Source organism: Anastrepha obliqua, chromosome 4, assembly GCF_027943255.1.
Source record: "Anastrepha obliqua isolate idAnaObli1 chromosome 4, idAnaObli1_1.0, whole genome shotgun sequence".
Lineage (NCBI taxonomy): Eukaryota > Metazoa > Arthropoda > Insecta > Diptera > Tephritidae > Anastrepha > Anastrepha obliqua.
In genome coordinates, this window is record NC_072895.1 from 15,785,903 (window position 1) to 15,855,239 (window position 69,337).

A 69,337-nucleotide genomic window follows, 5' to 3' on the forward strand; every position below is an offset into this window, starting at 1 on the left:
GTCCACAACCAGCACTCAGCCATTTATTTTACCAGCAAATGAAAAAGTTCAGTAAAACAATTTATCAGGAATAACAGAAAAAAAACAAGCAATAATTTTGTAAAATCGCAAATATTATTACAAAAAAAAATCAGAAACAAAAAATACCAGTACATTGTATGCATACCTACATAGGTAAGTAATATGCACTACATCGGTATTTTCCACCATATCAAAGGCATCATTCCAACGGGCGCAAGGCGCTATACAAATCATCATCGCCCAGATCCTACTCTAACAATTATGTGCAGAAATAAGATAATAGAAGCACTTCCTCACGAACTATGCGCTGTTTACAAGTATTTATGCGCGTGCACGCATACATACACACATAAATATGTATAAATAAATGCAAAGTAGCTCAAAGAAGGAGCGAGTGAAAAAAAATTTAATTAATGGATAAAGTTGTTTTGTGTAAATTCAATTTTGAATGTTGAATGCAGAACAGACGGACCAACCATTGGCACTAGCCACTAGAGCAAACGTGGGAATTTAAAAATTCCTGGCGAGAGAAGAGAACTCCGTAGAAGATGCTTTTTAGGTACTTACAGACATACATACCTACATACCTGTGCTTATGCAAACTGTTTTTAAGTACAACACCAGAACAACAATCCAAATAAATAAATAAAACTAAGAGGAGAAATCCTCAGCACATTCTTGCATGCAATGGTATGCGTGAAATTGCCAATTGTGGTGGTGGGAGTGTTGGCTTGGCATTGGCTCTCTGGCATCCTTTGGTGTTTGCTGTTATCTTGCTTTTGCACATAAATGAGAAATATTTTTATGCACATTCATACATACATATGTATGTGCATCCTTCATTTGCTTTGTTTTTCGCATGCTATGCATTGCTCTGCTTTGTATTTTTTATATTTGTTGGTATATTATTTTTTTCTCCATTGCGTGGGCGTGTTTTCGCAAATGGTACTTTTACTAGCACATACAGTTATAAGCTTGTATGTGTGTGGAGTCTTTTGTTTCCTATATGATTGTGCTTATGTAAGAAAGCTTAGCTAACACTGGATCCTACTTTCGCGTCCATGCCACTTGAGGGGTATATGAGTATGTATGTATGTATAGCCTTGCGCAAAAGCTTAAGACAAATAACTAGAATTGAAGACAAAACTAACTAAAAATTGAAGTCAAAACTATTACTCGTAAACTAAGTATTAAAAAATATTAAATTTTCAACAGAGTTGTAATTTTTCTGATTTTTTTTTATTTGTGTGCTGGAATATAATTAGAAGTCAACTGAAAATTTTTTTAACCAAAATGTATAATTTTTATAGTTATTCAAAGTTCAAAATTTTGGTTTAGAGCTCTTTGAAGTGAAATTCACGTGATTTTTTTGAGATATTAATTTTTTTTTTGCCCTTTGATAAAAATTATATTTTTTTTGATTTTTTTTTTATTTTTTTGCTTTTTTTAATTCTTTAGGATGGTATACTCGTAAAACATAATTTGAAAAACAAAATTAAGAAATTATGTATATGTTATAAATATTTTATATAATATAAAAAAAATCTCTTTATGAAAAAATAATTTAAAAATATATAAAAAATATTTATAATTTTTGTATAAAAAAACTAATTAAAGCCAATATATCCTTTTGTATTAAAAATAATAACTTAAAACACCCATTTTTTATACAAACAAAATATTTTTCTTGTTCCAATATTTGTGGAAAAATTTTATTTTCTTTAGGGTAATATATAATTTGAAAAAAAAATTTAATTTTTATAAAAAAAAATAATTTAAGAAGTATATATAATTTTTTTATAAAAAAATAATTAAAAACAAGATATCCTTTTTTATAAAAAAGTAATAATTTCAAAAAAACATACTTTTTTTATATCAACAAAAAACTTTTCTTGTTCCAATATTTTTGGAAAAATTTTATTTTCTTGCCTTTTTCATATATAATTTGAAAATAAAAAATTTAAAAGAAATATATGAATCTTTAAAAAAAAAAATGTAAAAAAATACTGGGTGAATGATATTAAGTTTTACCTATTCAAAACACCATAACTTTTTTGTGTGAAATTAGTTTTTATTGATTATTCAAAAATGATTGCTCGATATGACCACCTTTTGCTTTGACTATAGCCTTCAAACGGTCAAAAAATGAGTTGCATGCTGCACGAATGTGATCTTGAGGTATTTTGGCCCGTTCTCGTATAATCGCTTTTTGCAGCGCATCCATCCTGGCATATTTTTTAGTCCTCACCTTGCTCTCCAAAATGGACAAGATGGAATAGTCCATCGCATTTGCGTTTGGCGAATGCGAAAGCCATTGTGAGGACGAAATGAAGTGTGGAACATGATTTTTTAACCATTCTTGGTTCACCCAAGCTTTATGAGATGGTGCCGAGTCCTGTTGGAACGTCCATGGTCTACGACCGAATGTTTGCGTGTCCACGGCTCTAAAGCAGCTTCTAAAACATTTTCCCGATAATAAGTCGCATTCACTTTGACACCAGGCTCGATAAAAACGATTGGAGAGCGTCCATCAGCGGTCACTGCGGCCCAAACCATTACTTGCTATGGGAAATTGCTTCGAGTGGCCATACGTAGACTCAAATTCTCGTATGAGCGTTCGGTCATGTAAACACGATCGTTTAGAGTGTTTATGAACTGCTCGATTGGGACATTTTTTTCATCAGAAAACACAATGTAAGGAAATTCGCCACGTTCGTGCAAGCTCAACAACTCCTTCGCTCTTTCGCACCGAACTTTTTTTTGCTGGGGTGAAAGATCGTGTGCTTTTTGGAACTTTTAAGCCTTGATCTTGAGCTCATTTTTCAATATGCGTCGAATGCTGTCTTGCGATATTTTCAGTTGTTTGGCCATTTGTCTTCCACTTCGACGTGGATTTCGTTCAAGTGTTTTGCAATTCTACCAGTATCATTGTAACGTTTTATAGTGCGATACACAAACATTTTATTCACTTTGAGGTGACTGAGCTCAGGAACAATGGCTGGTTGTGATTTTCCAGCCAAATATAATGCAATCACACTACTACGTTTGAATTCCATCATAGAAAAAAAAATTCAACAAAACTGAGACGCAAATGCTTTTGTGCAAAAGTCCAAAAATCTTCCGTAGAATCTTTATCTCAAACACTTCAAGGGACGCTTCATCGAAGGATGATTCCGTGTGTAGAAGTACGCGCAAGTGGGGACAGTCTTTGAACGCCATTTGCTAGGATATGCTTCAAGCAGCTCACAGCCTCCGGACTTCACCCAAGTATCTTCTGGGTAGTTCCCAAACACCCGTCTGCGAGCGAGCTAGTGGGAGAAAGCGAAGCAACCTAGGGATCTGGTTGGGGGTCCGCCACGTATAAATCATTCCCCAAAAGAAACCCAAGCAAAGGTTCGGATGAGAACTCTCTACTCTGATGACAACCATGGCAAATAAACTAAATGCAATGATTTAAAGGTATGCACCTGGAATGTCTGGCCCATTAATAAGGAAAGTACCTCTGCACGGCTGATTGATGTCCTCGTCAGAGTAAAGGTGGATATCAACCTCCTTAAAAAGATGCAATGGACGGAGCAATGCATGAAGACAATTGGACCTCGGAAGAAGACAACTGGACCTCCGATCGAGAAAGAAGATAAGAAATGAAACCGAATTCTCTAGACCACTTTTGGCATGGCAAAACAATCAAGGACGGGAATCGGAATCTGGAGTTCTGCAGCGTTCTAAAAATAAATTCCACCAACAATAGATGAAATAGTTTTAGCGATTAAAGGGCACAAAAGGCCATGAGATCGAAGTACAAACCTCGTAGAGAATCTTTAGCAATTAAGGCTATAACATCCGGAAAATTAGTTGATATTGAGAATATTTTTGCAAAGATACTTAAGGCTGATCCTGAGGTATCAGCCCATTTCCTGCTTCCATGCGTCAACTCCGCATGGGAAATGGAGAAAGTGCCTTTTCTTTTTTAGCAGGACATTTTAGGTACTTCTCAAATAAAGAGTTAAAAAAACTCCACAGTGAGAGACAAGAATGGGTTGAAATGCTTTACGAAAAAATTTCTTCTAAAATTTTATTTCATATGACTGAAAATTATAGGTATTTCCGTCTGATTGATGCCTTAAACGTTTTTCGAAATGACCTTAGCCACAAATATGAAAACTCAATTTCATCAGCAAAAAAAAAAAATGTGTTGACCTCTATTGGTCGAACCCTTTGGGGGTTTTGATATACCCAGTTGACACTACAAATTTCCACCCGCCACACCTACACCTCGAATTTGTCTCACAGTGCACTCAACTCGAAATGGCCTAGGTTAGGCTAGGTTAAATGGCTGCCCTAGCTTGGGGCCCACTTGGACGAATTTCGATCAAAATTCGTCCGTTGTGATGCCATACCGGGGAAAGGAGAAGGGAGGGAAGAAGGAGCCTTGGGATTAGAAGACGATGACCACGCACTTACGCACTTACGCCGACGCCGACTTTGGGTGATTTGCGTTCGTAATTAGCCGCAACAAGCTACTGATGAGCTTCACCAGGTGTGTGATATTTAAACCCGCTATATCGGGTATATATCTAATAGCGGTCGCCCCTCGGCAGGCAATGGCAAACCTCCGAGTGCATTTCTGCCATGAAAAAGCTCCACATAAAAAATATCTGCCCTACGGAGGTGGCTTGAAACTGTAGGTCCCTCCATTTGTGGAACAACATCAAGACGCACACCACAAAAAGGAGGAGGAACTCGGCCAAACACCCAGAAAGGGTGTACTCTCCAATTATATATAATATATGTATATCCGCAGGCGTAGCGACAAAATGCGAGCCCAGATAACGAAATCTTTGCCAGACGAGAGCAGGGCAGCTGAGAAGAAGGTGTTGAGATGATTCCACCACGTCCTCAAGATAGCAGAACGGACTTGAGGCAATCCCAAGTCTCACGGCATGGACACCTAAATGTCCGGTAAGGATACCCACCACATTCGTGAGCTGAGGCTTTGTTAGCCTTAGGAGTTTCCTCGAGCGTCCCCTATCTACCCGTGGTCAGAAGGATCTCGCGACTTTGCTCCTTTGCGCACTGGCCCAGCGCTCGCTGAGTTGACTCGAGGCCCATCTTTCTAGGAGTAGACCACAGGTTCTTAAGGGATCCTCTCATTTCGCGACGAAACATCTCCAAAGTTCCCAGTCTAACCAGCTCATCAGCACAGCAGCAATGTAGAGGAAAACGTAACTACTCTCTTGAAACCTTCACTAGCTTGGGTACGGATGATACGAATTCGAGCCTCGTTTAACTCTAGAAAGCGTCAGTCGTCAAACCCGTGAGATGGGTGAACTCCGCAAAACCAACTTCATCCTCCATCACTTTGAATATTGTTGTTTTCCGATTTTCAAATAATCTCGCAATTAAACTTAGCTACATTAAATTAATATTATATATTACAAAAATAACAACCAAAGCTTAGGTGGCAGCGCAAAACTAGTGGGCGAATGGTTACTGTGCAACATTCCATCAAAAGCGCATAGGTCGAAGTTATAATGAAAGGAAAGTGCGTGCCTTTGAGCTGAACACTCCTCCGCATGTACTCGTATATAGGTTCATACTTCAAAAGAACACAACGAATTGAGCAGCGAATGAAGTGAAAACGCTATCAAAAGAACAATCGCTAAGGAATGGTGGAAGGAGGACCAAAGGTGCTGCTAGTTTGAGTATTAAAAGGATAAGAGCCAATTTGTTAAAAGGGATAGCACCAACAAACCCGTACATATTTATGTATTATATAATGGAAATAAAAACGAAAGTGCATGCGAGACATAAACGAAGTCTATACACACAAAGCAGAAAACAGCCAAACAAGCACACAGTAAGCTTTTGAATGGCTGTCAAGACGCCAACAAGCAAATATACGTTCATAAGCGCCAAGGCTTGACAACACCACACCCCACACTCGGCATTCACGTATTCAAGCTTGCATCAAAAGATGAAGAAATATTCGGGCAATTAATACTGCAAATAAAAAGCAAAACTACTCACTAGCAGCCTCACCTTGTGCCGCCCCGCCAAAACTAACGCAAATGCCCGCACATACGGACACACGGACAGCGTGGCATTAGTGACTTTTGCAATTGTCGAGGGGCAGTGGTTGTGCAGTCGATAGTGGCCGTGGCAGTCATACACATAAATAGTTTTGTGGCTTTGACTGATATGCTTTGGCAATAAAACTAATGAGCCTGCTTTTGGGCGCTATGGCCAATGCGAGTCAATGAGGCGATGCTGATGACGACGGCGACGACCACGACGACAAACACTGGCGACAACGAGGACGTGATTGCGGCGTTGCTTATTGTGGTGGGCGGCGATTGTGTGTGTAAGGACATGTCGCATACTTTGGTTGGATGCAATTGCTGTGGCTGTTATTAGTTATTTGTGTTTGTAATAAAATACGAACAGCGTTGGATGTGAGTGCATTTGGGTGTTTGTGTTTTTGTGTGTTTTGCGGTGTTGTTAGCTCACCGTAATTTGCCAAATTGAGAGCAAATACAAGTCTATCGAAATATAAATGAATAAAAGTCCAATTAAATGGTCATAAGTAATAATAATACCACTGTGATTTGTGATTTGTGCTGCTGGTAGATTTTCGCGCACTGCCAAGCGAGTGTAATAAGATGATGCCTTTGAGGTGGTCGACGGCAGGGTGGCAGTTACAAAGAAAGTCACTGTTTGTGCCTTGATATGCTTTGTGGTTGCGTTATGTTGCACATGGTAGTGGTAGATAAATTAGTTAATGACTTTATTTCGATTAATTAGTAATTATTGAACCAGAAAAATAACTTACTAAATAATTATTTAAAGATTTATTAAAATAAAATAAAGATACATTTGAAATTAAATATCCTAATAGCCCCCCACCAATACAAACAAATAAAGTTAATAATTTCAAATAAATTGGTAAACAAATTATATAAGGAGTAGGAAAAATTAATCATCTAAGTATACTTCCACCAATAATACTTATAATTAATAATCCTCTCATACCACGCAATATAATTCATCCTTCATCTCTTAGTATATTCAAAGAACCACAATTTAATTCACCAGTCATAGAATAATAAACCAACCGAAAAGAATAGCATACAGTTAGTCCAGTAGAAAAAAAATAAAGAAAAAAAGAAAATATATTAATATAACTCAAAGACACAATTTCTAAAATCAAATCCTTAGAATAAAATCCAGCTAAAAAAGGTATTCCACATAAAGCTAAATTAGCAACATTAAAACAACCAGAAGTTAAAGGCATATAAATTCCTAAACCACCTATCAAACGAATATCTTGTGAATTATTTATATTATGAATAATAGCCCCAGCACATATAAATAGTAATGCTTTAAATAAAGCATGACTCAATAAATGAAAAAAAGCCAATTTATAAAACCCTATTGATAAAATTCTTATTATTAAACCCAACTGACTCAAAGTAGATAGAGCAATAATTTTTTTTAAATCAAATTCAAAATTAGCTCCTAGTCCAGCTATAAATATAGTCAAACCAGATAATAAAAGTAAAACTTGACCTATTCAAGAATTACATAATAAAATATTAAACCGAATTAATAAATAAATCCCAGCAGTAACAAGAGTAGAAGAATGAACTAATGCAGAAACAGGAGTAGGAGCTGCTATTGCAGCAGGTAATCAAGATGAAAAAGGAATTTGTGCTCTTTTAGTTATAGCAGCTAATATAATTAAGCTCCCAATAATTTCTATTTCAATTCTATTTTTTATTGTTTCCAAATAAAAAATATAATTTCAACTTCCATAATTTAATATTCAAGCAATAGCTAATAAAAAAGCAACATCACCAATTCGATTAGACAAAGCAGTTAATATACCAGCATTATAAGATTTTACATTTTGAAAATAAATTACTAAACAATAAGAAACTAACCCCAATCCATCTCATCCTAATAAAATTCTAATTAAATTAGGGCTAATAATTAATAACATTATAGACAAAACAAACATAAGAACTAATATAATAAAACGATTAATATTTACATCTCCTCCTATATATTCCTTTCTATAATAAATAACTAAAGAAGAAATTAATAAAACAAAAGATATAAATAATAAACTCATTCAATCAAATAAAAAAGTTATAACAATTCTACAAGAATTAAATCTAACTACTTCTCATTCAATAAATATACAAAAATCCTTAATTAACATTAATAATCTAAATAAAAAAAAATTAATTCTAAATAAAATTAAAACCAAAAATCTAATTCTACAAATAGATAAATACTTTCTCACGATTTAAAATGATTAAAAATCATATCATTGACACCACAAATCAATATTTTAAATAAACTATTTAAATAAAATTAAAGTCAAATTATACAAATATCACTCTTCAAAATCAATAAATTTAAAGGAAATCAATGCAAAAATAATAAATAATATTCCCGAATTTTACCACCTCTAAACGAATAAACTCCAGAAAATAATTTACCATGTTGACTATAAGCATATAAATATAAAGTATAAGCAGCTCTAAAAAAAGATAATAAGGATAAAGAAATTATTGTTAATCAAGATCAACTAACAATTCTATTTAATAAACAAATTTCACCTAGTAAATTTAAAGAAGGAGGTGCAGCTATATTACAAGCTCTTAACAAAAATCATCATAATGTTATAGAAGGTATAAAATTTAATAAACCCTTATTAATTAATAAACTTCGACTACCTAACCGTTCATATGTAATATTAACTAAACAAAAAAGTCCTGAAGAACAAAGTCCATGAGCAATTATTAATGTATAAGAACCACAAAATCCTAAATATCTTAAAGTTATAAGGCCTCCTAAAACAATTCCTATATGAGCAACAGAAGAATAAGCAATTAAAGCCTTTAAATCAGTTTGACGTAAACAAACTAAACTAATTAAAACACCTCCAATTAATCTAATTCTAATTCAAATGTAATTATATTTAATACCACTTACTTGTAAAAAAGAAAAAACTCGTAATAACCCATACCCACCTAACTTTAATATAACTCCAGCTAAAATTATTGAACCAGAAACAGGTGCTTCTACATGAGCTTTTGGTAATCATAAATGAACCAAAAATATAGGTATTTTAACTAAAAAAGCTAAAATTAAAGATAAATATAATAAATCATAACAATTTATATAATTTATCAAAAGATAATAGTTCAATGTTATTAAAGTATTATATAAATAAAAAATTCCTACTAATATAGGTAAAGAAACTAATAAAGTATAAAATAAAAGATAAATACCAGCTTGTAAACGTTCAGGTTGATACCCTCAACCCAAAATTAAAAATAAAGTAGGAATTAATCTTCTTTCAAAAAATAAATAAAACATAAATAAATTTATTCTACCAAAAGTTAAAACTAAACATAATAATAAAATTAATACATTAATTAAAAAAAAGTTTTCATAATTACTATATTTATTAATAGATTCACTAGAAGTAATTATAAGTGTACAAATTCAAAAACTTAATAAAATCAATCCATATGAAATAATATCAAATCCCAAAAAATAAGAAATATTTACAAAATAATTTATACAATAATTCATTAAAATAAAAACAAAACTTACCAAAAATAGTAAATTTTGAACCGTTCAAAATGAATTTATAATAAAACAAAAAGGTATAATAAAAATTATTATAAAAATTAACTTTAACATTGTAATACATTAAATGACTGAAAATAATCATTTCCATGAGTTCGAATTATAGATACTAAAATTGAAAGACCCAAAGCCCCTTCACAAACACTAAAAGTTAAAAATATTATACTAAAATATCTTCTAAAATCTATTAAATTTAAATAAATAAATAATAAAAAAAATAAACTTAAAACAATATACTCTAATCTTAAAAGCATAGATAATAAATGTTTACGATTAAAAACAAAAACAAATACTCCTATTAAAATTAAAAAACAAGGTAATCCCCAATATAATAATATTAACATTAGTTTTAATAGTTTAACAAAAACATTGGTCTTGTAAATCAAAAATAAGAATTAATCTTTTAAAACTTCAAGAGAAAAGAAATAACTTTATCATTAATCCCCAAAATTAATATTTTAAATAAACTACCTCCTGATATTATACAATTAACTTTATACTCAACAACATTGATTTCTAGTTTTATTTTTATTCAAATAAATCATCCATTAGCAATAGGATTAATATTATTAATTCAAACACTACAAATTTGTCTCCTAACTGGATTAATAGCTAAAAGATTCTGATTCTCATATGTATTATTTTTAATTTTCCTAGGAGGAGTATTAGTATTATTCATTTACGTTACATCCCTAGCATCAAATGAAATATTTACATTTTCAATGAAAACAGCTTATTCATTTATATTAATTTTCATTTTGTTAATAAGTATCAGATGATTTATAGATAAATTATATATTTCATCCTTCATTCAAAATAACGAAATACAAACTTTAATTAATTTAAATATATTTACAGAAGAAAATTCTCTAAATCTTCATAAATTATACAATTACCCAACAAATTTAATTACTATTTTATTAATAAATTACTTATTAATTACATTAATTGCAGTAGTAAAAATTACTAAATTATTCTACGGACCCCTTCGATTAATAAATTAAACTAATGAACAAACCTTTACGAACCCAACACCCATTATTCAAAATTGCAAATAATGCTCTAGTAGATCTTCCAGCTCCAATTAATATTTCAGCCTGATGAAACTTCGGATCACTATTAGGATTATGTTTAATTATCCAAATTCTAACAGGACTTTTCTTAGCTATACATTACACAGCAGATATTAATTTAGCTTTCAATAGTGTTAATCATATTTGTCGAGATGTAAATTATGGCTGATTATTACGAACTTTACATGCTAATGGTGCATCATTTTTCTTCATTTGTATTTATCTACATATTGGCCGAGGAATCTATTACGGTTCATACTTATTTACACCTACATGACTAGTAGGAGTTCTAATTTTATTTTTAGTTATAGCAACAGCATTCATAGGTTACGTTTTACCCTGAGGACAAATATCATTTTGAGGAGCTACAGTTATTACAAACTTATTATCTGCAATTCCTTACTTAGGAATTGACTTAGTTCAATGAGTTTGAGGAGGATTCGCAGTAGATAATGCTACTCTTACACGATTCTTTACATTTCATTTTATTTTACCATTTATTGTATTAGCAATAACATTAATTCATCTATTATTTTTACATCAAACAGGATCTAATAATCCAATTGGATTAAATTCTAATATTGACAAAATCCCATTTCATCCATATTTTACATACAAAGATATTGTAGGATTTATTATTATAATTATAGCACTTCTATTATTAACTTTAATTAACCCTTATCTATTAGGAGATCCTGATAATTTCATCCCTGCTAATCCTCTAGTAACACCAGTACACATTCAACCCGAATGATACTTTCTATTTGCATATGCAATTTTACGTTCTATTCCTAATAAATTAGGAGGAGTTATTGCATTAGTTTTATCAATTGCAATCCTAGCAATTTTACCATTCTATCATTTAAGAAACTTCCGAGGAATCCAATTTTATCCTGTAAATAAAATTCTATTTTGAATTATAGTAGTTACTGTAATTCTATTAACATGAATCGGAGCACGACCTGTAGAAGACCCTTATGTACTAGTTGGACAAATTTTAACGGTAGTTTACTTCTTATATTACATTATTAATCCACTAATTAATAAATGATGAGATAATTTAATTAACTAGTTAATGAGCTTGAACAAGCATATGTTTTGAAAACATAATATAGGAACAAAAATTTCCTATTAACTTTACTAAAATTAATTAACAATATATAATATATTAAAAATAATTTAACTCCAATAAAAAATAATAAATAATTTAAAGAAAAAGGTAAAAAACATTTTCAAGCTAAATATATTAATTTATCATAACGAAACCGAGGTAAAGTTCCACGAACTCAAATAAAAACAAATGAAATAAAAACCAATTTCAAATAAAATACTAAATTAAACAAATCACAACCAAAAAAAATTACACAAAATAATATGCTTATAAATAAAATTCTAGCATATTCAGCTATAAAAATCAAGGCAAATCCACCACTTCTATATTCAATATTAAACCCTGAAACTAACTCAGATTCACCTTCAGCAAAATCAAAAGGTGTCCGATTAGTTTCAGCTAAACAAATACAAAATCAAACAAGTCTAACTGGAAATATAATAACAACAAATCAAATATAATTCTGATAATAAAAAAAATCTAAAATATTATAACTTCCAATTAAAAAAACAAAAGATAATAAAACTAAAGCCATTCTAACTTCATAAGAAATAGTTTGAGCAACAGCTCGTAACCCTCCCAATAAAGCATAATTAGAATTAGATGATCAACCAGCTACTATAACAGCATAAACTCCTAATCTAGTACAACACAAAAAAAATAAAATACCCAAATTAAAAGAAAATAATTTTACAAATAAAGGAATACATAGTCAAACAATTAAAGAAATAAATAAAGAAAAAATAGGAGAAAAATAATAAGAAATATAATTTGATAAAAGAGGATAAGTTTGTTCCTTAGTAAATAACTTAATTGCATCACAAAAAGGTTGAGGAATCCCTATTAAACCAACCTTATTAGGACCCTTACGGATCTGAATATATCCTAATACTTTACGTTCCAAAAGAGTTAAAAAAGCTACTCTTACTAAAACACAAATTACCAAAATTAATCTACCAACAAAAGATAAAATCATTTCCATAAAAATCAAGTACTATTTGTAGTATAAACTACATAAATAAATTCTAAATTTATTGCACTAATCTGCCAAAATAGTTTATTTATATTAATAATATTCTATTATTTAAAATATAATTATTTTAATATTTGGTCCTTTCGTACTAAAATATTACAATTTATTAAAGATAGAAACCAACCTGGCTTACGCCGGTCTGAACTCAGATCATGTAAGGATTTAAAAGTCGAACAGACTTAATTTTTGAACGGCTACACCCAAAATTATACCTTAATCCAACATCGAGGTCGCAAACTTTTTTGTCGATATGAACTCTCAAAAAAAATTACGCTGTTATCCCTAAAGTAACTTAATCTTATAATCAATATTAATGGATCAATAATTCATAAATTAATGATTTTAAAAAATTAAAAGTTCATTAAATTTTAATATCACCCCAACAAAATAATTAATATTAAAAAAATAAAATAAATCAAAAAAATTCAATTAATATTAAATATAAAGATTTATAGGGTCTTCTCGTCTTTTAATAAAATTTTAGCTTTTTAACTAAAATATAAAGTTCTATTATAAATTTATATGAAACAGCTTATACTTCGTCCAACCGTTCATACCAGCCTCCAATTAAAAGACTAATGATTATGCTACCTTTGCACAGTCAAAATACTGCGGCCATTTAAAATTATTCAGTGGGCAGGTCAGACTTTAAATTTAATTCAAAAAGACATGTTTTTGTTAAACAGGCGAGTATAAATAAAATTTGCCGAGTTCTTTATATAAACTTTTCAATATAAAATATTTTAACAATAATTAAATATACTAATTTGATCATTATTACTTTTTATTTTAAAATTAATAAAAAAATTTTTATAAATTAAATAAAAATAAAATTAAATAATATAAATTATAAAATAATTTATAACAAACTTATAAATGATTGCTAATTCTATGCATACATTTTAAATAGATTATTCAATAATTTTTAATACTTTATTTTAAAGCTTATCCCTTAAAATATTCAAATTAATAAATTTTTAAATTAAAAAAAAATAAATTAAAAATTAAAAATTTGTAAATTAAATTTATTTCTAAAAAAACTAGATACCTTTATAAACGAATAACATTTCATTTCTAATAATTTATTTAAAATAATTTTGATACATTAACTTTTATAAATTATTAACTCTTATAAAATCGAGATTAATAAATAATTATTAATTATTAGATCAACCCTGATACACAAGGTACAATTAACTAAATTTTCTTTTTAATTAAAAATTTTTCAATTTATTTCAATATTCTTTCACAATACATAATAAACTATTATTAAAATTATTTTTTCACTAAAACTTACTAAAACATTATTTTTTATAATTATTTTTAATAAATTATATTAATAATTAAAAAAATTAATAAATAAATATTAAAATTCAATTTATATTGATTTGCACAAAAATCTTTTCAATGTAAATGAAATACTTTACTTAATAAGCTTTAAATTGTCATTCTAGAGGCACCTTCCGGTACATCTACTATGTTACGACTTATCTTATCTTAATAGTAAGAGCGACGGGCGATGTGTACATATTTTAGAGCTAAAATCAAATCTTTAATCTTTAAAATTTTACTATCAAATCCACTTTCAAAAAAAAAATTTCAAATTTAAATCCATTTAAATAAATTTATTGTAACCCATCTCTACTTAAATATAAGCTACACCTTGATCTGATATAAATTTTAATAAAAATTATTGAAAATTATTACTCTAATAAGATATTCTAATAACGACGGTATATAAACTGAAAAACAAATTTAAGTTAGGTACATCGTGGATTATCAATTACAGGACAGGTTCCTCTGAATAGACTAAAATACCGCCAAATTTTTTAAGTTTCAAGAACATAACTATTACTACCTCAGTATTTATTAATTACATTTTAAATAATAGGGTATCTAATCCTAGTTTATTTATAAAATTTACAAGCTTCAATTAAAATTTAATAAAAATAAATAATTTTAAAATTTCACCTAATAAAATTATACATATTTTATTTATATAAAATTTAACTTTTACCAAAAATATTTTATTTGTATTATTTGTATAACCGCGGCTGCTGGCACAAATTTAGCCAATACTATATAAAATTACTAATTCCAAATTTCTTTGATTTATAAAATTAATTACTGAGAATAAAAAAAAAATTAATTATTATTAAAATAAATAAAATTTCACACAAAAATTTACATATAAAATAAATCAACAACAAAAATATAAGCCAAAATAAAACTTTAATAATTAAATAAATTAAAAAATATAAAAAAAAAATTTAGTTTAATCTATTTATTTAATAACATAAATTAATTATTTATTTTAACAAATACTAAATAAATTTAACTAAAATATTTATTTAATAAATTATTAATTGTTAACAAAAATAAATAAAAAAAAAAATAAAATTAGTTTTTCTATAAAATAAATCATAATTAGCATTTCCTCCTTAAAAGTAAACCGACCCCTAATCAAATTTACCTTTTTTCATTAAAAAAAATTCAATGAAAACAGCTTATTTCATTTCAAATATCTCCATTGAATTTAACTGCTTATATAAAATCAACACAATAAATATAATTTATTAATTAATTAACTTAATAATAACTAAAAGAAATTAAAAAATTTAGTTTAATCTATTTATTTAATAAATTACTAATAATAATTATTTGTGCATAAAATATTTAAATTAAATTTTAAACTTAATAAAACATTTTAGTATTTCCTCCTTAAAAGTAAAAAGACCCCTAATCAAATTTACCTTTTTTCATTAAAAAAAATTCAATGAAAACAGCTTATTTCATTTCAAATATCTCCATTGAATTTAACTGCTTATATAAAATCAACACAATAAATATAATTTATTAATTAATTAACTTAATAATAACTAAAAAAAATTAAAAAATTTAGTTTAATCTATTTATTTAATAAATTACTAATAATAATTATTTGTGCATAAAATATTTAAATTAAATTTTAAACTTAATAAAACATTTTAGTATTTCCTCCTTAAAAGTAAAAAGACCCCTAATCAAATTTACCTTTTTTCATTAAAAAAAATTCAATGAAAACAGCTTATTTCATTTCAAATATTTTCATTAAATTTAATAAATTAATAAAATTTAAATAATACAAATAAAATAATAGAACTAATAAGTATATAATAACTATATTTAATTTAAATTATTTAACATAAAGGATTTAGTTTAAATAACAAAATAAAATTAAATTAATAATTAGGAATTTATTAAATAAATAGATTAAACTAAATTTTTTTTTTTTTTTTTTTTAATTTTCATATTTATTAAATTTCAATATTTATTGATAAATAATCCTTTTATTTTTTAATTTTTAAAAATTTTTTTTTTCTAAATAATATATTTTATAATAATAAGACGTATACTAGGTTAGATTAATAAATATCTATATGTATATAAATATTTAATTAATTAATAGATGCCTATTAATTTTGTTAAAAAACCCCTTTAAATTAGAAAATACAGAATTGTATATTACATTTATAGGCACATACTTTGATCTAACGTTAGGCATTTGTATAAATTAATAATAAAAATTAAATTTTTTATATTCATCTATATATTTATATAAGAGTTGTGATTTTAACTCTCGGAGATGTCTATATTGGAATTTTTAATTATCTAGATAAATAAAATATTATAATAATTAGTTTACTATATTTAATTACTATAATAAAATAAATAAATTTAATTAAATTTATTCCGTTTTTAATAAATCAACTATTTAAAAAAAATTCAATGAAAAACAGCTTATTTCATTTCAAATATTTTCACTAAATTTAATAAATTAATAAAATTTAAATAATACAAATAAAATAATAGAACTAATAAGTATATAATAACTATATTTAATTTAAATTATTTAACATAAAGGATTTAGTTTAAATAACAAAATAAAATTAAATTAATAATTAGGAATTTATTAAATAAATAGATTAAACTAAATTTTTTTTTTTTTTTTTTTTAATTTTCATATTTATTAAATTTCAATATTTATTGATAAATAATCCTTTTATTTTTTAATTTTTAAAAATTTTTTTTTTCTAAATAATATATTTTATAATAATAAGACGTATACTAGGTTAGATTAATAAATATCTATATGTATATAAATATTTAATTAATTAATAGATGCCTATTAATTTTGTTAAAAAACCCCTTTAAATTAGAAAATACAGAATTGTATATTACATTTATAGGCACATACTTTGATCTAACGTTAGACATTTGTATAAATTAATAATAAAAATTAAATTTTTTATATTCATCTATATATTTATATAAGAGTTGTGATTTTAACTCTCGGAGATGTCTATATTGGAATTTTTAATTATCTAGATAAATAAAATATTATAATAATTAGTTTACTATATTTAATTACTATAATAAAATAAATAAATTTAATTAAATTTATCCCGTTTTTAATAAATCAACTATTAAAAAAAAAAAAAAAAAAAAAATTCAATGAAAACAGCTTATTTCATTTCAAATAAGTTATTTTCCTTTAATGAATTGCCTGACAAAAAGGGTTACCTTGATAGGGTAAATTATGTAATAACTTTACATTCATTATATTTAATAGAATTAAACTATTTCTAAAAGTATCAAAAACTTTTGTGCATCATACACCAAAATATAAAACAATTATTAATGAAAATAATAAAATAAGTCACAAATAGTTTAATCTATTTATTTAATAAAAAGATAAGCTAATTAAGCTACTGGGTTCATACCCCATTTATAAAGGTTTTAATCCTTTTCTTTTTAATTTTCAATAATTCTGCCAAAATCATATTTTTTTTTATTTTAATAGTAGGAACATTAATTACAGTATCATCTAATTCTTGGCTAAGAGCTTGAATAGGTTTAGAAATTAATTTATTATCTTTTATCCCCCTAATAAGAGATAACAACTTAATATCAACAGAAGCCTCTCTTAAGTATTTTTTAACTCAAGCAATAGCATCTGCTGTTTTATTATTTGCTATTATCATAATATACCTTAATAATTTCCCTATACTACATTCAAATTCAATATATAATGATATAATTATCTATTCTTCTCTTTTATTAAAAAGTGGAGCAGCCCCTTTCCATTTTTGATTCCCTAACGTTATAGAAGGATTATCATGAATAAACGCTTTAGTATTAATAACATGGCAAAAAATTGCTCCAATTATACTAATTTCATATATCACAATTCAGCAAAATATTTTTATTTTTTCAATTATTGTTCTATCAACAATTATTGGATCAATAGGAGGATTAAATCAAACATCTTTACGAAAATTAATAGCATTTTCATCAATTAATCATCTAGGATGAATACTAGCTGCAATACAAACTAGTGAATCAATATGAATAGTTTATTTTTGTTTTTATACATTTTTATCTTTTAGTTTAACATTTATCTTCAATAATTTTAAAATATATCATATTAATCAATTATTTAATTCATTTTTTAACTCAAAAATTTTAAAATTTATATTATTTCTAAATTTATTATCTTTAGGTGGTCTCCCGCCATTTATTGGATTTCTACCAAAATGATTAGTTATTCAATTATTAGTTTTAAATAATCAATATACTCTTATAACAATTATAACTGTAATAACTTTAATCACATTATTTTTTTATTTACGCTTGTGTTTCGCTGCTTTTATACTAAACTATAATGAAAATAATTGAACAAATTATATGCAAGTCAACAAAATTTCATTTAAATGCATAATAATTTTATCTTTTATTTCCACATTTAGATTAATTTTAGTGTCTATTATCTACATAACTTTATAGTGTCCTTATAAGCTAAAGCTAAATCAAAAATTTAATACTTTATAAAAATTTTAGTTTATTATAAAATAAAAAAAGGCTTTAAGTTAAATAAACTAATAACCTTCAAAGCTATAAATATAAGTTAAATCTTTTAAGCCTTAGTAATACTATATTTATACTCCTTTAGAATTGCAGTCTAATGTCATTATTGACTATAAAGCTTTAAAATTAAAATTTAGTTTAATCTATTTATTTAATAAATTCCTAATTATTAATTTAATTTTATTTTGTTATTTAAACTAAATTTTTTAATTAAATTTTTGATTAAAAAGAATTTATTCTTATAAATAGATTTACAATCTATCGCCTAATCTTCAGCCATTTAATCTATTTATTTAATAATTAATAATAAAGAATAATATTTCAATTGTCTTAATCGCGACAATGATTATTCTCAACAAATCATAAAGATATTGGAACATTATATTTTATTTTTGGAGCATGAGCTGGAATAGTAGGAACATCTCTTAGAATTCTAATTCGAACTGAATTAGGACATCCAGGAGCCTTAATTGGAGATGATCAAATTTATAATGTAATTGTAACAGCTCACGCATTTGTAATAATTTTTTTTATAGTAATACCTATTATAATTGGGGGATTTGGAAATTGATTAGTACCTTTAATATTAGGAGCACCTGATATAGCATTCCCACGAATAAATAATATAAGATTTTGATTATTACCCCCTTCTCTTACACTATTACTAATAAGTAGTATAGTAGAAAACGGAGCTGGTACAGGATGAACTGTTTATCCTCCATTATCATCTCTAATCGCTCATGGAGGAGCTTCAGTAGATTTAGCTATTTTTTCATTACATTTAGCTGGAATTTCATCAATTCTAGGAGCAGTAAATTTTATTACAACGGTAATTAATATACGATCTACTGGTATAACATTTGACCGAATACCTTTATTTGTATGAGCTGTAGTATTAACAGCACTATTATTACTTTTATCTTTACCAGTACTAGCTGGTGCAATTACTATATTATTAACTGACCGAAACTTAAATACATCTTTTTTTGATCCTGCTGGAGGAGGAGATCCAATTCTATATCAACATTTATTTTGATTTTTTGGTCACCCAGAAGTTTATATTCTAATTTTACCTGGATTTGGAATAATTTCTCATATTATTAGTCAAGAATCAGGAAAAAAGGAAACATTTGGTTCTTTAGGAATAATTTATGCAATAATAGCAATTGGACTATTAGGATTTATTGTATGAGCTCATCACATGTTTACTGTTGGAATAGACGTAGACACACGAGCATATTTTACATCAGCTACTATAATTATTGCAGTACCAACAGGAATTAAAATTTTCAGTTGATTAGCTACACTACATGGAACTCAATTAAATTACTCACCAGCAATACTATGAGCTCTAGGATTTGTTTTTTTATTTACAGTAGGAGGATTAACTGGAGTAATACTTGCTAACTCATCTGTAGATATTATTTTACATGACACTTATTATGTAGTAGCACACTTTCATTATGTATTATCTATAGGAGCAGTATTCGCAATTATAGCTGGATTCATTCACTGATACCCTTTACTTACTGGATTAAATATAAATCCTAGATGATTAAAAAGTCAATTTATTATTATATTTATCGGAGTAAATTTGACATTCTTTCCCCAACATTTCTTAGGACTAGCAGGTATACCCCGACGATATTCAGATTATCCAGATGCATATACAACATGAAATATTATCTCAACTATTGGATCTTCTATTTCATTATTAGGAATTTTATTTTTCTTATTTATTATTTGAGAAAGTATAATTTCCCAACGACAAGTTATTTACCCTATACAACTAAGTTCATCAATTGAATGACTTCAAAATACCCCTCCCGCTGAACACAGTTATTCTGAATTGCCACTTTTAACTAATTTCTAATATGGCAGATTAGTGCAATGGATTTAAGCTCCATATATAAAGTATTTCACTTTTATTAGAATCATAAATATAAAATAATTATTTATTTAATAAATTCCTAATTATTAATATATATATAATATATATAATATATTTATATACATAATGACAACATGAGCAGCCCTTGGCCTTCAAGATAGTGCCTCTCCCTTAATAGAACAATTATCATTTTTTCACGATCATACCCTTATAATTTTAGTAATAATCACAACTTTAGTAGGTTATTTAATATTTATATTATTTTTTAATTCCTATACAAATCGAAATCTACTTCATGGACAAACTATTGAAGTAATTTGAACAATTTTGCCAGCTATTATTCTATTATTTATTGCTTTTCCTTCTCTACGACTTTTATATTTAATTGACGAAATTAATGAACCTTCAGTAACTCTAAAAGCTATTGGGCACCAATGATACTGAAGTTATGAATATTCAGATTTTATAAATGTAGAATTTGATTCCTATATAATCCCAACAAATGAATTAACAGCAGATAGATTCCGATTACTAGATGTAGATAATCGTGTTATTTTACCAATAAATTCACAAATTCGTATTTTAGTAACAGCCGCAGATGTAATCCATTCATGAACAGTACCCGCTCTTGGAGTAAAGGTAGATGGAACTCCTGGACGATTAAATCAAATTAATTTTTTAATAAATCGACCAGGATTATTCTACGGTCAATGTTCTGAAATTTGTGGTGCTAATCATAGTTTTATACCTATTGTCATTGAAAGTATTCCTGTTAACCATTTTATTAAATGAATTACAAATAGAGTAAATTCATCATTAGATGACTGAAAGCAAGTACTGGTCTCTTAAACCACTCAATAGTAAATTAGCACTTACTTCTAATGATTTATAAATTATATTTAATTAATAAAAAAAATTAGTTAAATATATAACATTAGTTTGTCAAACTAAAATTATTAAACTTATTAATATTTTTTAATCCCACAAATAGCCCCAATTGGTTGATTAAGTTTATTTATTATTTTTTCTATCACATTTATACTTTTTAGAATAATAAATTATTACTCTGTAATCCCTCAATCCCCTAAATCTGATTCAATTAAAAAATCTTCAACTCAACCTCTTAATTGAAAATGATAACAAATTTATTCTCAGTTTTTGACCCCACCTCAAGTATTTTTAATTTATCTCTTAATTGAATAAGAACTCTTTTAGGATTAATAGTAATCCCTTCAACATATTGATTAATACCTTCACGATATCATATTTTCTGAAATTCAATTTTGTTGACTTTACATAAAGAATTTAAAACTTTATTAGGATCTACAGGACATTCAGGATCAACTTTTATTTTCGTTTCTTTATTTTCACTAATTTTATTTAATAATTTTATAGGTTTATTCCCTTATATTTTCACAAGTACAAGCCATTTAACATTAACTTTAACATTAGCTTTACCTTTATGATTATGTTTCATAATTTACGGTTGAATTAATCATACCCAACATATATTTGCACATTTAGTTCCTCAAGGAACGCCAGCAATTTTAATACCATTCATAGTATGTATTGAAACAATTAGAAACTTAATTCGACCAGGAACTTTAGCAGTACGATTAGCAGCTAATATAATTGCAGGTCACTTACTATTAACTCTTCTAGGAAATACAGGTCCATCACTTTCATATACTATTATTTCACTATTAATTATTGCTCAAATTGCTTTATTAGTACTTGAATCAGCTGTAGCAATTATTCAATCATATGTATTCGCAGTATTAAGTACTTTATACTCTAGAGAAGTAAATTAATTCTAAATAATGTCAACACACGCTAATCATCCATTCCATTTAGTAGATTATAGCCCATGACCTTTAACAGGAGCTATTGGAGCAATAACATCAGTTTCAGGTTTAGTTAAATGATTTCATCAATATGATATTTCATTATTCTTATTAGGTAATATTATTACTATTTTAACTGTTTATCAATGATGACGAGATGTTTCTCGTGAAGGAACTTTCCAAGGATTACACACCCTACCTGTAACATTAGGTCTACGATGAGGAATAATTTTATTTATTTTATCAGAAGTTTTATTTTTTGTATCATTTTTTTGAGCTTTTTTTCATAGTAGATTATCTCCAACAATTGAATTAGGAGCTTCATGACCACCAGCCGGAATTAAACCTTTTAATCCATTTCAAATTCCTTTATTAAATACAGCTATCTTATTAGCCTCAGGAGTAACTGTAACATGAGCTCATCATAGTTTAATAGAAGGTAATCACTCTCAAGCTACACAAGGATTATTTTTCACAGTATTATTAGGAGTATATTTTACTATTTTACAAGCATATGAATATATTGAAGCACCATTCACAATTGCTGATTCAGTTTACGGATCTACATTTTTTATAGCTACAGGATTTCATGGAATTCATGTATTAATTGGAACAACTTTCTTATTAATCTGTTTAATCCGACATTTAAATAATCATTTTTCAAAAACACATCATTTCGGTTTTGAAGCAGCTGCTTGATATTGACATTTCGTTGATATTGTTTGATTATTTTTATATATTTCAATTTATTGATGAGGAGGATAATAAAATAATATAATTAATATTTATAATATCTATATAATATATAAAGTATATTTGACTTCCAATCATAAAGTCTACTAATTAGTAGTATAGATAATTTTCTCAATTATTATTATAGCTCTAACCCTAATAACAATTACAAGTATTGTAATAATTTTAGCTTCTATCTTATCAAAAAAAAGTATAGCAGATCGTGAAAAGTGTTCCCCATTTGAATGTGGATTTGACCCAAAATCATCATCACGACTTCCATTCTCTATACGATTCTTCCTAATTACAATTATTTTTTTAATTTTTGATGTAGAAATTGCATTAATTTTACCAATAATTTTAATTATTAATTTATCAAATATTATAATATGAACAATTACATCAATTATTTTTATTGTAATCTTAATTATTGGTTTATATCACGAATGAAACCAAGGTATATTAAATTGATCTAACTAACATTATAAATAGTATAAATAAAATAGGATTGTAGTTAATTATAACATTTGATTTGCATTCAAAAAGTATTGAATTTTCAATCTATCTTATTAAACTTATTTATTTAATAAATTCCTAATTATTAATTTAATAAGGAAAATGAATATGAAGCGATTTATTGCAATTAGTTTCGACCTAATTTTAGGTAATTTACTACCCTTATTCTAAAATTCGAAAATTTAGTTTAATCTATTTATTTAATAAATTCCTAATTATTAATTTAATTGAAGCCAAAAAGAGGCATATCACTGTTAATGATAGAACTGAAAATTAGTTTCCAATTAAGGAAGTAAGATGTTTCAAGAAAAAGCTGCTAACTTTTATCTTTTAATGGTTAAATTCCATTTATACTTCTATTTATATAGTTTAACAAAAACATTACATTTTCATTGTAAAATTAAAAATATTTTTTTTTATAAATTACTAAATTTTATTACTTAAATTAATTCATAAAAACTAATAATAATAAAATTATAAAAAAAATTCAATGAAAACAGCTTATTTCATTTCAAATAAGTTATTTTCCTTTATAATTTACTAAAAATTATTCACTACATTCAAGAATTAAACAATTATCCTAACATCTTCAGTGTCATACTCTAAAATTTGAGCTACTTGAATAAAATAAGAAAAAAAACATAAAAAGAAAAGTAATTCATAAAACAAATAATAACAGATAAATTTTTAAATTATTATTATGTAAAAAATAAACTAATTGAGAATATTCTATCAACTTATTATACAAATTCTGTCCTCCTATAAATTCAGACCATCCTTGATCAAAAGATTTATAAACAACTCTTCCTAAAACTAAAGGAGGATTAATCACACCATAAGTAGAAATATAAGGTATAAATCATAATGGATTTCTTAGAGAAACACATGGGCTAAAAAGTCCCGGGCCTAACAAAGAAAACACGTTTTTTTTTCAACGTAATTTCTATCAATAGGAAGTTCTCATTAGAGGCTTTTTTAATCTTTTAAGGGGGCATATGCCTGTAAAACTTCGAAAAAAAATTTTTTTTTTATAAAATGTTAATATAATCCTTTAAGAATATCTCAAAAAAATTTTCGAACGTAAATTTAAGTATTTCTTATATTATAGATCGTCAACCGTGACGACTCTATTCCTTGCGTTTGAGCGCTGCGAGTTACAAGCGGAGTATAGCTACGTGGCCGACTTTAGACGCGTTTTTCTCAAAACTACATATATTTTTCGAATGGGCGTACACGATAACTCGAAAAGTTATTGACCGATCTCCCTGAAATTTTGCACACATCTTTTTTATGATATTACGTGAATTTATAAGTTTTCGAAAAATTTTCGAAAAAAAATTTTTTCGTAGCAAAACTAGTAGGAAAATTCGCCTCAAAATAAATTTCTTTTTTGAAGCATTTTATTCCGCGATTTTTTTCCATTTTTGTTTAATTCATATAGAAATTATGACAATAATAAACAAAAAAAATTTGGTTTTTTGTATTTAGATCACTGACGTCGATGCTACAATCCCCGCCGATCAGGAAGCCCCGCTGCGACCTTACTGGAAGAATTGAGTGTACATCCGCCATTTTAAATGATTAAAACAAAAATGTATATTATTTTTTATATACTCGTAAATAAACTGTATGCCAATTTTGAAAAAAATATATTGGCTTCTTCATTTTAAATAATTTGAATAAAAATCAGGGAAAATATGGCCGTTTACAGGTATCTGTTCCCTTAATTCGGGAGGTTTTTTAAGTGACAAGTCCCAAACTCCGCGCCTAACCAGCTATCCTGACACACCAAGTGAAGTCAAGTCCTTCTCCACCTGATCTTTCCAACGCAAAGGAGGCCTTCCTCTTCCTCTACTACCACCAGCTTATACCGCATCGAATACTTTCAAAGCCGGAGGGTTTGTATCCATTCGGACGACGTGACCCAGCCAACGTAGCCGCTGGATCTTTATTCGCTGCACTACTAGTAAGTTTATGTCGTCGTAAAGCTCATACAGCTCATCGTTCCATCGCCTGCGATATTCGCCGTTGCCAATGTGAAAAGGTCCAAAAATCTTACGCAGAATCTTTCTCTCGAACACTCCAAGCGTCGCTTCATCGGATGTTGTCATCGTCCAAGCTTCTGCGCCATACGTTAGGACGGGCATGATGTGAACCTTGTAGAATGTTTGTTTTGCTGGTCGAGTGCGGACTTTACTGCTCAGTTGCCTACTCAGTTCAAAGTAGCACTTGTTGGCAAGAGAGATTCTACGTTGGATTTCAAGGCTGACATTCTTATCGGTGTTAATGCTGGTTCCTAAATATACATAGTCTTTTACAACCTCGAAATTATAACTGTCAACAGTGACGTGGGTGCCGATACGCCAGTGCGCCGACTGTTTGTTTAAAGACAGGAGGTACTTCGTTTTGTCCTCGTTCACCACCAGACCCATTCGCTTTGCCTCTTTATTTAGTTTGGAGAAGGCAGAACTAACAGCGCGGATTTTAAGGCCAATGATGTCGATATCACCGGCATACGCCAACAATTGTACGCCCTTATAAAATATTGTGCCTGAGCGATTAAGTTCTGCGGCTCTTACGATACACTCCAACATCAGGTTAAAGAAGTCACACGACAGGAAGTGACCCTGGAGTTACCCAACGAGTCATCCCGGAAGTTGTGAGCTGCTTGAACCATATACAGAAGAATCGTCCTGGCCACTTCCAAGTGAATGGCGATCAGTAACTTTCCCCACTTGCGTGGACTTCTACATATGGAACCATCCTCCTCGCAATCATTCCAGAGTCGCTCTAACATTTCAAAATCACTTTTGAAGACCCATTTATCTTTTGCCTCAAAATAGCTCTCAGTTTCTCAATTTCAGCTATAACCTCTTCATTCGAGCGAAATTTCTTACCGTCGATCTTTTTTTTTAGGTCTGCGAACAGCCAGTAGTCACTGGGAGCCAAATCTGGCAAATGCAGTGGATGTGGGAGCAATGCGAAGTTCAATTCATGTAGTTTTGCCATTGTTATGATTAACTTGTGACACAGTGCGTTATCTTGGAGAAAGAATTTGTTTTTCTTTGCCATATGCGGACGTTTCTTTGCAATTTCGACTTTCAAACGCTCCAATAACACTACACAATATTAATTGTTGATGGTATTTCACTTCTCAAAATAATCAATGAATATTACACTACGCACACTCCAAAATACCGAGGCTATAACCTTTGCAGCCTATTGTTGTGCTTTGGACGAAGTTAACCAGTTGCTGTCCACTCAAATGACGACCCTTTTGATTCCGGAGTGAAGTGATGGATCCATGTTTCATCCATTGTCACATATCGACGCAATAATTCCGGTTAATTACGCTTGAATATGGCCAAACACTGCTCAGAACCATCTTGTGTTTGGTCAACAGTGAACCAATGCGCCACACACTTTGAATAGAGCTTTCTCCTAGTCAAATAGCTCATGAAATATAAAGCGAAGACGTTCCTTTGATATCTTTACGATGTCAGCTAACTCACGCAATTTCACTTTTCGATCATTCAGAACGCTTTAGTGAATTTGTTTGGTGTTTTCTGATGTTAGCGCCTCAGTTGGACGACCACTGCGTTGTGCATCAGACCGAGATCTGTGCCTCTACGACCACGTTTGAAGTCAGGAAACCGTCGTTTTTTTGTTGTTTCTAATAGAGCAGAGTCCCCACAACACTTTTCAAGCCACTGCTTTGCTTGAGCAGTATTTTTCTCCATCAAGAAGCAGTGCACAATTAAAACGCGGAATTTTTTTCCATCCCTTGTTTAGAAAATAACAAAAGTAGCGTCACTCTGAGCACAATAACTCACGAACTTATGAATCGAATATCATGAAATTTTAAAAGCCGCCTTTTTAAGGTTGGTACTAACTGAAAAATATGTATAAAGTAGATCTTTTTATTCTTATATGGAACGTAGGGTCTCTACAAATTGTTTCCACTGGTCCCGATTTTGCCAAAAATTTAATTTCGTTCTGTGTTTTATTCATCTATATTCATCCATATTTTTGACGGTCTTCCTCTGCGGCGACTGCCCTGCGGGTTTCATTCACTGGAAAAGCGGTGAACGCAATAAAACCAGTGCCATCTATGTGTTAAGCCCGGGACTTTTTAACCCATGTGTTATATTTGAAGAGGTTTGAGTGCAAACAAAGCACCGTAAACTATTGTGCCTTTATGGCTGGTAAGCCTGGACATTTGCCAGTTAATTAATTAATAACGAAATAACATTCGGGATGGTCATATAAAACGGTCGTTAAAAATTACGAGTACGATCGTATGCGAGGTGTGGTAATTGAGTTCCGGAAACGGAGTTATAACTCATGAGCCAACATATTGAAAAGATGGAAACTTCATTTAGTTCCAGTCGAAGTTCATAGCACCTATGGTTTGTGTTTTCTACGAGGTTTTCGAAAATATTTTTTTAGTGACGTCATAAAAATGAGTCCCTTACATTACAAGCAATGGCAGAGTAAGTAAGGAAACTGTAGCACTTTACTCCTGTAAAAGATTAATCGGATCAACTTGGGGACTATCGTCTTACATTGTTCTTTGGGTTTACACCTCAATAATAAAACCAATCCTAACTTACGATGCAGTGATATGGTGGCCGGACCATTGCTTCGGTACCCCACACCGATCGATACTCTGCTACACCTTCCCACTTTGCGATCCCCATTTTCGCAAGTCGGTTGTGACCTCATCAATCCAGCGTTTGTTGGGTTTTGCTCGACCTCTTCATCCAACCAGTTGCCTATGGAACGCTTTACTGGCAGCTCCCCCTTTGGACATTCTGTAAATGTGCCCCAGCCTTCTGATTCGTTGAATTTTTACAAAGGTAGCTAACAAAGTAGGTGTAGGGGTCTACTCCGAAAAACTGGAGATAAAGCAATCATTCCGCCTACCCGAGCACTGTCGTGTACTTCAAGCGGAAGTCATTGCTATTAAGAAGGACTTACAAAGATAAAAACAAGAGTATTATCCACCAGAAACTTCGTCATTTATTCAGACCGCCAGGCAGCAATAAAAGCGCTAAATTCCAAAACAAACTCGTCGAAAATAGTCACAGAATGTTATATTCTTCTAAATGACTTATTCCAGTTGGTCAATGTAAACCTCATTTGGGTGCCAGGTTATAAAAACATAGCAGGAAACTGCATTGCAGATGAACTTCCCAGAAAGGGTAGGTAGGTAGGTGAAATGGTTGAAGCGCCAGTCTAGGATTCCTCAAGTGGCACTAAAGCCCCGTTTTAATACCATTATGAGACCCCAACAGGCAGATGTCTACGGCCAGCCAGAGCTGTTGACGTAATGGAGAAGATTGATGGGATTTAGGTTGGCACACTGCCCCAAGCTGTCAAAGAAAGGAGCACCCAGTCACAGCTTCTGCAATGGGGGTTAAATGCTAACCCGAGCTTTTCCGCGTAAACACAGCTACGAGTTTGGAAATTGGGGCGAGGAGTCCAAAGGACTTTCTGAGTCCTTCGAATATTGTACTGCGACCAAAGGGTTTTCGAAATCACACATGAAGAAATGGAGTTCCATCTTTTCTGCGATTTCCTAAGAAATAATTTGTGCAGTTCCCCTTTAACAACTCTCAGGGGGATACCGATGTCTGAGGTGGGAGACCTCTGAAACCAATTGACTCGATTCCTCCCTGGCAAGCTCATCGGCAATTTCATTGCCCTCTATGTTACTATGCCCTGGAACCCAAATTATAGAAATGTTACCTGCACACCCAAGAGATTTGATCTCCTCCTTACAGGAGTTTATCGGAGAGACTATCGGAGAAAATGTTAATATCTCGCTCGCTCCCGCGTTCTCTAAGCATTTTGCATACCTGCAGGATCGCAAAGACTTCTGCTTGAAAAACACTAACAGTATTCGGCAATTTAAAGCAGATATATAAATTGGCTGATTTAGAAAAAACCTCTGCTCCGACTCCCGATTTCATCTTGGTTAATGGTGCAAGCTTCGATGCAGATTTTCCCATCGATCCAATCCTGCCTATTTGGAGATATTGCCCCAGCACGACCCTCAAACTCTAGTTTGCGGATATAGAGACCTGTTCCAAGTTCGGAGAAATACCGTGTGAACTGCCCGAACATGCTACCATGTCGCTCGAGAGATTGCCTCCAGAGGCCAACCTCCTTTAACCTGATTCCACTTAGAGCTGCGATGGAATAAGGTAAAATTCGATAGGAGGCAAGTGTAAAACGACATTCAGGTCAGCACTGGGGCAAGTCTTACATGCTCCGGTGATGCCAATGCATGCAGTGCCATATTGATTGGGAACGCAAAACGATGCAGCAACAGGGAAGGCGGACAGATTCTGACGAGCCGACAATAAGCACAGACGTTTGAGTGAAACACTCAATACAGTACCGTAAAGAAGACAAGACGGTAGAGTGAGTTAATATAACATTACTGCAACTTTTCCGATATCTCTTTTACTTTGGAACCACCTATAAACACAGTGGGAGGAATTTGTGACTATCGACGATGTATAGCCTTCATATGCCTGCAGGAGAGGAACCTGGACGCAGGTAACTGTTGTGTCTTCAGTCATAAACGCGGCTCTACCCACAGGTTATACTTTTGTGGTCCCAGGGAGGAATTAGCCGAGGTGGAGGAGCATGGGAGCGTGATTTTGATTTCAATCTCATTCCAAAAAACGAAAAAAAAATAAAAATAAAAAAAAACCTCCGAAAGAAAGGTAGCCATGGTAGAATGCTGGGAGTTCCATACTACGATTATTGTAGAACCTGCTAGAATATAATATAGAAGAGGAGGAAACTATTAGACACCTTAAACTAACTAACATTTTAAGGCCCCCGCCTTCCAAACAAAGGTATGGCGCTGGCGACACGGATTCCGGACTCACAGGTGTCTGAAATCAAAAAGACAAAAAGGTTCATGTTCAGTATGAATGTCGTTCTCGTGTTATCGATCTTTTATACGATGATACGATCTTTCAAACAACATAAAATTTTACAAAATTTGCGGTCGTTCAAAGATGAAAACCCGTTTTTTGGCCCTTTTTTGGCTTTAAAGGTGCGAAAAATATACTCAAAATTTGTTTTTCCTAATGATCGTAGTTCACACGATAACTACATTAATTCTACGTCATTTAAATTTTATTTCATCAAAATCGGTTCAAAAGAACCTACTTTATACGAGCCATGAAAATCCATGTGTCTATGGAATCTGTGTCCATTGACCATGTGAAGGCCATTTTTTTGAAGGCTCATGATTTTTTGAACAAACCTCGTATGGCCAAAATAAAATTTTTATTTTTAATAATGGGTCAAGAAATAAAATCCTAAAAACAAAAATAAAAAATCATTTTTCATTTCCATTTCAAATGTTTTAAAAAAATACCCAAAAAACACCATTTCAAATGAGGCCAGTGCCCTAGTCTAGAAATTTGAAAAAATCGAAAATTTTTGTTTTTCAAAATTTGATAGTTTAAGTATTCAGGAATGTCTCCCTAAAAGGATTTTTCAAAGTTCGAATTATTTTCGAAGTTACAACTATTTTAGTGACGTGACAGCTAGACTGGTTTGAGCGGACGGGGAACTTTAACCGTGTTTTCCCTACTACGAAACTACTTCTTTCGATACGGTTGGCACGATATCTCAAGTTCTAATCAACCGATTTGCTTGAAGTTTATCATGAATATTCTTTGAATATATCTCTATCGCCTCGTGCGTCAAAACTGGAAATTTCAATTTTTTAATATGTGTAAACAATTCGAGAAAGCTTAAAATTAGGGAAAAATCGGCCTCAATTTTTGAGTAGCCGCCATTTTATGAAAAAAATTTGTTTCCCCTTTTGTTCTGCGTCATACGATAATGACTTTCATATTTATTAAGAATTTGTCATCGTTTTTTTCAGATGACCCTAAGGGTAGAAATCGTGACGACGAGGACACTGGCTTTTGTTTTCCCCTTCCACTTCAACGACACATAATTCCATGAAAATTTATTTTTTTTTTTTTAAATAAGAGACCACAACTTAATATTTAAATAAATAAATGATAAAAAAATGAATAGTAAAAATAACAATAGTTTTTTTTATCCACCTTCAAAAAATGCTCGAAGTTCGGGCCTCTAGACTAGAATACCCCCTTAAACTAAACAAGCTAAGTTCGTTTACAAAACCGCAGAATGGCTTAAAAGGGATGCCATAGTGTAAGGAAAGAGTTCCAGTTGTATCACAACGGACCTACGACAGGTCTAAGTGAGACATAGTGGCAGCTATAATACCTACCTGTCTACTCCCGGCAAATATGCTCCACTCTCAATATACAACTCTCTGAATTGCCTCATCTTAGGTAAATCCAATCGGTATCCCCCAGCATTGTTGTTGCTTTTTTTTGTATTACTAAAGAAGTTTATCATAAGTGTAGCAAAGTTGCACGCGTGGCATCTTTGTTGCTGGCCTCAGTACGACGATTATTATTTATTTTCTTAATTACGCCTAAAATCTACGCAAAACCAACGAAGGGCACTCACACTCATACACCAAATACGCACTTTCAATAAGGCACATGTGGGCTCCAGCTACAATACAGCGGTAGCTCATAAATTGCCCGAATGTCCTTAGTCTTTTCGGTAAATCCTGTGTCATAATATACGAGTATTTGCTTTGCTATGCTGTAAGTAGCGAAGCGCAAGCGAGTTTTTCTTAAACACTCCGAAGGCGATGTGCCAGACAGGCATTTTTTGGCAAATCATGTTGGACGAAAAGATGATGCGTAGTAGTAGCAGCAGCGTGGCGTGTCCTGCTTCAGAAATTTTTGGTTCTTACAATGCAATTTTATATGCACGCATGTGTTTATGTATGAGTGAGCACGTATTGGTCTTTTGGTACTTCCATAGTTACATAGAGATGTATATGCTCATACGTACATACATGCATACATCGTGTATAGGAGGCACACATGCTGCCCGCTTTGGCTGTTCGCGCTAAGCCTCACCAATGGTGTAACAAGTCTCGCTTTCACCCTATCCTGCTGTCTTAGGCATTTGCTTTCCCTGCTCCCGTCACAGTTCACTTTCACGCACGGCTTTTCCACACTTTTCATGATATGTTCCTTGAGCCTAGCAAACTCCTTCTGCCCATCCCTTATCCAACTAATGAAGCAGCAGCAGCATCTTAAGAACGCGAACTGTTTAATTATAATTTATGATGATGCAACTTAAAATATAATATATTTTGGAGATTATTGTCAGCGTTGGAGGTGGCTTTTGGGAATGGGACAGTTGGAAGCACAGAAGTGATAAAGGTGAGTCTAATGCGACTGAATACGAGTGAGTTGAGTTAAAATAAGTTTTCCAGCTTTGCCTTATGTGAATAGCCAAATTCTAAACAAAAGTCATAGAAATTTAATAAAAGTATTATAATAAATAGAAATCATATTTACTATTTTATTTAAGTCCAATGTGGAGATTTTGCAACGCTACCAGTCAAAGACCTTGCAAACCCTTGTTAATGCACCTTGGTTTATCACAAACGAAACCATACACATGGATCTGGGTATTCCATTTGTTAAGAGAGAAATCTCAGTATATTCTAAGAGATACATTGAAAGATTGTCAAATCATGTAAACACAAATGCTATTTGCTTGTTGGACACAACCAATGAAATTAGACGATTAAAGCGCAATCATGTCTTAGACTTGCCATTCCTTTAAATTTGTCAATTTAATAATAATAATAATAAAAAAAGAGCTAAATATGAAATTGTTAAAATGCTCCATTAAATTTTAAAATTCTAATATAAGTTATGCATGAAGTAAGTTAATAGCATAAAATATGCATAAGAATTGTAAAAAGAAAAAATTCTATAGTTTTCTATGTAGTTTTGCACCAGTGTAAATACTATGCTGTCATTAGGTAATAAGATCTCTTTTGCTGAATATCTGTATTCTAAGATAGATTGCAAATAAAGTATTTCCATTAAAAAAAAAAAATATTTACTATACTTTTCTGAAAGAGAAAAAACAACGTGGTGCAAAATTAATTACCCCATGAAAAGATTTATAACTTTTGCAAATGGCGTCGTACTTTAATCCTATTTGACGGACAGCTGCAGTGCACAAACAAAGCAGTGGAGCACAAAATCTTTTTTTTTTTTTGTTGTAAAAAGGTTATTCCAAACCAAAACACAATTGGATCTTCGGACCCTCCCGCTTAAGGGGACCCGCTGGTCTAGAAATTTCAAAACATTGATTTTTGGTTTTTTCGATATTTCGAAAGCAGAAGAATATACTGTGAAATTTTCATGCTTCTACAATACAACCCATTAACCAGGTAGAGAGCGGTCCGCGGGCTACTGTAGCTCAAACTAACGGGTGACTTTTTAGCTATTGTCTTTTTAAACGGTTGGTTTAAACAGCTGACGCACGTTTCGTGTTATGTTTCACTGTCAAACATCTTCAGTTTGGTCTATAACTTAACCATGAATCGTCTTACAAACGAACAACGCTTGCAAATTATTGAATTTTATTATAAAAACGCGTGTTTTGTTAAGAAAGTTTATCGCGCCCTTCTTCCATTTTATGGTCAGTTTAATCGACCCACTGAAGCGGCTATTCGAGGTATTGTGACTAAATTTAGAACCAAATTCGCTTACGTAGAGTGCGAACTGAAGAAAATATCGCAGCTGTATCGGCCAGTGTTAATGATGACCATCAATTAAAGGTTCGTCGCCGTTCGCAGCAATCGGGCCTCTGTTACTCAACAACGTGGAAAATTTTGCCAAAGGATTTAAGTGTGAAGCCTTTCCAAATACAGCTGGTGCAAGAATTGAAGCCGAACGACCTACCGCAATGCAGAATTTTTGGTGAATGGGATCTTGGAAAGTTGGCCGAAGATCCACTTTTTTATCGAAAAATTGTATTCAGCGACGAAGCTCATTTTTGGATCAATGGGTACGTAAATAAGCAGAATTGTCGATTTTGGAGCGAAGATCAGCCAGAAGAATTGCAAGAGCTACCAATGTATCCAGAAAACTTCACAGTTTGGTGCGGTTTATGGGCTGGAGGTATCATTGGACCTTACTTCTTCAAAGATGCTGCGAATCGTAACATAACTGTGAATGGTGAGCGCTACCGTGAAATGATATTCAACTTTTTTTTGCCCAAAATGCAAGAGCTTGACTTGCATGACATGTGGTTTCAGCAAGACGGTGCCACATGCCACACAGCACGCGTAACAATGGACTTGTTGAGAGGCAAGTTCGGTGAACATTTTATTTCACGTTCGGGGACTGTCAATTGGCCACCCAGATCGTGCGGTATAACTCCTTTAGATTATTTTTTGTGGGGCTATGTTAAAGCTCATGTCTATTCAGACAAGCCTGCTTCAATTAAAGCATTGGAAGACAACATTAAAACATTTATATGTGAGATACCGGCCGAAACATTGGAAAGAGTATGCCAAAATTGGACTAAGCGGATGGACCATTTGCATAAAATAATCTTCAAACATTAAATTATATGGACTGTACTATCGATTTTAATAAAAAGTTCATGCATTTTTCTGAATTTTACGTGTGTTTTTTTGCAAAAACCTTTCCCATAGCTCTTAAAAAATCTTTAATCCTTTATAAAGTCATTTATTTCGAAACGACTTTTTTCTGCCTGGTGTTGTCAAGAAAGAAAAAAACAAAAAGCTATTCAACCGAATCGTCTGAAATTTTAATATGTTGTTCCAATATCAATGGCTATCGCCCGTACTAGAATTTCAATTTATTATTTGCATTATTTCATTTTTTTTATTAAAAAACTGGAAAAACCGATTTTTGGAGTGTCAAATTCCAAACCGTGCATTTTTTTTTGTTATTCTAGTACGGGGCGTAGCTACAGTCATACTAATTAATAATTTTTTTGGTTTTTGTGTTTCAGATATTTCAGAGCCAAAATGGACAACTCCATCCAGGTCCAATTTTTCCCATTTTTTAAATTATTTGTTGAGTCCAATTAAGTATTCGATGAAAATAAGTCCTTTGTTCTTATACATACATGTTGTATTGAAATTCTTTGTTAACAACATTTTTAAAAGTTAAAAAAGTATTTTTAGTGAAAATGAGTACAACGGAGTTGTGGTACGACGATTCATCTCAATGCGAATAATGTAAATTTTAGGTTTGTGATCATACAATGAAAATAACTTATATAAATGCGAAAAATCCAGGAGCTACTCATGATTCTATGGCTTTCAACATGTCGCCATTGAAAGCGCATTTAGAGGAGCAACATCTCAATGGCCTTCGCAATACTTGGCTCCTCGGTAAGTAATAAACACCAATTGAAATTCCGTTTTTAATAATTTTTGTCTGTCTCAGGTGATGCTGGATACGCTCTAAAACCATATTTAATGACGGCCTTCAGAAACTCTGAGGAAGGGTCTCCCCAAAGGACATACAACAAACAACATGCTAAAGCCAGAAGTATCATTGAGAGAACAATTGGAGTATTGAAAAACCGATTTAAATGTTTGTTGCAGGCCAGAGCTCTCCACTGTTCTCCAAACAAAAAGCCACACAAATTATTAGTATGTGTGCAGCTTTGCACAACATTTGTCTGCTTTACAATATTCAAGCTCCGGATGAAGAGTTATCCGATGAGACCCTCAACGATGATGCTGGAGATGTTTAAGTGGAGTCAAATAACGGAGAAGCAGAAAGCATAAGAAATGAAATTCTTAGAATATTATGGAAAAAACTAAAAAGTATTAAATAAAAACCTTTACGCCATAGTTTCTTTTTTATTTTTGTTATAAATTTTCCTTATTCAAATATTCGTCATTCAGCAGCCCATACCTGCCAAGGGAAAATGTATTTCTACAAACATCACAAAAAACCCATTATTAACCTTAATCCATTTTGCTGCCGTTCTAACTGGTGGTCCCAAGCAATTCAGCTCCGTTGTAAATTCCTTCCATTTTTTTGCTGCTTGTACATTGGTGGAAATCCCTTTTGCGAATTGTGGATTCTCTTCCATTAATGAAACTAGCCTTTCTAATTGCTGTTTGGTACTCACGACTTTCGACCTGCATAAAATTAACAAAATTAGTATATGTTTATTATTTGGTTACTATAAAACAATAAATACTCGCAAACAACTTACATTTTAACTAATTTTCCCACAATACGCTACACAATCGAAAGCAAAATTGCATTCGACTCTAAATTCGGTAAACAACGAAAATTTCGATAGAGTTGCACCGCTCATAATACCAAATTGACATTCGATTTTCGATCTTCGACAACCAGCGAATATCGAAGATCGAATCTAACTCATAATAGGGGCTACTTTTTTTATATATTTTTTTTAATTATTTAACTTTTGTATATTTTTTTTAATTTTTTGTTAATTATTTAATGTTTTGTAAATATATTATTTTTTTAATATATTGTTTTAGTTATTTAATATTTTATATTTTTTTCTTAAATTATTATGTTTTTTTAATTATTATTTTTTTAATTATTTAATTTATTATAAATTTTTTTAAATTGCTTTTTTTAATTATTTTTTTTTAGATTTTTTTTAGTTTTAATTTTTTTCATTATTTTGTTTAATATTTTTTCATATTTTTATTTTTCTCATTACAGTTTTATATTTAATTTTTTAATATTTTAAGTTTTCAATTTACATTTTTTTGATACATTTTATTTTATTTTCTACTTTTTCTCTTTTATTGAATTTCTAGTTACACTTTTAGGTTTCGTTTCATTTTACTGTTTTTGTTTTCTTTCTATTTTTTCATTTTGTTTTGCCTTATTTTACATGTGATTTTTTTTATATTTTTTTTAACACAGTGTTTTAAACACTTGATTAGTTAATCTTTGTTTTAGCATTTTTGACCCTATTTAAATATATATATTTCTCGTCTGTTTTATTTTCCTCGTAATTTTTATTCTATTTTTAAGATATTTTATATTTTTCTTTATTTATTTACTTATTTTTTCATGCTTTACTTGTTTTTATCTTTATTTTTATTTATTTAATTTAATTTAATTTTATTTTATTTTATTTATTTCATTTTTTTGTATTAAATTCTTTAATTTTGTGCGTACCGAACGTAGTTAATGCTAATCATTACACAAAAATTTCTCAATTGTAGCTTTAATAAGTAACAGCGAAACGTTTTTCATCCTTCCCATTCTCTTTAGAACGCTGAGCTTCAATAATTTCTTCCACCTACATTTGGCATTCCAAACATTCGTACACAAACCGATTACAATTAGACTTTCTTAAAGGAATTCCATATTCCCAATTCTTCGACTACACTGAAATCGCTGTGTGCTTGCGATGCTTGGCATACTGACAGCAGATTTCCAGATATCTTAAATAGCAATAAATTTCGATTTTGCCAACTTTAATGCTTTATGAATTATAAACTCATAAGTATAAGCTTCTGGTTCCATTGCCTTGAATTCCATGGCTAACAGGAGCGTTGTTGGCACCCCTTCACCGGCGCTGCGTTACAAGCCAGTAATAATTGTATATGTGGTGGCACGCTTGTTAGGCAGGCTTGGTGCGAGTAATGAGTGCTATGGGGTTAAATGGTCTTAAGAATTTTTAACATGCCACCTAGTCACACAAAAAAGTTTTGCCATACAAATACACGAACTGACAGCGACAGCAGCAGACATCGCAAAGTGCCAAAACGCTAGAAGATATGAAAATTATGCGAGCGGAAGAGGCGAAATTGGTCCATCTGACTGGCGAATGTAAGTGGAAGTAGTGCTATGATTACGCCCGCCTCACTGAAGCGGGAAAAAGATGGCAGCTCCAAAAGCAAAAGATAGCGCTCCGCTTGCTGGCAAGCCTTTCTGATTTAAAAATCTCATACTTTGATATTAAGACATGGAATTTCTGCTGCATGGATTTTTAAACCCTGCTGCTAGCACTCGTCCGCTTGAAAGCCGATTGTCTACAAAGAAATCACCAGCAGGGCAGCAAATGAAGAAGCAAACGAAGGAATTGAGGCCAAGGCTAGGGGTGGGAGGAAGGTGGGTGGTAATGGTGCGGTTGGTGGCTAGGCGTGGTGGAAACGCTTAAAGACAGTAATAAATCAATTCGTATTAGTTTTATAAAATTTATTCCAGCAGCGCGAGCGTACATCTTATTGCCATGCATTGCACACCACGCATCCTCCCTCGCCTCCATCCATCCATCCATCCCTTATGCTCACTTAGCGCGCCAGCTAACCAAAGCTAGCCGGTTGGTATTCCATCATAAATATGCATTGAGTTCTTTTAAGCCTTCCACCCCACCTTAGCTGGTTAGATGTACGTACGTACGCACTTAAGTAGTTCGATAGGTGTAGTGGTACGGGTAGTGGTGGCCTACGCCAACGTTTGGCGTCTAATGAGCAAATCTCGCAACGTTTCCGAGATGTCGGCTACCGATAGCAGCATTCGGAAATTCCAAAGACAAAGCAGGTGGCTGACAATTTAGGCGACATTTCTTTTTTACACCGCAGGTAGAGCTGCTACTGCTACCGTTACAACAAATCTTCAGTTTTGCACGGCAAAGCTTCAAATTCCATTTAACTCATACGCCCCACAGCTCTTAAGAAAGCCTAAAACTATGCAACGAAAATGCTGATAAAATGATATTAGCGCCACAGTGGCAGCAGCGCACTTTTAAGCTACAGCTATAATTTATAAACGCTTGCACATTCATATTCATTTTTCCATTGCATATTTTGTGGCGCGTGAAGCATTTTCAGCTTAGTAAGTAGGTAGAAATATGTATGTATGTACATATATGTATGTGTATGCACATTTTTTGTTTTTCTTGCAACTTGTTGGATTTACTTGCAACTTAGGTGTTTTTCTCGCTCACTTTTTAAGTTGAAAATTCGAAAGATTTCGTAAAATTTATCACCTTTTGGCGCTTGTTGAACGACGAATTCGCCTTGTGCACACACACACACGCGCTTAGCATGCATTTGTATGAGTACTGTGTGAGTGTTTGTTGCATTTATGAATTATCGCTTGACAATAGGATTATCATTTTTACATTAGGCCACTCGGCATGACTTCTCCGTTTGGCCGGTTGGCAGGAAGAAAAAGTTAGTTCTGTTCTATTGAAGCTAATAAAGCGGACAATACCATTCATCTCCCGTACACAGACACACACATGTACAGTTCATCTAGGCAGCAACAGCAACTCTCTTGGGGGTAATTTCAGCTTTGCGTAATTATTGTCGTAAATAACTTTCACCATTAAAATCGTTTTTCCAAAGGAAAATTTGCTCGGTTGCACGGTGAAGAGGAGCGGACCAAAGAAATTGTGCTTGAAAACTTTTCATTTCTTTTGGGGTTTTATTAAAATGAATTGAGTTGAGCCAAAATTGAATTAAATGCATATTTTCACACTTTCGCTTTATTTGAGATTTGCGGTTATGTATTCGGAGGGCAATTCGTTGGAATTTATGCAAAACCAGACGCAGTTTAGGCGAAGAATTGAGTTTACAATTGAGTTAACTTTTAAAATAATACAAAGTTGATTATGTGGCAAATGAAGTTCACTTGATTCTGAAGATTTATTTTTTGGAGATACAGATATTCGCATATACGGCTTTGTAGTTTATTTTCATTAAAAATATTTCTAAGTTCACATAATTACCCTGTGCAGTACTCAGCTGGGTATTGGACAAAACGTTTTTTAAGAGAATGAGCCATAAGCAAAAAATAAAAAGTATTTTTTCCGTTTTTTCGAAGTTTGCTTCCGAAATCGAGATATGAACCTCTGAAGGTTCAAATTGAGATTATTTTTGATTATTGTAAAATTATTTTTAATTGGTGTATTTAAGCCGTCTGCCAGGGCCAGCCAGTGCTGCGTTGTAAATGAATAAATAAAATATTAATAAAATTTATTACAAAAAGTAATGAGAAAAACAAAAATATTAAAAAAAATAAAATGTAATAAATATGACAAATGAAAGAGTCAAAGTGTTAAATAAAATGTATTAAAAAGCATGTAATGAAATAAATAAAAATAAAAAAAAAAAACATTATATAAAAGAAGTAATGAGAAAAATAAAAAATTTAATATCAAAAATATAGTAAATTTTGAAATTCAATAAAAGAGAAAAAGTAGAAAATAAAATAAAATTTATTAGAAAAAGTAATTTAAAAAAAAAATTAAATATAAAAAAAGTAATGAGAAAAATTAAAATTTTGAAAAAACGTTCGTATAGCGTAGTATACATAACAGAAGTGAAACTTTCAAGGCAGACAAAGAAAGAGGAAAAGACCCGAGAGAGAATGAGAGAGAGAAAGAATACATATCTAAATAAATTCACAACATTTGTAGAGAATACAAATAGACGAAGTTTACATAAAACGGAGAAGGGTCGACCGGTGTAGGTAAACGCCGGACACAAACCGTGGCAACAACGCGCACTACTACAAATACGAGCGTTTATCACCCGCACAAACGCAGCGATTACAGGACCACAGCAACGGCACAAATTACCGTAAGGCAATACCAAATAAATCCGACGCCGGAATGGATAGCACTTTATAGTACGCACAAGCACTAGCCAGCAAACAGAAATAGGCGACAAAAAGTAGGCACCAAAAAATTGGGACCAAAAAACGCACCAAACAGTAGGCATCAAGGAAATATAACGCCATAAAGTACACATCAAAAATATATTTCCTACAAGTTTGCACCAACAAAAAAGCGCCAAAAAGAAGCAGTGTTATTTCTCACACAAGGCAAAACTCAGGAAAAATAACCTAAAGTGTATCTAAGATATATATAAGGTATAGTTCTCTCTGTCCTTTTTCTCTACGTTACATCTTTTTTCTCTCTCGCGGAACGAAAATGCCCAAAACGTTGCATGGCCTTGACATTTTACTCTCCATTCTCGCCCGTCCATCGACGCCTAAGAAGTTTCACTTCAAAAATAAAATAATTTAAAAAAAAAAACATAATTTAGGAGAAATATACAAAAAATTAAATAATTAATAAAAATAATAAAAATTAAATAAAGAAAAATTAAATAATATATAAATTTATATAAAAAATAAAATAATTGAGGAAAAAATATAAAAAATAAAATAATTTAAAAAATTTATATAAAAACTAAAGAATTTAAAAATAATAAAATAAAAGAATATAAGCAATGAATATAGTGACTGCTACTTTACAACAGTCTAATATACAAAATGCTAGCGCCTGAAAGTATGCATTGTAAAATTAGAACACGCCAGTCGCATTTTGTTCTACACTATGTGACTCCAATATATGACTCGGCAAGCAATGGCAAACCTCCGATTGTATTTCTGCCATGAAAATCTCCTCATCCGGAGCTGGCTTAGAACTGTAGCACTCCACAAATAGGAATAGGAGATCGACGAAACTCCCAATAAAGGGTAAAGGCGCCAATTATATACTTATTTTTTTATTTATTTATATTTAGATCGTCAGAAATATTTGGAATAAGTTTTTCGGACATAGTTTGTTAGAGAATAATTCATAATTTGGACACCGCGACACGCTGATTTATTTTCAATAAATCAATTTTCTTTTATTTTCTTAAGTAGAAAACTTCCGAAATGTTGTGCCAAAATTTGAAGCAAATCAAAGAACAACTTACGGAGATATGGAGCTTTAACTGAAAGAGTCTAGCAAGGGAAACGGTATACTAAGGAATAGATTTAGTGAAGAGATTGGAACAAATGAGCAAATTAGGCGATTGATATTGTACATGGCATTATCACTTAAGTAGGTATTTATCTGCCAGTGTATGAGACTTTAAAGAAAAAATACTTAAACAGTCATGATAGAGAAAAACCGAGCTTTCCAGTACTATTGGCTTGCGACAAGCTTGCTCTTATCCATTAGCGTTAGTACGAATTTGATGGGAAGTACAAGTTGCCACCAAAACTACTATGTAACAAAGTCTAGAAATCTCTCTAAAAAAAACAGTGCAATCGGTGATGGCAACAGATTCGGTGTCTTTCGGAAGATACTTAACAATGAGGTCGTACTAAAATGGCACAGTAACATTGCACCAAACTTAATAAAAATGCTACCAGCAGTGTCCATAAGCTATGTAGTGTATGAGTACTCAAGTCGTGCTTTAAGTGTAAACATCACATGATGCCCTTAATTTCTTTATGTGCTGTGCTAAACTAAGCACTCTCAACAGTACTTTAAAACACTTGCAAAACTTGACAAGAAAAAAACCGTTCACATTACGTAACGGGAAAGCGAATTCAAATCCAAGACAATAAAATAAAACAAAAATATGCAAATATACGCATATTTGACGAATCGCCTGCCAGATAAGCGCAAATTGTTTTTTCTTTTTTTTGTGAAAGCGTTTTATTTTGTGTGCCACGGCAATATTCGAAAGCATACTTGCGGGCGTTAAAGCATTAAAATAATCAAAACACCACAAAATAACAATGATGGAAGAGAAATAATAGGCGATACGAAGGAGTGACAGCAATTGCTTATGCCGTGATTATTCTCGATTTCTGCTCACCCCCCCCAAGGCATTTCAGTTGTCTCTATTGGACATCCGCAAGCAAAGGAGAATATGATTTGCGGTGGTGCACGCTATCTTTATGGCATCGGTAGAGCCAATAAAAAAATGAAGATGCTTCGCCTCCTTATTTGGCGTTGAGAAAAATGTTTTACATATTATCAAAATTTTATAAAAATAACTGCTAAGTGGAAGTGCAAATGTCAGTGAAAATTCCTAATCATACTCATAATGGCTACTGCGATTGCTGTCGCTCACATCATTTGATTTCCTGCAAGCGTTCAAGAGTCAGCATACACAAAGCTAACTATGCATTTCAAATCCCGTAAAGTTTTTTATGTATACAGCGAGTCAGCAAATCATTAGAGTAATGTGGCTGCTTAATTTTTTTTTTTTTTTATCTGGTTTCTGCTCCACCTTTGCTTTGTCAGCTAAGTGCATTTATGTTTTTGTGGTAAAACAGAATTTCACTTCACTTCATTTCCCGCGTCAATTCGGCGTGTCGATGGCGTGAAGGATAGTCTGATACCTCAAATGACGATTTGAGCCATAATGCACGCACTGATATTTTTTGGAGCCGGCTGCGGTGAGTTAAATTAGGTTGTCGACGCCTTATTTGTTAAATGAAAAAAAGAAAAAAAAGGCAACGTTCGCTGTGCTGATGTTATTAATTTTATTATTATTATTTTTAATTATTTAATTCTAATGAAAACGAGTTCTCTTTCTACGTTTATGGTCTTACAATGGCTTGACAGTTTTGAGCTGATAATAAGAAATTGTCCAGTTGCCTTTTGCGTTACTGCACTAGTTAATCCTCTCAAATGCCCACGCAAATTTGTTCAATTTCTCGTTATCTACATTTTGACCACGTGCGATTGTCGCGGAATAATGGTGAAGTGATCTATAAGTTCTTCATCCACAACTTTTATATTAGCATCGAGTACAACCAGAGAACATTAATGTACACATGAAAGTTTAAAACTCAAAGTATGCAATACAATTTTGGTGGCCTTCTTCAGAAAATTTAAAAGTGGTATACTCGTATACTGTCACTCTACTTTATTTTCAATATTATAAATTGGACAGTTGACTCGCCTATACTTTTAGAGCGAATTCATTTTTACATACCGCGATAATATCTTCGGAGTAATGATTTATTCTTCCTAGAGCGGGTTAGAACTGTTTATGCCTCGAAAGCACCTATGATTAGAACATTGAATGAATTCAACCATATTTCAAGTTCTTTGGCTTTTGATTTATCGCTATCTAAATTTAAGTTTAAATTATCACTTAAATATTTCTTTAAATAGTGTCGAAACAAGTATATGCATATGTTCTCTCAAATACTCTTAGTTCTATGCAGTCTGAAGAAGTCTTGTATTTCTTGACTTACTAAATGAATAAATAATTTTAATACATTTTTTATGAAACTATAGTTCATTCTACTACAAAAACCATATATTATAACCATATACATATACATATGTACGTGCAAAGTGAAGTCCAAAATAAACAAGACTGGAGTCATAAAAATGTTTTTTTAATAGCGTCATCTTCTTAATGAGTTAGTGCGTTGAAAGCTGCATCCCTAGCTGACTTCCAATGAAAGATTGGTGACATTCGGTTAAGTGGAAGCGAAGTTATTGCGTTTAAAGCGTCAGTCTGTTTGTCTCATCGGCACAAAAATTAGTTTCGAACAAAGAGCTAATATCAAATTTCGTTTTAAAATCAGTAAAACCTTTACCGAAACATTTGAATTGGTGAAAAGAGTTTATGGCGATGATTGTCTATCTCGTGCCAGAGTTCATGAGTGACTTACACGTTTCAGAGATGGTTGTGCGGACATAAATGACAATGAAATCAGTAATCACCGAAAACTCCATTGAAATTATTCGTAAATTTATCAAAAATTAATCGAAATTATCTTTGAAATTCATCGAATCGGAGTTGAATATCTCCAAAACATCGACTTATCGCATTTTAACTGATCATTTGAGCTTACGAAAGGTCTGTGCACGTTTCATTCCGCGCAAGTTAACTGTGAACCAAAAATTGTTTAGAATTCAACATTCGAAAGACCTCATTAAAGAGGCGAGAAAAGACTAGAACTTCCTTTACAACATTGCAACTGGTGATGAAACTTGGAATTTCCAACATGAACCTGAAAATAAGCGTCAAAGTGCCGAATGGAAGGCCCAAGACGAGCCACCACCCAAAAAATCACGTTTGGAGAAGTCAAAAATCAAGTCGATGCTCATTTGTTTTTACGATTGTAAGGGAATTGTCCACAAGGAATTCGTGCCAATAGGACAAACCGTCACTGCAATTCCTTATCTGGGTGTTTTGAAGCGTTTGTTGCATCGCATTCGTCGAATTCGCCCTGAATACCGCCAAGGAGGAAACTGGCGCTTATTGCATGATAAGGCACCATCTCATCGAAATAATCCTAATTAGTGACCTGTACCGTTTTACTGTCGTTTTACCACTGTCTTCGTGTGATGATGTTTTTTTTTCTTTTTTTCTTTTTTTTTTTTTTTTTTGGTTTTTTTTTTTTTTGTTCTAAGTCAGATCCATTTAGTGAGGTCCAAGTATAGCAGCAAATTCTTTATCTCGATGTCTGAGATCTCATTAATTTGCTGCAAGAAAGGCTTACCAAAGAAGTGTAGTCGTGCCCTAGCTAACCCTGGACATTCACATAAGTAGTGGAAAAGACATTCTTTCGCCCCTGCCGCTTGACAGCTTCTGCAGATGGGATTGAAAGGAAGGTTGAGTGTGGCTGCATGCTCTCCTACTTTTCAATGACCTGTAAGGGTTGCAGTGATGCGTAAGATGTTTGGCTGGGAGCATCCTAATAGATCATTCGTCCATTGGATTGTGTATGACGGCCCTGTATTTTTTTTTGTAATACATGTAGTTAATTGCTTCCATCTTCTTTCGGTTAAAGCATGATAGTGTGAAGCAATGTATGCTTTTAATGTGTTGAGTGGGATGGAGACTGCCTCCGCCTCTGCTATTTCTAGTGTCGAGACTTTTCTTGTTAGCTCATCCGCTATCTCATTACCCCGTATGTTCCTATGACCGGGCACCCATATCAGAGTGATTTTAAGCCAATGACTAAGTAATTCCAGCTCCTCACTACACTGTAAGACTAGTTTGGATGAAATGGAGTTGGAGTCTAAGGCCTTTATAGCTGCTTGACTATCTGAGAAGATAGCTGTTCTTGCACCAACTTCTTTGTAGAGTTTAGTGATTTGCATGCTTCTCTGATCACCAAAAGTTCAGCCTTGAACACGCTGTCATAGTCAGGTAGACGAATTGACTGAGATAGGTTGAGCGGCTCCGAATGGAAGCCAGCTCCCACACCACAGTTTATCTTAGAACCGTCAGTGTAGATTTCAATATCGTATCTTCCAATCATCCTCCCTTTGCTCCATTCGGCTCTCGGTGGAAAACGTACAGTAAAGTCTTGCTTGAAATTAAGATCGGGGACTGTGTAGTCTGATCTGTTTTTGAGCAGTGAGAGTCCCTGTAGGAGTATCTTACTGTGGCCGTACGACCTTGTTGTCCAGCTTCCTATGTCTCTGAATCTCACCGCGCTGCAAGAACCTATTTTTTAATGTGTAAATCTAAAGGTAGCAGATGAGTTAGTACATTGAGCGCTTCAGTAGGACTGGTGATAAGCGCTCCGGTAGTTAAGATACTACCCAAAGTTTTGAAACGCACTTTATATTCTCTATATGAAAATATATTTTATATGGGTTTTCAGTTTAAACTTTTCCCACTCCCCCTTTTCATGCGTGCAGGAATACATTTACAATGAAATATCTTTCAGGTCCGGTTTCAAGTACGTTTAAGCAGCTTAATAAGATTTTCGCTTCTATGACCTCCTTTCGGCGGGCCAGCACGTGAGCTTCTTTTCCACCACCAACTACACCTTCTACTACATTCAGCAATGGGTATTCGCCTAGCATCCATTAAAAACTTAACTTTAAATGGAAATGCGCCACTTTCTTAAGCAAATCACTACAGCAAAGCCAACTAAAGCCCAAATGAATATAAAAACATTTTGTCATGCAAAAACCATAAAAATTCAACATAAAATAGGGGGAAAAAAAACTTTTTCACTTATTTCCAGATCCTTTTGTTTATTTTGTATTTTCTTTTATTGCCACAAAATTCAAAGGAAAAATCCCCAAAAACCACGTGAATAGACGCGTAGGATTAGAAATTTTCAAAATCAATCCATTAACAAAGAGCAAAGCAACGGAATACGAGTAGATACAAAAGCATAGTTGCAAGTACCTCCATACATTTGCAGGCGGGGCGAGAAGACGTAGAGCGGCACTTGACAAGGGAATTAACTTGTGATTTCAACTGTGCGATTTCACATCGATGTCTCGGCTTGGCATTGCTGCGCCATTATCGTGTTGCATATCAGCGCCGTGTTGCCCAGCGTACGTACGCGTTTTAGCATTTAAAATGTGGCTAATTATCCACAGAGCAGCAGCAGTAGCAGTGGCGGCGGCAGAATGAAGTGATGAAGCCCCAAAGTCGCTTCATTAAAATGACAAAAAGCGTAAGACCCCGATTTTCAGCCGCTAAGCGCTCTTCTCTTTGCTCATTATTGAAAGACTTATCGAGCATAGCTAACGCTTGTCTGTCTGTCCATCCTAACACGCGCCGCCTTGTGGAGGTGGGGAAATACTCGAAACTTTTGTGGGCGCGTAACCTAGCTGCGCTCCGAGCTACGACTCACTTTTCAATAGTTTCCAATCATTTTTCTTTAACAGTGATGACAATAATGTTGACATTGAGTGGTGAATGCGCTGGCAAATGGGGAATGGCAGTTGGAAGATGATGAGTGCAGATGAGCAAAGCAAAGAAACAGCTGTCAGCGCGTTAGTGTGGCGCGGTGATTAGGCGTTTGGCAAAGGTAAGATTTGTAAGCAACATTAGTGGTGGCGTGCGGTGGTGGCAACGTCTTGTGTTGATTTTAAAACGCGCATATTTTGATCCTTTTTACTTAACTGCTGTCGAGCAACAAGAAAGCAAGAAAAATCATCTCACGTCTCGAATTGTCATCTCTGCTTATGTCTTCCGTCTGCTTTATCGCCACAATTGGCGTGCGAGTTGTGACTTATTTCCTTTCAACAAATGTCAATGCAGGTTGAACCACTCACTCAGCGCTTGAACTTTTCGGGTTTGTCGTTTGTTATCCGCTTGTATCCTGGCATGTCCCTGCGTTTCGCGCGCTGATTTTATTTTTATTTCTATTTGTACCTTCAATTTTACTTTTTATGTTGATGTCATTTAGCCGCAGTTGCTGTGTAAATTTCTTTTTATTGTTTATTTATCTGCTTGTTTATCACTTTGCCAGTTTGTCGGTCTGGTGAAGTCCCATATGCAAGCAGCAGCAGTTTATGTGTTTGTGCCTTGTCACAAGTCGGTTGTGATTCGCGTACGCTTCATTACAATAATTCGTCTTGAGTTGCTGTTGTTGTGCGCCACACTTCTTGTGCTAACTAAGTGTTGACAGCGCCAACAACAAATACGCATGAGTAGCGGTAGTAGCATGACAATAACAAATCTCCTCACAACCCATTGGAGCGTTTGGTTTTTGTTTTTTTTTTTTTTGGTTTTTTGTGCTGGTTTGGTGACAAAAGCGCGTAGTTTGCGTTTGTCATCAGCTACGGAGTACATTACCAGAACTTGGATGCAGTTTAAGCTGTGGTCCTTCTTGCATTTGCTCAACCTAGCTATGCTTGCATTTCAAGGGCGTTAATAATGAGGAGCTGCCAAAATGACAGAAAGTCAAATTAAGGCGCACAACCCAGCTTTCGGGTGAAAGGCATGATTTTGGTCAGTTTTTGATAGCACAGCCAAGCCAAAGAGTATCTTAGTGTCAAGCCATAGAAGAATTAATTAATTTATTTAAACCACAATCTATAAAAACCCGAGTATCTTAGAGTCTATGCCGAAGAAATGAATGTTACAGGGGTAAATATTTTGTAAAATTTTTATTTAAAATTAACAATTGCCTCCGCATCATCTTCAAAATATTTTGGCCAAACACCATCAGTAACGACGCACTGTGGAGATTAACGAATGAGGAACCCATCCTTAGGCAAATTAAACGCAGAAAGTGGCGGTGGTAGGTCACACATTGAGAAAACCGCCAGATAGTATCACGAGAATGGCGCTGGAGGAGGTCGATGCTGCGCGAACTAGCAGATGGCGACATCATCTTGAGAAAAGCACCACATAACATCACGAGAATGGCGCTGGACTGGAATCCGCAAGGGAGCAGAGGTCACGGTCGACCAAAAAACACTTGGAGAAGGTCGATACTGCGCGAACTAGCAGATGCCGACATCTCATGGGACGGTGCAAGAACAACAGCACAGAACCGTGCGGGATGGAAAAGGCTTGTCGTAGCCTTTTGCTCCCAAGAAAAGTGAACAAGGAAAAAACAAAAAAAAAATTAATTTGATGTTAATTTCCGCTCAAACTGGGGCACCACTAATTTTTTACTAGCGGCCCTCGCTTGAGCATGGTTGATTTTCAACATAGTCGTACAAGCCTTAAAGAATATCCACGACAAGGACCTCCAAAAGCAGCGACAAAACCAGAAATCGTAGAAAAAATGCAGGATATCGTATTGAAAAATCATCGAGTGACTAAAGAAGCCCTAAGCATCTCATTTTGCAGTGCAAGCAATACAAATTTTAACTGGAGTTTGATTAAAGGTTTCAGAAAGCTGTGTGCACAATGGGTGCCGCATTCGTTAACAATGGAGCGAAAACACATTCGCATGCGACTTTCTCAGCAATATTTATAGCGTTTTCGAACGGATAAAAGGATTTTCGCCTTCGATTCATCACTATGGATGAGACTTGGGTATTTCACCATTACCCTAAATCAAAACAAGAGGCTGAAGAGTGGTGTGATCGCGGTTTTTTGGCGTCCGAATCGAGTTCGTGTCCAGGAATCAGCCAAGAAAAGAATCGAAGAAGAAGATTAGAATCAGTTTTTTGGAATGCGAAAGGAATTGTGTTTGTTTTGTTTACCTACAATTCTGCAAATTCTGAATATTATTGTAACCTTTTAGAGCAGTTGAAGGAAGAAATTCGTGAAAAAATACCAAATTTTCAAAAGAAAAATATTCTTCTTCATCAGGACAATGCATCGTATCACAAAAGCATTTTCACCATGCCTAAAATCCATGAATTAAAGTTTGAATTGTGGGAACATCCACACCAGATTTGGTCCCAAGCGACTTCCATCTTTTTCCAGACCGAAAAAAATGCTTGCGTGGTAAGCGTTTTTGATCAAATGATGAGGTCACAACAGCTGTGGAAGCGTATTTTGGAGCTCTTTTAGATTCTCACTTCAGTGATGGAATTCATAAATTGGAATCTCGTTAGAACAAAAGTATTGATGATGTTCCGGGAGACTATACTAAATTATAAAGTGCATTTCAAACCATAAAATTGTGTTTTTCTTACCCAACCGCAAAACTTATTACAAAACCTAGTATAATACACCGTACGACAGTAAAAGTTGTCCAAGAAAAGTTCTATATACATATGGAACTAAGGTTTTAGTATGCAGGGTGCATACGGTATTTGAGGACATGCATATATGTGGTTAAAACTTCTCGAAAAAATAATTTTTCTTTTTGCTCTTTGTCAGATAAGATATGGAGGACTACAAATTAACTCAAGAAATTAAAAGACATGCAGTTATCGTCGCTTTTTGTGCTAATCAATCCGATTTAGAAACCTCTAATTGTTTTAAGTGCGCCCACTCATTCGTTCATAAGGTTTGAGGCAAATTGGAAGCATCAGGCGATGATACTGAATCTGTTGCAATATCTGAAACGTTCTGACCAGACAGTGTCAGAATTTATTCAAAAAGTGCAAGCGATTATTGATGAGGACCCTTGAAAATCAATGAGGGAACTTGCGATGGAGTTTAATGTTTCTGAGGGTCCTATCTATCGAGTTGTACATGACGATATCCGATATAATTTCCTCGTTATGCGCATTTAGACAGTTCATGTCGGAGTTAACACGAGAGTTATCCCATCAAAACGTCTTCTAAACAAAATTGAACACACCGAAGTATCGATATGTTACCAATTTTTTCTGACGAAAAAAAATTTTGACTAAAATCAAAAGACCAACCGCAGAAATTACAGGTGGCTACATTCCAATTCGCAGCAGGCTAATCACCTACCCTGTCAGAAATCAAATAGATTAACGAAACCACCGCAAGACAAGTCTTCTCGAGGTCCTATGCTCCCGAGAGGAGTGAACAAGGAAAAAGAAAATATTCCAATCCTCCAGAGGTTCTGTTGTCATGCACACAAAGTTTCCATCCACTGTTATGGTTTGAGGTTTTGTGAGCAACAACGGACATGCCTTGCCATCTCACTTCTTTACTCAACTATTTGTTGTGAATTCTGCTGTATATATTGAGGTTCTATATTGTACCCTGGGTTGATAGTGCATGCGGTGATAGCCCTTACATCTTTCAGCAAAATTCTACTCCTTCACACTAAGCGAAGGCGGCACAAGATTGGATGGCTGAAAATTTCTATGCCCACATAACACCGAACTTATGGCCGCCTAACTTTCCAAACTTTAATCCCCTGGATTAGTACGAATGAGTGGTTGTTGAGCGTGAAACCAATAAGCATCCTCATAAAACAATTTCTTCTCTGAAGTCTGCAATTAATACCGATGTGGTGAATATGAATAAGGAGGATTTGTTTCGGGCATGCAATCGCTTCCGGGCCCGGACCGAGGAGGTTATTGCAGCTAATGGAGATTTTATTGAATGATTTTATAGATACATATGGAATAAGTTAATGTTGGGTAAAAACTTCGCGAATTTTCATTAAATTTAGTTTAAAATAAAAGCCAATTAGTTTTAGGTTCAAGTTGCCCTCAAATACCATACGCACCCTGTAGTAATGTTGCTTACTCAGTTTTTAATTTGCTCATCAATTTAATTCTTTTGAGGCCAAATATAAAACATAAAATATAGTTCATGTAAGTATGAATTTTTGAAACCCTATTTATTTTCATCATTTACGCCGCCTCTGCGTGTGATCCTTTTAGCAATCAACCATATAAATAATCGTAAATGGCAACGGAAAGACAGTAGAAGTACTTACCCGATCTCGAATCTGTTAGTGGAAATGTTTTGCGCACAACCAGCAGCACACAGCTGCAACCAAAAATGAAAATCACACACACTCAAACAAACGCATGTAGGCAGGTAGCTGTGCATATACGAGTACTTATTTTTATACTTAATAGTGGGTGCACAGAATGTCAACTCTATTTGGCAACGCGAATTATTGTTGACAAAATTTATTTAAGATATTTCACTAACGCCCCCTCCTCCCGCTCGGTACTTTGCGTGCAACGATAGCTAAAAGGTTGCAACAGTCAAGCAGCGCGCAAAGGAGGGGCATCGATTTTATTTAGTAGTTGCAAGTATGTACTTAGCAGGAAAGCTAGCGGGTGTGTGAGTGCTAGTGCATACACGAATAAGTTAAGGATATTCCCGTAGTCTTGCGAAACATTTACAAATAATGGAAGTATATAAATAACTTGACATCAATCATTCACATAAAATTTGAACAAAAAAAGAAAGTTTATGCATTTTTTGTAAACTTCAAAGTAGGTTTTGATGCAGCTCCAAAATATCTTTTAATTTACAAATTACTTAACTTGGGCATTTCAACCATAATGGGAAATTTCATAGAAAAGGTTTATACGAAAACAAACTCTCTGATCTGGACAGGCGAAGAAATGTCGAAAAATTTCAGTTCTTATACAAGTGAAGTCCAAAATAAACAAGACTGAGCTAAAATATAAACGGCAGGATCTTTGTTCTGATAACTGCGGGTTTCTTTATTCAAAATAGTCCCCTCTGGCCTCGAAACACTGTTTTGCGCGATCTAAAAGCTTTTCGAAAGAATATTTCAGGATGTCAGTATAAGCCTTTTGGATGCCCCCTACGGACGCAAAATGCTTTCCTTTCATGGCCAAATGCGATTCTCCGAATAGGTAGAAGTCACAGGGAGCCATATCAGGCGAATACGGTGAGTGATTGATGGTTAAAATGCAATTTCTAGTCAGAGGAAGAAAAATCAGTCACAAGAGTGGATCGATGAGATGGTGCATTATCATGCAATAAGCGCCAGTTCCTCCTTTGAGGTATTCAGGGCGAATTCGACGAATGCGATGCAATAAACGCTTCATAAAGCCAAGAAAGAAAATTGAACTGACAATTTGGCTCATTGGCACGAAGTCCTTGTTGACAATTCCCTTGGAATCGTAAAAACAAATGAACATCGACTTGATCTTTGACTTCCCCAAACGTGTTTTTCCTGAGTGATGGCTCGTCTGGGGCTTTCTATTCGGCACTTTGACGCTTAGTTTCAGTTTCATGTTGGAAGCACCACATTTCATCACCATCAAAAACATTTTTATGATGCCAATCTTGTGTATTTGGACATCACCTTGTCAGGAGTGAGGCAGGGTTGTTTGATGTCGTCGTTACCCTTTTCGATTTCTCTGAATGATTTACATGGCAGCTTGGGAGGTAGTATCTGGATTGAGGACATGAATGTTAGACTTCTTCTGCATGCGGATGGTATTGTTATGTTAGCTGAGGATGAACTGCAATAAATTATTTATAATCTTGAAAATTGTTGTAGCATATGGAGCATGTAACTAAATTTAGCAAAGTCAACAATAATAGTTTTCCGGCAAGGAGGAAGGTTAGCAATTATAGGGAAGTTAACGTTCAAAGGTGAACAAATACAAATATCGACAGAATATAAGGTAAGGTATAAAAGGTATGAAATTTACTTCTTTTTCCCTTGTTCACTCCTCTCCGGTGCATCGGACCTCGACAAAACTCTTCCATCCTACGCGGTTCTATGCTGTTGTTTTCGCACCGTCAAATGAGATGTCGACACCTGCTGATTCGCGCAGCATCAACCTTCTCCAAGTGTGTTTTGGTCGACCGCAACCTCTGTTCCCTTGCGGGTTCCAGTCCAGTGCCATTCTCGTGATGCTATCTGGTGGTTTTCTCAATGTGCGCTGATATTTGCAGGTCGGCAGTCATTAGTTCAGGCTGTATGCCATCTTCGCCCGCAGCTTTGTTGAGCTTCAGCTTCTTAATTGCATCCTTAATCTCCGCTAGGCTAGGACAGGATGCTGTTATTTTATTGCTGCTTGTTGTGCTGCCCAACAATGTAAATATTTTTGGAAAAATGGAATATAAATATTTTTGGCAGTTACAAGATCAATACAAAGTTATGGCATTCAAGTTTGGGATTTTGACCTGTTTGATGAAGTACGAGTAGATGTTGTATTTTTTAAAAATAATATTGAATTTGCCTATAAATAGACCGCCTTCTGCAAGCTGGCTTTCCAAATTGTCATTTGTATAAAGTACGACTTCACCTAAAGCATGTTCACTAGGCCTCATTTGACTATGATGCTAATAGATTGCCACATAAATTCTCAAAAATTATCCCAAAAGGACCCTGTTTTGGGCAAATGCAGTTCAGTACTTTGAGAGAAAATTAATCCACATCGATTATCCACTTTTAATCCACTTACGACATATCAGATAGGAGGCTGTGGAATACGAACATAGATGTTCTTCTATCCAATGTAAGCTTGACGAACCAATAGACATTGTGGGAAAGAGCTTTGAAAAGTAATCGCATATTCAAGGGCCTAGATCACAATATTTTTAAAAGATCGTCGCATCGCGAAACGTCATGGAGGTGGTCGTCAAAAGACTGCAACGTCACGTGAAATGGTTCAAAAAGTGAAGAAGCGACTTTAGCGAAATCCCCGATGAAGTGCCAATCAAATGGCGAAAGAACTAAAAATCTCTGACCGTAGCATCCGTCGCATACTGAAAAATGATCTCAAAGTCAAGCCTTACAAGACCCAAAAAGTGGAAGATCTCACACCAAAGCAGCAACAAGTCAGACTTGAGAAAGCGAAGGAGTTGTGTTTTCTAACGAGAAAACTTTTCAAATTGAACAATTCGTAAACTTCCAAAACGATAGGGTTTATTTGATCGACCGTTCATGCGAGAATTTGAGTCATCCATTGTCCACCAGGAGGCAACATCCACCACAGGTAATGGTTTGGGCCGATGTAGCCGCAGATGGGCGCTCTCCTATCGTGTGCATCGAGCCTGGTGTCAAGGTAAATGCGAAATATTATCGGGAAAGTGTTCTGGAGGTTGCTTTGAAGCCGTGAGCAGACAAACATTTCGGTGGCAGACCACCGACGTTTCGACAGGCTCGGCACCGTCTCACAAAGCTCGAGTGAACTAAGAATCGCTAAAAAACAACCTCCTCACAATGGATCTCAAATTAATCAGACGCGAATCTGATCGATTATTTTGTTTAGGCCATTTCGGAGAGCAAGGTCCGAACTACAAGATTCACCAGTCTCGAGGTACTGGAAAAAGTTGCAAGTCACATTCAGGCAGCTTGCAATTCGAAGCTAGACGGTCCAGCAACGAATTGCAAGCTACCCGAATGTGACTTGCAACTTTTTTCAGTCAAGGCAAATAGTGTTCATATCGAGCAAAAGTAAATTGATTCTTAATTTTGTATTATTTTTACACATTTTTTACTTTGAATTGAATAAAAGTAATTTTTCATACTAAATTTATGGCCTTTTTAATTGGTAACACTTCGAGTGCCGAACCTTGTAGATTAAATGGTATTGGTTCACGCGGATGGAATAGTCTATTTGGGTTTGTTACTTGTGGTCTCAAATAGTAGTTAATTGTAAATGAATATAATTAAGCTTTGCACATTTCATTTGGACCAAATTTGGTTCTCAATGTTGGGTCATTGTCGTATATTCTTTTATAAATAGTTTTTAAGATATTTATATATATTACATTTCAATAATAAAGAAAATGATCTATCTAACTAATCAATTGTTGCCGTAAATAATATTATAAATAATTAAAAATATAAATTGTTGCTAAGTAAGGCCAGATTTTTAATAAAACCACATTTGCTGAATAGTTGTGTTGCGTGTCACAAGCGAGAAGTATGTATCTGCTTTCATCTGATAGTCAGCGATTCGAGGCTTAGTTCTCACATTTCTGCTGACAGTTAACATTTTAAAGTAGCAGAAGGTTTTATTTCTTAGGTATGGAAATCGCTCTAACGGTACTTTCTACTCAGTGGATGTTGAGTTCTTAAACTCCAAAATGCGTTAGACTGGGTTATATCATCCAGTTGAAGCCAAATACTTTATACTTGAAAGTATTTGATGCGGCAACCGGCTATGGTGACAAAGGAACTCTGACTAGGCCTCGAATTCAAATTTATATTCGACTGCAAGCAGTAAAAGAGTTCACCAAAAAAAAAAAAAATTATAAATGGAAATTGGCGTGCAAAGCCAAGTGAATCCCCCTATAGTAATGCAACAAATCAAGCGTGACACGAAAGTAGACATGCGTATAAAGCGGAAACTGCAATTGCAGTTACAGTTGCAGCTGTTGCAAAAGTAGCGGTGATTAAACTAATGATGAAAAGGAATAAAAATAGAAGTAAGAAATAAGAAACAAAAATCATTTGATTTTTCTAGATGTGTAAGTAGCAACATTTTGGATGTGTACGTAAAAAATGAAAAGATAAATTAGAGCTCAGTCAAAAACATTTACTTGCATTGAAATTTAACCTACACAAGAAACTTAAAGAAACTGCCGGAATTCACCGGAAAACTATGCCAAATTGTCATTAACTTAGATAAATCCTTTCTCACAGTATTTCCTTCCAAAGAGGAATGGGATAATGGGATTATTGTTAAGGAAAATGATATATAGACATCTATGCAGATGGCTCAAAACTAGACAACAGAGTAGGTGGCGGGGTTTACTCCCATAAACTCGGAGTTAGCCAATCTTTTCACCAACTTGATCATTGAAGTGTATTTCAAGCGGGAGTCAATGCCATAAAAGAGGGGCCTACGGTAATAAAAACGAGAGTATTATTCATAAATGAAGTCTTCATACCTATACACGGACAGTCAAGCGTCATAGCTTGTTAAAATTTAACAGAGGAACTATAAGAAAAATGATAGCGGTATTACCTGGTCATCGTTAAATAGGCAGCTACGCTAGAAGGTTAGGACTCCCGTACTTACATAGATTTCTGTAGAAGCTGTCTTAACACAGAAGAAGAGGAAACAGTCAGACACCTTTTAGACACCAAGCTTAGCTATGAGGAGGCTGCGCACTCTTGATACGGCCTTTTTAACTGATGTAGCGGACATAGCGCATCTAAAACTAACGAAGTTTTGCTCGTTTATTAAAGCTACGGGATGATTTGAAAAGGAACCCATAGGGTAAGGATAAGCTCCAGTGGTATCACAATGGACCTACGAAAGCTCTAAGTATGTCATTGCGACAGCCACCCCACCTACCATGCCAAGTTGTGCATTGAGAACAATAATGAGGTCGCACGAGATCCTTGTGAAAAGAAAAAAGTCATTCCCTTCTCTCCGGCGTCAATAGATCTGCATATTAAGCAATGCCTACTAAAGCTTTAACGAGACCAGCTATAACAAAATATTAAATGAAAAATGCCATTAAAACATCCAAGGCTAATAAAGCAACAGTTCCGGATGAACTTCCATCTGAAATTTTGAAATTACTAAATGTTGAAGACATCGAAATCCACAAAATAATTTTCAACTACATTTACGACACGGGTATCCAGTATCCATCACAGGCGTACAGCTGAACTGATTAAACATTGGAGTTGAAAATCCGTATTTTTGTTGTAATGTGCATCTGCTTGGACTGCCACACCGGACGAAGATTTGCAAATGCAGCTCTTGCTTTTTGCAATCTTGTAGATACATCCTTTTTTACATCCGCTTTCCGCAGTGAATTGGCTTCCAAGTATTGAAAAACTTTAACATTTTCAATATTTTCCTCTCCGATATTGTAAAGGGTGGTTAAGTTTCAAGGGCCGGTGGTGAATTTGAATAAAATACATTTTTTTAGGAAATTATTGCCATTTCACTTTACTATGATAATATTGGTATGGCTCAATTACGTATAAAGCAAAATATCGGCCATATGGTCGCCGCGGCCTTGGCGGCACACCTCCATCCGATCCAATCGTCCAAATTTTCGATGACGCTGAGGCATAATTGAGGTTCCTTTAGCTCTTTAATTGTTGCTGGCTTATCGACGTACTCCTTTTCTTTCAAATAACTCCAAAGATAGAAGTCCAACGGTGTCAAATCACCCCGTGTCTTGGCGGCCAATCGACATCGCCGCGACGTCAGATTATTCGGCCATCAAATTTTTCGCGCAAACGAGCCATTGTTTCGTTAGCTGTGTGGCAAGTGGTACCGTCCTGTTGAAACCACATATCGTCCACATCCATATCTTCCAATTCGGGCCACAAAAAGTTCGTTATCACCTCACGATAGCGAACACTAGTCACAGTAACTGCCTGACCGGCCTCATGCATTGGAAAAAAATACGGCTCAATGATGCCGCCGGCCCATAAACCGCACCAACCAGGCACTCCTTGTGGGCGCATTGGTTTCTCGGCAATCACTCCTGGATTATCATTCGCCCAAATGTGGCAATTCTGCTTATTGACGAATCCACTGAGGTGAAAATGCGCCTCATCACTGAAGATGATTTTCTTCGAAAATTGGCCATTCACTGTTGCCATTTCCTGCCACCATTTTGAACATTGACGACGCGCGAAATGGTCAAGAGGCTTTAGTTTTTGAGTCAATTGCATCTTGAGAGCGTGTAAATGCGAGTCTTTATGCATAATGTCCATCAACGACGAGTGTGACAGGTGCAATTGTTGGGCACTACGACGAGTTGAGGTGGACGGCTCTTGAACCACACTATCGCGAACAGCAGCAATATTTTCTGCAGTACGAGCTGTACGAGCATGCATTGGTGTTTTCACATCTCCTACAGACCCGGTTTGCTCTAACTTTTGCACAATTTTTCCGATTGTACGCACATTTGGACGATTAAATTGACCAAAAAAATCACGAAGTGCGCGATATGCATTTTGATTCGAACGCCCGTTTTCATAATAAGCCTGAATAACTTTAACGCGTTGCTCGATTATGGTTCAAAATTCAATGGTTCAAATTGAGTTAGTCTAGAATTGAAAAATGTCAAATGAAATGCAGAAAGAAACGTGACGTTTAGATGTGGTTCACATGCAACATCGGCCCTTGAAGTTTAACCAACCTTTAGAATGCATAATTTGTGTGTACTCTTTGGTTCTCTTTGCATTGATTTTAAGTCTAGCGGGGCTAGAGTGTTTTACGAGATGATTCAACTTGCTTTGCATATGCGATTTGCGTTAGGTGACTAGCACGATGTCATCAGCAATATCTAGGCCTTCGAGATGTTCCATTGAAATCGGAATCATTCCTCTTTTTCCTGCATTGTCGATTGATGTAGTTAGTATCTCATCGATGAAAACAAGAAAAAGAAGCGGTGACAAAATGCAGCAATGTCTTACACCAGCGTCTTACACCAGAGATTCGGCACTCGAAGGCTTCGTATTGCGCCTTTATTGATGCGACATTATTGTCAGGAACGCCTTTTCGTTGTAAGGCACAATATGTATTCGTGTTCAAGTCGATCAAAGGTTTTTCATAATTAAGGAAAACTAGGTATAACGACTCGTGCATCTCATTTATTTGCTCGATGATGATGCGCAGAGTAGCTACGATATATGATCGATGCATGATTTCTGACTGCGAAAGACTGCTTGCTGGCGTCTTAAAGTAGCTTCGATTTTATCTTTAATTCTCTCTAAGATGACTCTACCATGCACTTTAAGCGTAGCGCATAGACGTATTATACCTCTCCAGTTATCACACAAACTCAAATCTCCTTTCTTTGGAACTTTAACTATGATACCTTGCATCCAATCTTTTGGGAATTTTGCGGTATTTCAGATTTTCTTGAACAAATTATATAGAACCGCTGCTGAAAGTTTCGGTTAGATTAAGCATTTCCGATGTTATCTGCTCTATCCCGGGAGCCTTGTTAAGTTTCATTGCTACGATTGCTGCTTGGATTCCCCGCTGGGTTGGTGCTTCTGGATTAACGCGTGATATACGTGGAACCTTAGGTTTTTGATCGGGTGCAGGGTTTAGGATGGGAGAAGAAGATTTCAGGTGAGGAAGGCCTCATCTGCGTTGGAAAGATCAGGTAGAGAAGGACTTGGGTTCACTTGGTGTGTCCAATTGGCGCCGGTTGGCACGAGAACGAAACGACGGGGCGCGCTTTGTTAACCTCGGCCAAAATCGCGTAAGCTCTTATCGCGCCAATTAAGAAGATTTAAAAAGCCACAATTTAAGTATAACAACAACAACGAAAATTGAATTTTGCACGCATTCTAAATTTCCGTTAGTTTGACAAACAATAGAGAAGAGTTAGAAGTTGTTGTGAGCAATGCACTGAGAAGAGAGAGAAAAAGTAGTAACACTAAAATTAAGAATGCGTTTATACGAATGTGTGCTACTCTCGTATGAGAGGGAAGGAGTGCTCAATGTGTCACTGTGTGTACATATGTATGTATGTGCGTAAGCATACTACAATACAATATTTAATCTCTCTTGCAGAGCCATGATGTCGATTGACAAAAACTAAAAAACAGACAAACAATAAACAGTTGATAACAAAAAGTATTATGATAGGGTTGCCAACGGAACAAATTTAATGCAAGTCAAGTGAAGATGGTGTAATTTAGTTAAAAAATGAATTTGAAAAGTTTTTTATGAAACTTATGTAGTATACAAAATTAGAGTACTAATCATGTTGCTTTATGATGGCATGCAAACCAGTCAACCAGTCAACAGGCGGTTGAATGGCGCTATCCACATGAGCCGAAACCCAAAAAAACACGTCAAAGTCGATCAAAAGCGAAAGTCAGGCTACTCGTTTTCTTCAATTATCATGGCGAGGGGCACTCGGAATTCATTCTAAATTGTTCTACGTTAAATAAAGAATATTATTTGTAAGTTATGCAACGTTTGAGATAGAATGTGCGGCGGAAACGGCCCAATTTGTGGAAAGAAAACTCGTGGATCTTTCACTATGACAACGCACCGTCTCACGAGGCTCATATGGTGAACACTTTTTTGACCAAAAACTCGACCAATATCATCGAACAACCACCGTATTCACCGGATTTAGTCCGCTGTGGCTTTTTTCTTTTCCCAAAACTTAAATTGCATCTGCGCTGACGCCGCTTTAAGGGGGGAGCCTGCTTTAGAGGCTTCAAAAAATATTCGATTGAAACGAAACTTTCTGGTTTTATTGTAATATATTTCAACGGTTTTCTCAATTTTTTTCATTAAAATATATGTCATATTATGTCTGGTACAAGCATTTTGCCGAGGCGCCTCGAGTGTGCATGTGTCGTGCGGTGGGAAAGATGCAGGTCACAATTTTCATCTGAAACCAAAAACCCAAAAAGTTTTTTTATTTTGGTATAGTATAGCTTCTAGTTAAACCGAGAAAATTAAACAAAAAGTGAGAAATTCAACAATTTTTTGCTAGTTAAAAAAAAATTAATTTTTTTGGAAAAACAAAATCACTTTAGATTGTTTAAAAAGTGGGTTAATCATAACTTTCTTAAGGTTTTTTAGGTTCAACTAGAAGATAATTTAATTCCGAATACAATCAATGTTAACTCGTTTCGATAGGACGTGTAACTTTTTCCCTATCTTCCCCGCCAATTAGGAAAAATCGTAAAAATAAAAAACCGAGAAATCGCACTTCGAGCGATCCGGCCGCTCGTATACCTGATCGACACTTGCTCACAATTTCTTCAGTACCTCCGAAAATATTTTGAATTTACTCTGAAATTTTGAGGGCACATTCTTGGATAGTTTGGGAAGACATTTATGCAAAAAAAAATAATATATATATCGATTTTTTTAAGCCTCTAAAGCAGTCGATAGAGGCCGTTAAGGAGAATTCGCTGAAGAAGCTAAGGAACACGCTTAAAAAGTGCTTCGATGACTGGACTAATTGAACAATTATTGAACAATTCCCGGCACTTTTTTGACAGAATGTATGTAGACAGACATAATCCAGGGCTCAGAACCCTATAACAGGCCCGATTTAACGCTGCTATTGAAGATTTTAAGTTTTGTTTTCAGTGATAGTTTAAGATTTTTGTAAATTTTTGTAAATCTTTGCATTTAGCTTCTACGCCTACTACATTTTTCTGAAAAAAGCCACTGAAACACTATCGATAACACTTTTTCACACAAAGACTTCCCCACAAGTCAAATATGTAGAGATGTGTATGCAATATTTACAATTTTCGTAGCGGAATATAAACCAAATTGTAGACGAATGCGCGCGCCATTATCAATGCAGCTTATCTTATCAGGCCATTAGCCATACCGGGTGAGAGCTACACACATACATACGTACATACGTAGTATTAAATGTAGCTTCGGTGAGGGGGTTCGGTACGATTTGGTGTGTGTCTTCTGCTGATAAGACAAACACAATCCGTAAGCTGGGCGCAACAGGTGAACACAACCAGTAATCGAGTGAATTTCGAATGTGTCGCGTTAACGATCCGTACAAAAAAACGAGCCCTGTCAATAGATGCGCTCTTTGATAGTCAAAATTTATAGCAGCTGAGGAAAAGTGAGGAAGTGAAATAGTAAAATTTTGAAATATGTGAACAGCAATAGGAAGCGTTGCGCAATTGCATTAAAAGTGAACAAAAAGATACACCAAAAACGTGAAACAAAATTAATTCGAACAAAAACTTAGTGACTAGTTTCTTTTTTTTTTAATTATACATCAGTAATTAACACTTTAGTTTATATAAAACGCGCAGCCATCTGTAAAAAACGAAACTATAAGTCTCTAAGCGCATACATACATATATAAAAATATCATTCTTCGTCCATAAGCGCGCCGTGCTCAAAATAATTTAGGTATGACTAATCGAATATCTGCAATGCTTTGGCGTTTAGTGTCTTTGTTTTTGTAATTGTTTGTATGATAAGTTGGTTTTATGGAAATTGATAGTTGACTAAAATATTTTTAGTACATTTGTCTATAATATTATACAGGTTGGTTGAAAAGTGTTGAAAGCAAAAAATTAAAGAGCGTGGAAAATTGGAACGAAATTATTTTTTCTCCTCTTCATACGTCAAACATGAATTTTCACAACCATTTGCTGAATGATTTTTGGTGTTGTTCTATTTCTTGGAGGTACACTCGGTGGTTCATATCCAACGATTGTGCGCTCTTTGATAGTCAAACCCATGGGTAAAAATAAAAAAAAATAATTGGCGCTTACCTAGGTACATACCTATTAAATGACACTTTTTTTCAATTTCAAACATTTATTAACAAGAAATTATTACAAATTTAATCTTCAAAATAATAGCCATCGTTAGCGACACAATTTTCCCATCTCTCAGGCAATTTGTGGATGCCGCGCCAAAAAAATTGGCCATCTTTGGCCGCAAACCAATCATCGAGCCATTTTTTGGCTTCTTCCTAAGAATTGAAGCGCTGCTCGGAAAGTGCGTGGCCCATCGATGCAAACCAATGATAATCGGAAGGCGCCAAGTCTGGTGAGTAAGCCACATGCACCAGTGGTCCCCAATCGCTCGTCTCCACCAATTCCCAGGTCGCTCTTGTTCGATGTGACGGTGCATTGTCATCAAGAAAAATTACTTTGTGACGCCGATCGGCATATTCTGGGCGTTTTCGGCGTATAACGCTGTTCAAATCGGCGAATTGTCGTTGATCAGCGTCAACTGTTTCACCTGGTTTTAATAGCTCGTACCAAATCATACCATGCTGATCCCAAAAACACACACAGCATTGCCTTGCGGCCGAAGCGATTTGGTTTGGCCGTTGTTTTTGGCTTGTGCCCGGGCGGACCATACGATCTTTTACGCTTGAGATTGAGAAATACACCCATTTTTCATCACCCGTAACTATTCGCTGCAAAAAAGACTTCCTTTTGAATCGGGAGAGCAGCATTTCACAAGTGGTTTTTTGGTTCTCAACGATGTCCGCAAATCGTAGTTTGAACGCACGAAATTCGACATTTTTAAGAGCTACAAAAATGCATTGTTGTATGAAACGTAACAAACAATGAACTGAATATTATTCACAGATGACAGACGAAAAAACCAAGACATTTGGGAAGGTTTAAAAATACTCCTAGCGACATCTATGGACTAATAGCTGAAAGTCTCATTTCATAGGTATATACCAAGCCGACTTCGAATAGCAAATATTTTTTTTTTATGAAGAGCTTTTTCGTGGCAGAAATGCACTCGTAGGTTTGCTATTGTCTGCCGAGAGGTGACCGCCCTTACAGGGTCCGGCACTCGAAGTGTAACCAACTTCATACCCGTGCATCAGCTGTCTTTTAGTTGGCTAAATGACAGTCAAGAGTTTTGTTTACAAGCGCGCGGAAGCCTTTTTCCGAGAGTAAACGCAAAAAAAGAAAATCAGTAATGGGATTGCATTATATTTGGCTGAAAAATTCCAACCAGCCAGTGTTCGTGAGTTCGAGCATCTTAAAGTAAATAAAGTGCTTGTTTATCGCACCATTACTCGCTACACTGATACTGGTAGCATCGTGAAACGTTATGTAGATGGTCATCAAAAGGCTGCAACGACAGGTGAAATCTTTCAAAAAATGAGAAGCGACTTGAGCGAAAACCCCGATGAAGTGCCACTCAAATGGCGAAGGAACTGAAAATATCTGACCGTAGCATCCGCCGCATACTGAAAAATGATCTCAAAGTCAAGCCTTACAAGATCCAAAATCCAAAAAGCGCATAATCTCACACCAAAGCAGCAACAAGTCGGGCTTGAAAGAGCGAAGGAGTTGCTTTGCTTGGCCGAAAGCGGTCAATATCCGTTTCTTGTGTTCTCTGACGAGACTTTTTTTCAAATTGCACAATTCGTAAACTCTCAAAACCATAGGACTTATTTGACCGACTGTTCATACGAGAATTTGAGTCATAGATTGGCCACGAGAGGGTAGCACCCGCTACAGCTAATGGTTTAGGCCGCTGTAACCGCAGATGGGCGCTCTCCAATCGTTTTCATCGAGCCTGGCGTCAAGGTAAATGCGAAATATTATCGGGAAAGTATTCTGGTGGTTGCTTTGAAGCCGTGGGCAGACAAACATTTCGTTGGCCGACCATGGACGTTAAAACAGGACTCGGCACCGTCTCACAAAGCTCAAGTACCGCAGAAAGGCTAAAAAACAACGTTCAGAACTTCATAAAGTCCACACAATGGCTCTCACATACACCAGACACGAATCCGATGGATTATTCTCTTTGAGCCATTTTGGAGAACAGCGTCCGAGCTAAAAGATTCTCCAGCCTCGAGGCGCTGAAAAACGTCATTGCCCGCAAGTGGGCCAAAATACCTGCAAGTCACATACGGGCAGCTAGGGATGCGTTTCTGGACCATCTCAGGGCCATAGTCAAGGCAAAAGGTGATCATATCATGCAAAAGTTAATTGATCCTTAAGTTTGTATTATTTTCACACATTTCTTGCTTTGAATTGAATAAAAGTAATTTTTCAAACTAAATTTATGGGCTTTTTAATTAGTTACACTTCGAGTGTAGCTAAACGATAGATTACTTTTTCTATCGTTTTGGTGTTTCATGCTCGAAGATTCGAACCTACGCACTCCTGAATGGTAGTCACGCACCAAAATATTCGACTACAGAAATGAAGGACCAGAACTTTTTCGTGGGTCGCTATTTGTATTCCTGGCCTTGGGCGCTTCTTATGTTGTCAGGTGCCAACTGGCAATTCCATTGAAAAGTTTGTCATATTCTACCATAAACGCTTTCAGAAAGTTTTGATTTGTGAGTCTAATTAGTGCTGTTTATATTGGCTTTAAAAATTCATTGCTGTAAAAAAATTAAATTCAACCGTAAACATTTTTTTGCGATTATTTTTCATAGTCTTCGATGTGGATTAAGATGAGGAAAAGAATGCATCATTGAATTAAAATCACTATGCGGCGATGAGGCCTCATAAAAAAAACTGGAACAATGAATTTGCTCGCTCACCGACGGATTCCGGGAAGCTTTCCAACGATTGACGAAGATCATCAGGTTAAATACTGTAAGATTGAGGCATCTCTGGGTATTTGTCTGCGGTGCATGAATAAGATTTTGCACGATTTGTGGTAAACAAAACGTGTACTGAAAACGCAGCTGGCCAAAGTGCTTCGGAAATTGGTTCACACAAACATAAAATGCATTGATCATCGTGGATTTTGAAAAACAATAAAACACATTTTTAACCAGCAATGTTAGTTATTTCATTGTTAGACTAGCCCATTGCTGCCCTGGTACCATGTTATATGAATTTATTTTGCTGTTATACCTTCTAAACCAAAAAAAATTGTAAAGAGTTTTACAATAACAGGGGTTAGGCGTTAAACAGGAAAGATGATTGACGATTTTTCATGGCCGTAATTGGATGGTATTGATCTGGACAACGTTCATTTTCAACAAAACGGCGCTACGTGCCACACAAGCAACGAAACTATTGATCTTTTACAGGAAAAGTTTCCGGACCGTGTTATCTCCCGAAGAAGTGATCACAATTGGCCACAGAGATCTAGTGATTTAACACCTTGTGACTTTTTTCTTTGTGGCCACGTGAAAGAGAAGGCATACGCCAACATCCCAGGGTCGATTCAAGACATCAAATATACAATTCGTGCAGGTTTCGAGGACATAGGGCAGCCACTTCGCAATTCGGTTATGTAAAATTTCATGAAAAGGATATTGCCCTGTAAGTGTGGTGGTGGTGGTCATTTGACTGATGTTATTTTCCACTATTAGCGGCATACCTTCCTCTTTATAATGAAATAAACATCCGGTCGTTTATATTAAAAAATAGCATTTTTCTTTGAATATCAAAATAATATCTCTCATTGGAGATGAAGCCATTTAATCCAATCCCATGCTTTGGCTTTTTCGTTTTTTTGTATATTTTTCATTTTGTATGTACCACAATTCCAGCTCGTTTTTTAGGCACTCAAAAAACTGCACTATTAATGTTTGACTCAAGCTCTTTTCTTTTTGCGCCGATGTGCACACTTCAAGCATCAACATATAATAAGATAATTGTTTTTTTTTTTCACGCACTACACCACAAACAAGGAACATTTGCGCGAGCCGCTCGCTGCAAATCAAAATCGCGCTCCGCTGCATTTTCGTCCCCTGTTGTCTACTTTATACTTTACACTGTTGTCTTTTTTCGTTTGAAGTTTCAAGTCTTGCCTCTTTAAAGACATTTACATATATTTAGCGGGTAATGGTGCTATGATTTCTAAAAACTATTTGCTTGCAACATTGTTTTTTTCTTCAATTTTCCGTCTGAGCTTTTGCAAAAAAGAATACGTGAAGCCTATGAAATGTTATTTATTTTTAAATACAAATTTAACATGTCTAAGCCAAGTTTTGTGATTTGCAGAACAACGTGAACTGATGGAGGCGTGTAGGTTCGTTCCATAACATTTCCAGTATTTAATAGCAAAATAATTTCTGGCACTAAGAAACTATTTTGTCACACAGCCATGAGGTAAACCTTTCAATAAATGTCCAACAAAAACAAAAAAAGTATTTTTAAATGCATAATGAATTCCCCCATGAAGTCTTTCAGTAAGCGCCTGAGAAGCTATAGGCGATCGATTAATTCTTATAAATTTCTTATATCAACTAATTAAAATTTTTTATTTGAAAATTATACACCCGGGACCCATGTTAGCATCATGTTATTATGTCTGCCGACATACTTAGTTTAACCTGGATTTACAGTACTCAACTACCCCTGAAGTCGTTGAAGGGCTGTCTAAAGCCATGAGCGCAACTTTACTGTCGCTGCAGACACACACAGATCTGCCTCTCCATCTGTTTTTCACAACAAAGTTCATTGCTTCTTGAAACGCATACACCTCCGCTTGAAACACAGATGCGTGCATTCTAAGAGCAAAGTGTAGTTTTGTCCCGCTAGATTCCATGTAGACACCGGAGGAGGAACCGTGCTCGGTTCTGAAGTCAATTGTGAAAATGAGAAAACAGTGATTTCCGGGCTCATTTTCAGACTTTTGACCACAATTGCGCATCTGACAGCACCACACTGTATCTCTTTTCAAGGACGACTCTTGATGGCATGGAGTCAAGGGGCATGGCGGGGATCATTGGATCGAAATGCATGCCTACTCTGTTATCCAATGCCGGACTGCTGCAGATGGCCTTCAAGGCCTCTCCTTGTATGAAAACATCAAGTTGTGGTAGACTAACCAGAGCGTCTAATACCGGGCCTGAGATAATCGAAAAAGCTCCGGTGCAACAGATGGCCAAAGTGCGTTGAAGTCTCGATAAGGCTCCCCTGACTCCCTCGAGAGAGAGTCTACTCATCGAGACCACTGATGCATAAAAGATAATATGTCTTATCATAGCCGTGTAGATCGAGAATTACTCCAAGATATTGGATTTCTTTGGATAGCTGGATTGTGACTCCTTTTAGCTTAGGTAGAACGAGTTCATCAAGCTTCCTCCTTCTGGTAAAGAGGACAGGGTTTGCCTAGGTTGGGTTTGCCGATAGTACATTCGCACAGCACCAAGTGGGAATCATATCTAGAGTTTTCTGCACTTTTCTACAGATGTACAGATAAACGAAGGGCCTGTTAGCAAACAGGCAACGTCGTCCGGATATGCTTGTGCCTAGACTCCCGCATCATTTAAGGTGGTGAGTAGAGGATCGAGCACCATGCATCAGAGCAATGGAGACAGTACACCACTTTGGGGCAGCCTCTATTAACCCCGGATGACACCAGCCGAACTTCCTCTGCTCGCAGAATGGAAAAAGTTATGAAATTAGA

The 69,337-nt window shown here is 34.1% G+C and overlaps 1 protein-coding gene and 5 pseudogenes across 1 annotated transcript in view; 5 read left to right on the plus strand and 1 right to left on the minus strand.

The window, feature by feature from the left end:
* Window positions 1–6,817: 6,817 nt before the first annotated feature.
* LOC129243453 (NADH-ubiquinone oxidoreductase chain 5-like) lies at window positions 6,818–8,531 on the minus strand (annotated as a pseudogene).
* Window positions 8,532–9,138: 607 nt separating this feature from the next.
* Window positions 9,139–10,866, plus strand: LOC129243460 (NADH-ubiquinone oxidoreductase chain 6-like; annotated as a pseudogene).
* LOC129244801 (cytochrome b-like) lies at window positions 10,696–11,832 on the plus strand (annotated as a pseudogene).
* Window positions 11,833–12,134: 302 nt separating this feature from the next.
* On the plus strand, window positions 12,135–18,730 carry LOC129243461 (NADH-ubiquinone oxidoreductase chain 2-like; annotated as a pseudogene).
* Window positions 18,731–19,148: 418 nt separating this feature from the next.
* On the plus strand, window positions 19,149–20,684 carry LOC129243465 (cytochrome c oxidase subunit 1-like; annotated as a pseudogene).
* A 42,331-nt stretch (window positions 20,685–63,015) lies between these two features.
* The window catches only part of LOC129246042 (insulin-like growth factor-binding protein complex acid labile subunit), a 20,328-nt gene continuing 14,006 nt past the window's right edge, over window positions 63,016–69,337 (plus strand). The window contains exon 1 of the mRNA XM_054884551.1: window positions 63,016–63,379. The gene's annotated coding sequence lies outside the window, so the exon portion shown is untranslated. The remainder of the gene's footprint in view (window positions 63,380–69,337) is intronic.